This window comes from Cnephaeus nilssonii (assembly GCF_951640355.1).
Source record: "Cnephaeus nilssonii genome assembly, chromosome: 17".
NCBI lineage: Eukaryota > Metazoa > Chordata > Mammalia > Chiroptera > Vespertilionidae > Cnephaeus > Cnephaeus nilssonii.
Window position 1 is genome coordinate 57,986,113 of NC_137088.1, and position 72,089 is coordinate 58,058,201.

The 72,089-nt window shown below is 49.5% G+C and overlaps 1 protein-coding gene across 2 annotated transcripts; it reads right to left on the reverse strand.

The window, feature by feature from the left end:
- Positions 1-8,717: 8,717 nt before the first annotated feature.
- On the reverse strand, positions 8,718-30,284 carry PROK2 (prokineticin 2; the record flags this gene model as incomplete). Of its 2 annotated transcripts, XM_079794643.1 has the most annotated exons (4): positions 8,718-8,819; positions 10,014-10,076; positions 26,808-26,933; positions 30,189-30,284. In XM_079794643.1, 4 exons carry the CDS (start codon positions 30,282-30,284, stop codon positions 8,718-8,720), a joined length of 387 nt encoding a protein of 128 aa, XP_079650769.1. The 2 variants fall into 2 exon arrangements, with proteins under 2 accessions (XP_079650769.1, XP_079650770.1); XM_079794644.1 differs by lacking the exons at positions 10,014-10,076; positions 26,808-26,933.
- Between the last annotated feature and the right edge of the window lie 41,805 nt (positions 30,285-72,089).

Below are 72,089 nucleotides of genomic sequence, written 5' to 3' on the forward strand. Positions count from 1 at the left end.
CAGCCCAGCCTGCCCCCTCTCACAGACTGGGAGCCCTCAGGGGATGTCTTACTGATGGCTTAGGCACACTCCCCATTGAGAGTGGACCTAAGCCATAGTCTAGCCTCCCTTTGCGGGAGTCGACCGGGCTGATCAGGGGAAGGCGCCAGTCCCATCACCCCGCTGCTGCAGCCACTGCCAGTCACCGCAGCCACCAAGATATTTTCATCAACACGGACTCCAGTCCCTTCACCATGAAAAAATGACAACTTTCTTTAAGCATTTTCAAGATGTGTCTTTTATAGGCTATGACATTTCTTTATTTTTCTTTTTATCCTCACCTGAGGATATGTTTCCATTGATTTTTTCCCCTTCCCTCCAATCCCAGACTCAGCCCCTTCCCATGCCTAAAGCCTCCACCCCAGGCTTTAGGCTTGGGAAGGGGGACTCTCTCCCCCCGCCCCCGCTCCTCCGATCGGCCCCTTTCCAAGCCTAAAGCCGCCACCCGATGGCCGGCTGGGAGTGACCTGGGTGCTGAGGAGGTTCCTGGGACCCAGGTATGTATGCAAATCAACCACCATCTTTGTTGGGTTAATTTGCATACTCACTCTGATTGGCTGTGGGCGTAGCGGAGGTATGGGAAATTTACATATTTCTCTATTATTAGGTAAGATATATAATAAAAGCCTAATATGCTAAGTGTGCAGTAATACATTCAACCAATCAAAGTGTAATATGCTAATGATATGCTAAGGCTGCTCAACTGCTCGCTATGACATGCACTGACCACCAGAGGGCAGACACTCCGACTGGTAGGTTAGCTTGTTGCTGGGGTCTGGTCGATTGGGACTGAGCGAGATGGGCCAGACACGCCCTGGAGCCCTCCCGCGGTCCCTCCCTGGCTGGCCAACCTCCTGCATCCCTCCCCGGTCCTGAACATGCACCAGTGGGGTCCCTCGGCCTGGCCTGTGCCCTCTCACAATCTGGGCTGAGGGACTGCCCCCCCCCAAGTGCACGAATTTCATGCACCAAGCCCCTAGTATGTAGATAATTGAAACACAGTAAACTACAAAACTGAAATATGACTCCTACTTCTTTGGTTGGCCATACAAAGTTTACCATCAAATGTTTACCTGGTCACTACTTTGGATGCCAGGTGATAATTGTTTGTTATGTTTTGTTGTTGTTTTCATTTTTAGGATACTGATTTTGTAAAATCCCATTTGGATACTGTTTTAAGTCCTGTCATTTCATATTTTGTTTGATTACTGAAACAAAACTGCATCATTAAATAATGTCAAGCAGACACAAAATATCTTCAGACTAAACAGTGGGTCTCCCAAGGGGATAATGTACCCCACCTGCACCCCAAGGGACATTTGCCAATATCTGGAGACACTTCTGGTTGTCACAGCTCAGGGGAACTACTGGCATCTGCTGGGTAGGGCCAGCAATGCTGTTAAATATCCTCTAATGCTTAATGCACCCCCTCCCCAAAATTATCCAGTGTTGAGACTGAGAACCTGGACGAGTGAGGGACTGCCTGGAGGCAGTTGCCACGGTTGCCACTCCTCGGAGCAGGCCAGCAGCTGCCCAGTGCACCAATGCACAGGGGGGCCCGTAGGGACAGAGGATGCCTACTTGGGATACGCGCCATAGAGGCTGGCCTGGGCATTTCACCTCAGAAACCATGCTCGCACCATGGTATTCCTCTTTCTTGCTTGCAATCTTTTGTGACAAAATAGAACAAAATCCTGAGATGAGGGGAAAGGGGCTGGAGAGGGGGCATCTGCTCGGGTATTTGAAGGTAAGATGCCTGGGAGGAGGCACTTGGAAGAAGTGAGAGATCCTGGAAGCAGGGGCAGCAGGAGAACCGGGGCCAGTGACGCTGAGCACAGGCCCCTCATCTTTGAACAGGCTCCTCACGTGAGCTGTGTCGCTGCCACGAAAATTCTTAAGTTGGACCTTCTGTGAGCTTCCCTGTAGGAGCGGTGGTGGGACTGAGAGGAGGCATTCATTTGTGTTTGAGGGGCTTAGGAACTTGGGAGAGTGGCAAGGAAAGACAGACATGTAGCTACACTCTTGACTTCTAATTTAACCAGAAAAGTGTCTCCTAGAGCAGTGCCGCAGGGAAACAGTAGCCTGTCAGGGGCTCTCAGCCATGGGTGCCCCTGACAACTACATGAGCAGCTTTAAAAAAGCCCCAAACCCAGACCTTACCCCAGACAAGTCAAAGCAGAGTCTCTGAGGGCAGGAGATGGTGGAAAAAATGGGAACAGTACTTCATGATCAGCACATCAACGGCACCTCTAATTTTTGGAAATGTGTGTTCTGAAAGTACCCTGATTTTCTTTTCTGGGGAAGGAGGGAGTGGGGTAGTGGGGGTTATATTGTGAAGGATTGTCATCTCTGGGATACATTAAAAATCCTAGAATATAGTTCTCTTTAATGCTGAAGGGAGGACTGAGGATTAACAAATTAAGGGGGAGATATCAGAACACGAAAGAAATATTTATTTTGAGATTACCTGAAATGCATGACAGCATGTTGCAACAGAAGGTTATAAAAGGTTGCCAGTGATTTTTAGACAGTGACCCTCTTTGTGTACCAAAAATGTCCTGTTTTAAAATAAAAGTGTTCCCCAACTTTAATCCTCTAATAAGTGAAGTTAGAAACAAGTGGGGAGAGATTTCTGATATTAAGACCAATGAAGAAACCAGGGCTATGTGTTTTCTATCACTGACTGGCTGTGTCACACTCCAACAAGACCACACTGAGATGTCGGGAAGTTACATAGGAGAGGCTGTAAGACAATTGTTTTTGGCACAAACTTTCCTGTGGTTAAAAAAAATAAACTTAACCAAGGAGGTCAAAGACCTGTACTCAGAAAACTACAGGATATTGAAGAAAGAGATAGAGGAAGATAACAAGGGGAAGACTACACCATGTTCATGGATTGGTAGAACCAACATCCTTGAAATGTTAATGCAATCCCTATTAAAATACCAATGGCATATTTCACAGATTTAGAACAAACGCTCCAAAAATGTATATGAAACCAAAATATACCCCGAATAGCCACAGTAATCTTGAGAACAAAGTTGGAGGAATCACAATACCAGGTATCAAGTTATATTATAAAGCCACTGTAATCAAAACAGCCTGGTACTGGCACAAGAACAGGCATATAGATCAATGAAACAGAACAGAGAACCCAGAAATTGACCCAAGCCATGACGCTCAATTAATATTTGACAAGGAGGCAAGAGCATACAATGGAGCAGAGACAGTCTCTTCAATAAATGGTGCTGGGAAAATTGGACAGGTACATGCAAAAAAATGAAACTAGACCAACTTACACCATACACAAGAATAAACTCAAAATGGATAAAAGACTTAAATGTAAGTCCAGAAACCATAAAAACCCTAGAAGAAACCATAGGCAGCAAAATCTCAGACATCTCTAGTAGCAATATGTTTTTGTTTACATCTCCTAGGGCAAAGGAAGCTAAGGAGAAAATAAATGAATGGGACTACATCAAAGTTAAAAGCTTCTGCACAGCAAAAGAAACCATCAACAAAACGAAAAGAGAGCTCACTGTATGGGAGAACATATTTGGCAATGATACAAAGGGAGACAGACAATCCAATTAAAAAATGGGCAAAGGACCTAACTAGACACTTCTCTAACATGGACATAAGAAGGCAAGAGACATATAAAAAATGCTGGAAGTCACTAATTATCTAAGAGATGTAAGTTAAAATGACAATGAGGTACCATCTCACACCTGTCAGAATGGCTGTCATCAACAAATCAACAAACAAGTGCTGGTGAGGATGCTGAGAAAAAGGAACCCTCGTGCACTGCTGGTGGGAATGCAGACTGGTGCAGCCACTGTGGAGAACAGTATGGAGTTTCCTCAAAAAATTAACCTTTTGCACTCGGATGTCAAGTGTGACTCGACACGGTTAGCATTAGAATAAAGGAATCGAGAAAAAAGCAAGCAAGTGCAAAGGGTTAAACATGGAACTGCCATTTAACCCAGTGACCCCACTTGTAGGAATATATTCTGAGAACCCTGAAACACCAATCAGAAAGAATGTATGCACCCCTATGTTCATTGCAGTGTTATTTACAATAGCCAAGATCTGGAAACAGCCCAAGTGCCCATCAGCAGATGAGTGGATAAAAAAACATTGTGGTACATTTACACCATGGAATACTAGGCAGCAGTAAAAAAGAAGGATCTCTTACCATCTGAGACAGCATGGAGGGGCCTGGATAGTATTATGCTAAGTGAAATAAGCCAGTCAGAGAAAGACAAGTATCACATGATTTCTTTCATATGCAGAATCTAATGAACACAATAAACTGACAAAATAGATTCAGTGTCATAGAAGCGTGGAACAGACTGACGAATTTCAGAGGGAAGGTGGGGGAGGGTGGGTGGGTGGGAAGAGATTAATCAGGGAATTTATGTGCATACTAGGGTCCCAGTGCACGAATTTGTGCACCTTGAAAGAAACTGTGGGCTGCGAAGCTGCAGTGGGCACTGGGGTGGGTCTCGGCCCAACCTCCCCGACCCCGCCAGGCTCCTCCTGCTGTGGCCCCCATACCCCTGTCTGCCGGCAGCCTTGCTCCCGCCACCACTGTCCCCACGCGCTGACGGTGCCGGCTCCACGCATACCCACTGATGGCGCTGAGTGACTGGGGCCGGCGCCAGCAGTGGGTGCGAGTGGGGCCTTTGCCATTAGTGGGTGCAAGCGGCAGCTGGTGCTCCGATCGCTCCTCAGGAGCAGGGGGAGGTGGAGAAGCCCTCAGGAGTGATCGGAGCTGACAGCCGCTGACAGCGCTGAGCAATCGGGACCAGCGCCGGGTGCTTGTAGCAGGTGCAAGCGGCAACTCCAATACCGGCTGTGGGTGCGAGTGGGGCCGTCGCCGGCAGCGGGTAAGAGAGGTGGCAGCCAGCCCTGATTGCCCCTCAGGAGCAGAGGGAGATGGAGAAGCCCTGAGGTGCGATAGGGGCTGGCAGCTGCCGCTTGCGCCGGCAGAGGTTGCAAGCGCTGGGTGGGACCGTGGGACTGCAGCGCGCAGGATCAAAGAATTTTCAGTGACCACCAGAGGCTCGCTGGATGACAGTGTCCAGAGCCCCACCTTGATCTGGCGCCCCCACTCACCTGCTCCACTATCCCGCCTTGGCCGATGCCCGCCATGTTCCGTGCTCTGCCGCCTGTTGCTGATGCCCACCATGTTCTGCACATGCCCTCTGGCGGTAGCGCATGTCATAGTGACCAGTTGTTTGGTTGTTCCGCTGTTTGGTCTATTTGCATATTGGGGTTTTATAGATTTAGAGATATGTGTAATCCATGGACACAGGCGTTAGTGTCGGGTAGGCCTGGGAGGGCTGGGAGGAGGGTGGTGGGGGTCAATGGGAAAAAAACACACACAAAGGGGACATCCGTAACACGATCACAATAAAGATAAATTAAAAATAAAGTAAAAAGAATAAATTAACTGAAAATTAATGTTTAGATCATATTAATCATTTTCATTAACAGGTTGAATAAAGCTAATTGGTTAATATAGCAAAAAAAGTGCTGCTTTTAAAATAAGGTTGTTGAGGTCAGAAATGACAGTTTTCACGAAAGTCCATGTTGCAATGAAATCCAAAGGTGCACCTGAGTTTGGTCAGTAGCTTCAGGCATAGGATTCATTTCTACCTCATAATGGATTCCATCCATTCATAACACTTGCTACAAAGCACATGACTTTGCCTTATCTTGTAGACATTCTGCCTATGAAGTCCCAATTTTAGTGAGAAACCATGCTGGGTCTGGCAGAAACCACGCCAGTGTCTTTATAAAGCAACTCTTTGTTCTGTGTATAGAATTATTTTCAAGAGTCTCCATGTGGTCTGATTACAAGTATTTTTGAAATATTGGAAAGGTGCTAGCTAACTCTGGTAATAGGTTAAAACAATAACTAACCGAACCACACACTAAACAGGAAGTATTGTCCTGGGCGGTGGTTCAGTGGTTAGAGCGGCGGCCTGTGCACTGAAGGGTCTCGGGTTCAATTCCCAGACAATGACATGCACTTGGGTTTCGGGTTCACTCCCAGCCTCCGGTTGGGCCATGTGTGGGAGACAACCAGTGGCTGTGTCTCTCACATCAATGTTTCTCTCTCTCTGTCTCTCACCCTCCCTCCCTTCCGCTCTCTCTGAAAAGCAATGGAAAAAATACCGTCAAGTGAGATTTAACAAAAAGAGAAAAAGGGAGTGTTATTCCTCCATAAAGATAACCCGGAGCATCGAAGGCACAGCTGGTTTTCCGGGCGGCCGTGAGGCGGAGGTGCAGCTCCAGGCCAGCTCTCTCCCGGCTGCGTCCAGTCGACCATGTTAAAAACAGTTGGCATTTATAAAAGTAAATTTTTAAAAAGTTGATTATGTGATTTTTAACATGGGTGAAAATGGATGATTGGGTCCCAGCTGGTTTGGCTCAGTGGATAGGGCGTCAGCCTGCGGACTGAAGGGTCCTGGTTCAATTCTGGTCGAGGGCACATGCCTGGGTTGCAGGCTCGATCCCCAGTGGTGGACGTGCAGGGGGCAGCCAATCAAGGATTCTCTCTCATCATTGATGTTTCTCTCTCTCTCCCTCTCCCTTCCTCTCTGAAATCAATAAAAATATATATTTTTTAAAAATGGATGATTGATCCAAGTGTTTGCACCACTTATTAAAAAGGATTATGGAACATTATGTGAAAACAACATTTAGCAAAATTGCTGAATTGCCTTTTTTTTTTTTTTTTTTTTACCTATGATTCCACTTGCTGAAGTCTAAATTTTTTTCTCAACAAACTCACTAAGGAATGTTCCTTGAACCCAGACTAAACTGAACCCAAACTAACACTTCCGTGACCAAGGATGGTAATTAGCACAGCACAGCCCACATCTCTGAGCGGCTGCGGGGCGTCGAAGCCCTGGCGGAGCGAGCAGCGACCACAGGAGCCCTCTGTGGGAGCGGTTGGTCGTCGGCATGATGACATTTACTCAGTGAGCATATCTCATAGTGATTTATTGGTCACGTTGAGTCCATTTACACTCGCTGGCCTTCAAGGCCAGGCCACGCTGGCATTGCTGTCTGGCGAGCACCGGCCCCGGCCCCCCGCGCCAGGCCGAACACGCCGTCACTACTTGCTGAGTCGGCAGTGACACCCACAAGTTGTTCTGGTTGCAGTCAGTTCTGTATGTCATGGTTTCCCTTCATTTTCCAAAACCTCGCTGATTTACATGGTTTTTGTACTTCCTTAACATTCATGCAAACAGAATTGTCCTGTATGTAAAATGAAAATGCCCGACAATAGTGCTATTTGACCAATGGAGCGTCTTTGCCAAGTGTGGGATGTGGGCTATATAAAAATCAGCTTGTCATAAAAACTGAAGACAACTGTGACAAAATAAGGATATAATATTAAAATAAAGCACGTGGTGTACAGTACTGATCCAGGATTTTTGATACAGAAATTCTGATACAGAATTTTTACACAGCAATAGTGATACAGGTGCAAATGGCAGGATGTCAGGCAATCCATTACAACAGAACTTTTGGTTACAAATGAAGTTTAAATTACAAGTTAATACCGATTTTAAAAGGACTAGTTTTATGCCAGAATAAAATCAATACTTCCTCTTCAAGTGACATTTTTGGGAACATCTCTAACTACAAGAGTTTTCTAATAAAATTAGCTTCATAAAAAAAGAAATAAATGTAATACTGTGCTGCAGCGATTTGCACATAAACTGATTACTGAAATTCTGCAGCACACCCAAAAGAGTATTTTGCCAGTCTGACAAAATAAATTATAAATTTGATTCATTCACACCAGATGGGTATTGTGTGTTGGCTGCTGTCGTTTTTCAATTTGACAATCTAAGGGAAAGAGTCAGGTGTTGCATGTTTCAAAAATTCTTGCGGCTCGCCAGTGTGCTAGGGCACACCAGCTGAAAATCACTGCTGTATTGGGAATTCTTTAAAAAATCCATCTATAAATCTGGACTAAATTAGTTTGACCCTCCATTCCTTTGTCCCCACAGGGGCACCCAACAGGCCTGAAGCCTGCGCAGACAGGCCCATGGCAGCCATCAGCTCCTCACCCTCACTCCATGTGAGATGCTTGGAGTGTCTAGTTTAGCTCTGCACTCTTCACTGCTTAAGCATCATCAAGAAGCTTGCTTTTCCTCAGTGAGGCCACCAGCAAACCACACATGTACGTTAAAATGCCACACGCAAAGGGAGGCAAATGGCAGAGAACAAAGTGAGGTCCTTAAAATTCTTGAGGAGCCAGAGATCAAAGGGTGAGCGAGGATGTGTGTGGGTCAGGGATGGGAGGAGAAGGGTTTAAGAAAAAAGAGGTGTCTATAACAAAATATCAAATTCTTATTGTCCTCATTTTTGTGAAAATGGGTGAGATTTGGCATTAAAAAAAGCCAAACCAAACCCTAATACAAACTGGGAAATTAGAACCAGTTCCACAATGCCTTGAACGTTACATTTCTACCCCAAACTAAATGTTTTGCAATAAAAAGAGGTCATTTAAAACTCAAAGCTAGCAGCGTCACTCGGAAGGCGGAGGAAGCACGCGTTCTGTCTGGCGCACTATACGTCTGGCACAAGAGCAAGGAATAGATGCTACAGGCATCATGTGGCTGTTCACATTTCAAGTTTCTACGCTACAGCGATTACTTTCGGGAACAAACAAATCGGTTGACTGAAGCTCGTGAGCAGGCTAAGCCAGGCATGCACGGACACGTGTGAAGCAGCCTCCGCCCAAAAAATGGAACCTAAAATAAAAAAGAAAACCGCGTCAGAGCAGGAAACGGGAAAAACAAACACAAACAAAACCCACCGAACTCTTCCTGGGAAACCCCTTTGAATAACAGCTGGCATCTGAGTGCCCACCACGCGCCCAGCTGCCCGGCACGGTGGTCAGCACCTCTGTGTGCCACCCTTGCCACCCTCCCGCCACTCTGAGCGCGGCCACTCCAGTGACACCCATTTCCAGGTGGCGGACTGAGGCGGCGAGCCTAGTGCCTTGCCAAGGTCATCCAGAACTTGAAGCTTGGCTGGCAGCTGGACCAGAGACTGAGCTCTGAACCACCACGCTCTCGTGCCTTACCCTCGTTCTCGTTCTGATTCCTCCTCCTGCTCCGGAAGGGCCTTAAGAAGAGCAGGCCCTGTGGGCATGACCACCTCTACCTAACGAGCAAACCAATTCACAGGCAAGCAGCAACGCCTAGCTTCACACCTTTGCACACAGATGTCAGAGGAAGCAAAACCCCGGCGGTGGGAGGAAGGGGGAGAACCAAGAGGGACATTCGGGGAGGAGCAGGCTTGGTCTGCTGACAAGGAACTGAGCAAACCCGCTGAGGCAGAGCCCGCAGCCGAAGGCCGGCTCATTCGGAGAGCAGTTGAACCCCGCCCCTGCCACCAACGGGGCCGGTGGTTTTCCGGGCAGGGCAGGTGGCAGGCACTCCAAATGCGGGTGCTTTCTGCAGGCAGAGCTAGTCACCCTCCTCCCCAGCCAGGGTGCCCCATGGGAATCTGCCCGTTCTGCAGGACACGCGGGGGGCGTTCACCACTTAGAGGCGGTGACAGTCAGAGAACTGGGAGGGCAAGTTCCTCAGACGCAGGTGAAGTGAGAGGCCGGCTAGCAGACTGCACCTCAGGGCTGTCCCACAGCTTACACATTCCCGTTTCCAACCCGCATGCTTTCCTCAGTGCCATTCCGGCGTGTTCCTCACTCTGCTCCACCAAAAGAGGCCGCCGGTCCCCAGGGTCTGTCCTTGTGAGGAACCTGAGCCGCCTCTTCCAGGGCCTTCTAAATACTTTTATGGAAAAGGAGGACGGTCTGCAGAACCATCCTAACCTTCGTTTGGGTTGAACTCATGGAACAGACCCGGTTCTGGTTGCCCCAGGATCAAGGCTACTTATTCTGGGTGTTAACTTTGAGTGGGACCACACCATGTTCTGCTTACCTCCTTTTTCCTTTTTCTTCTCTTCCTCTTTCTTCTTTCCTGCCTTCCATTTCCAAAATGGTTCTGGAAGGGCCAGGGAGATGGTTGAGAACAATGTACACAAAGGGAGGCCGGAGGAGGGCGGGTCTGCGTGGTGGGCGGGTCTGTGTGGAGGGCGGGCCTGCGTGGAGGGCGGGTCTCTGTGGAGGGCAGGTCTGTGTGGAGGGCGGGCCTGTGTGGTGGGCGGGTCTGTGTGGAGGGCGGGCCTGTGTGGTGGGCGGGCCTGTGTGGTGGGCGGGTCTGTGTGGAGGGCGGGCCTGTGTGGTGGGCGGGCCTGTGTGGTGGGCGGGTCTGTGTGGAGGGCGGGCCTGTGTGGTGGGCGGGTCTGTGTGGAGGGCGGGCCTGTGTGGTGGGCGGGCCTGCGTGGAGGGCGGGTCTCTGTGGAGGGCGGGTCTGTGTGGAGGGCGGGCCTGTGTGGTGGGCGGGTCTGTGTGGAGGGCGGGCCTGTGTGGAGGGCGGGCCTGTGTGGTGGGCGGGCCTGTGTGGTGGGTGGGTCTGTGTGGAGGGCGGGCCTGTGTGGTGGGCGGGCCTGTGTGGTGGGCGGGCCTGTGTGGAGGGCGGGTCTGTGTGGTGGGCGGGTCTGTGTGGTGGGCGGGTCTGTGTGGTGGGCGGGTCTGTGTGGAGGGCGGGTCTGTGTGGAGGGCGGGCCTGTGTGGAGGGCGGGCCTGTGTGGTGGGCGGGTCTGTGTGGAGGGCGGGTCTGTGTGGAGGGTGGGCCTGTGTGGAGGGTGGGCCTGTGTGGTGGGCGGGCCCGTGTGGTGGGCGGGTCTGTGTGGTGGGCGGGTCTGTGTGGTGGGCGGGTCTGTGTGGTGGGCAGGCAGAGCCAGCCTGATCCTTTGTCTTTCTGAAAGGGCATCGCTTTCAAGGCTCTAAGGACACTGTCTCCACGGCGCCCGGCGCCAGCACGGGGCGGACTCACGCTCGGAATGGTTCTGTCACTGTGTGTGTCAAAAGGTGCCTGGATGGTGGGCTCACCTGCTGACAGAGAAGGTGGGTGCTGCTGGACAAGCTGGGTGACTATAGACAGTAGGAGAAGTTACACTCCACGAACTTCCAGTCCCTTCTGGGGCTGTGAGAGCTTCCTTTTTGTCCAGCCTGAAACGACTGCGCGGACCAGTGCTCCTCATTTGGGGGTGATGCTCCCCGCCACTCCCCCAGAGGCCGTCGGGCATTCACAACCAGGAGTGCAGTACCACTGCCATTTAGTGGGTCAGGGCCAAGGATGTTGCTCAACACCCTCCAATGCACAGGACAGCCCTTATAGCAAAGAAACGCCTGGCCCAAAATGTGACTAGTGCTGCGGTTTAGAAAAACGAGCACAGGCAGCAACCTTCAAGGAAAAGGAGCTGAAGGAAGTGAACTGAAACCATAAAAACAAATAGCAAGCATGTCTCTTTCACTCCTCCACCGAGCGGACACTTACTGAGCATCACCAGCGTGTCCGGCTCTGTGTTAGGTGCTGCGGATACAGCAATAAACAAAACGAGGAAGGCCCCGTCCGTCATGGAGCTCACACTTCAATTATGGGAGAGAGATAAGCCAGGGCCACACTCTCAGGCACGAGCGCGGCCTCGCCGTGCTCGCCGTCCTGCCGTCACGCTGTGGTCACTCTGGCTTGTCACATGGGCGGTCAGCGCCAAAAGCAGACAGGAAGGGAAAACGGGCCGAGCCTCGTACAGCATCTTAACCCGCCCCTTTCACATGACAGCTCTGATGACAAGGCCACAGTTTCCGATATGACACGCCCAGAGAGCCTTGCTGATTTCTCCACTGGCCCGTTCACTTCCAGACCTACATACACCGAGCGGCAAACGAACAGCTGTCTGACAGTCGCCAATGCCGAGCAAGTGCTGACGGACAGCGCAAATCAGAGGACCAAGCAGAGCCAGGAGCCAACTGTTCAGTCCAGACTTTAGAATCAACTCTGCATCAACCCCACGTTCCCACGGGCCCCGCACTCCAAGCGCCCGCCCTGGGAGACATGGCGCAGAGCACCCGCGCGCAGTGAAGGCGTGAGCCTCGCCCGCTGGCAGCGGGTTTTAGAAGAGGAAACAGCGTTTCTCTCCAAACAGTCATGATGTTCAAGAAGAAACTATATGGGAGACGGGAAGGAGAGCCTAGTCATGTGTCTTTTTATCTATCTATCTATCATCTATCTATCTATCTATCTATCTATCTATCTATCTATCTACCAACCTACCTACCTACCTACCTACCTACCTAAAAGGCTAATTGACCGACCGTACGTACATCCGAACGTCCCACCAACTGGCACACATGACATGCACTGGCAATTTAAAAATAAACGTTAAAAATAAACGTTGACTCACGCACGTGCGATACATGTAAAGCTCTTGCTGGCGCCAATCACACGCAACACCAGAACATATCTGAAGACCATCTACTGGCACAATGTACCTCTGAAGCCAAAAGAAAGCGACGTTGTCGAAGGAATATTGTTTATTTATTAATCAACTAGAGGCCCGGTGCACGAAATTCGTGCACTGGGGGGAGGTATGTCCCTCAGCCCAACCTGCACCCTCTCCAATCTGGCACCCCTTGGGAGATGTCTGACTGCCATGGGAAACAGGCAGTCGGACATCCCTTTCATAATTCGGGACTGCTGGCTCCCAACTGCTTGCCTGACTGCCTGATTGCCCCTAACCACTCCCCTGCCAGCCTGACTGACACCTAACTGTTCCCCTGCCGGCCTGATCATCCCCAACTGCCCTCCTCTGACAACCCGGTCACCTCCAAATGCCCTCCCCTGCATAATTCCCTCTTTATTAGATAGGGTTTTTTCTTTAACATATTGGACAATGTATCTGCTGTGGTCTTGACAAACCAGTAAAAATGTAAACCCAAACTAAAGGTGTCATAAAATAAACTCCTTAAACAGGAATTTCATGAGACCTTGGAAAGGTGATACCATGTGGTTGTTGGGCATATATTGGAATAAGTAGAAGGTTTATAGGTGATTTCACACTTTTTCATATTTTCTAAAAGTTCCCTTTTCTTTCATAAACAATAGACATGTAATAAACTGTCCATCTTTCCCTCCAAAAATTATTTTGAAAGGGCAAAGTCAATTGGAGCCAAGTCTGTTAAGTAATGTAGGTGTCAAGATGGAAGGCTTTTTCACATAGAGGTCTACTAACACTGTACTTATCCATTTTCCCACAAACTTTTGGCCCATTTTTCCCTTCTGCTAGAAATACTCCTTCCAAGATGCCTTTCTCCTCTTAATAATCTCAATCCTCTCTACCTATGAAAGTTCTACTGGGCCCTTTGAGGGTTGGCCAAGTCTCTGTGGCCCTCTCCCCATCCTTGCAGCCAGATCTGCTTGCTCCTTCCTCAGTGTTCCCACAGTGCCGTGGACACAGCTCCAGCACAGTCCACACATGCAACATGTTGTCACCGTTTCCTGGGAACGTCCTGTCCTATTCTCTTTCCCTTTATAGGGGAATCAAGCTGGAGTTTTGCAGGTTGGGAAGAAGCTGGCGGTGGCTGAAAGCGGAATGTGCCTAGAGGGGCGCAGACGCCTCCCAGCAAACAGGCCTACGGCCCGGGTCATGGCTGGGAGTGGATCGCACGGGAGAGGTGCGCCCACAACCCTGGCCACAGCTGGAAGCGGAACACGCTGAGAGGAATGCAGGCATCTCCCAGCCGACAGGCCTATGGCCAGGGCCACAGCTGGGAACGGATCGCATCGCGGGAGCGGATCGCGCTGTGAGGGGTGCAGGCACCTCCCAGGCGACTGGCCTCGGCCCTGGTGGCGGCTGAATGTGGAGAATGCAGAGAGGGGCTCGGCTGCCTCCCAGGACCACAGTCCTCGCCAAGGCTGGAAGCAAAATGCGCCGAGAGGGGCACGGGCGCCTCCCAGCTGACAGGCCTACAGCCGTGGCCACAGCTGGGAGTGGATTGCACCCAGGAGGCATAGCTGCCTCCCAGGACCACAGCCATGGCCGTGGCTGAAAGCGGAACATGCGGAGAGAGGCGCAGGCACCTCCCAGCCAACAGGCCTAAGGCCCGGGCCATGGCTGGGAGCGGATCCCACCGGAGAGGCGTGGCTGCCTCCCAGGTCCACAGCCCTGGCCTCAACTGGAAGCAAAACTCACTGAGAGGGGCATGGGCGCCTCCCAGCTGACAGGCCTACAGCCCTGGCCATGGCTGGGAGCGGAATGTGCTGAGAGGGGTGCAGGCGCCTCCCAGCCGACAGGCCAATGACCTGGGTCACTGCTGGGAGCGGATCGCGCTGGATCGCGCCTCGCAGACCCACGGCCTGGGCGGGGCTTGAAGTGGATCGTGGGAGGGGGGTTCGGGGGGCGCGGGAGCCTCCCAGGTGGACGGCCAGGGCTGCGGCTGGGAGCAGATTGCACCAGGGATGCACGGGCCGAGGCTAGCAGCAGATCGTGCTGGGGGTGCGGCCACCTCCCAGGCCAACAGCCTGGGCGGTGCTGCCAGCTCTCATCGGCAGCCCTCCCTGGGACTGGGGGTCTCAGGCGGGCCTGAGAGGACTGGGCGCCGCCATCTTGTGTCTATGGGCGCTGCCATTTTGTCGCAGAGTGATGGTTAATTTGCACATTACTCTATTATTAGATAGGATTTATATGTTATTTTCATATACATTTTACTAATTTTCTTTCATCTCTGACACTTCTATTATAGAGAAAGGGCGAATAGTGACAGTAAGATATTTTGTATTTTAATTTATAATACTATATTATATATTTACTAGAGGCCCGCTGCACAATATTCATGCAAGCATCGGCCTTCCTTACCCTGGCTTCGCTCCCGGCCGCCCAGGAGCCTGCAACTCCTCACTCCCGGCCGGAGCACCACTCCTGTAGCTCCCTCCACCGTCCCCCCACCCCTCATAGCAGGTGCCCCGCCCCTCCTGCATATGCAAATTAACCCACCAGCTCTGTCAGGTTAATTTGCATACTCAATCCTGATTGGCTGTGGGCATAGCGGAGGTATGGTCAATTCACATGTCTGTCTATTATTAGGTAAGATTTTGACATGTAATTTTTTGCAGTAATGTAATTACCACACATCTTCCTTCTAATTAATTTCCTTTCAATGTGCACAAATCCATGTACCAGGCCACTAGTTTGTAATAAAACCATTTTGCAACAACTTTTTTGGTACATAGTTCTTAGAAAAAAAAATGAAATTGTAGAATAATGCATAAAAGAAAACAGAGTTCAAAACTCCCACAGTTTCTGGTTTTATTAATTATGAAGATCGCTATGTATCTTAATTTGGTAACATTTTAAATTGTTTCTTCAAGTTTTTTTTTAAAATACATATACATTCATATAACCCTAAATAATGCAATCATCAACCTGGCTTCCTCTTGTGAGGAGAGGGTTGACCTGGGCTGGGATGCTGGGACGCCCCACTGACCTTGACCTTCGGCTGCACTGTGCCCTCGAGAAGACTGGCTGAACACGGGGAGCAGCAGGTTGGCCTCACTGGCTGTGTGAACTTCGGTTAGGGGAGCTGTTGGCATGCAGGCCTCGGCCTCTGGGGCTAGGGATTCACAACAGATTTGCAGAAAACAAGGGTGGTAGCTTCTGTGGATCAAGGGAAGCCCCATACCTTGGCCCTCAAATTTGGTAGCACCCCATCGAGTTGAGAGGCCAAAAGAAGCTGTGTGCTTGGGTAGCTGCTGAAGCTCCCAATGAGAAGAAGATGCTGATCTCCATACTGTGTCCTGTGGGCTAGATTAATGTAGCATGAGGCCAGCGGCGCTCAACCAGGGCGATTCCGGAACACAGCCCCTCCAAAAGTCCCCAAGCCTGCCATGGACATGTGTCATAGTGTGGAGACGTTTTTGTTGTCACAACTAGATAGCAGATCAAGGCCAGAGATACTGTTAAACTTCCCACAATGCACAGGACAACCCCTACAACACAATCTCCGGACCTAGAGGTTGGCGGTGGCCAGGATGAGAAACTCTGCTTAGACTAAACTATATTTATTTCTTCAGCATCTCTCCGCCAACGGCCAGTGACCCTGTAATCACAGCTATGGTACTGCCCCCAAGAGAGCAAAAGTAGACAGGGGTTCTTGACATCGTGTTATGAAAGATGAGGCAATTAGCCCATTATGTTTTCTTCCACCCGTTTTCACTACATTCTGTAGTGATAGAAGTTATATTTTAGTTGGTATTTTCAAAAATTTTATACTCCATCCTGAAATTACAGCTGTTTACAATGTTCTGTCACAGGTTCAGTCTGTAACAGAAAGTTAATCATTTAAAATCCTCCATTTTCTTTTTACGTAAACAAAAGACCCATGTTCTAATTTCAATTGTTTATCTTCAAAAAAGAATAATTTGTCATTTTAGCAGCAAAAATGCAGCTAAAAAAACTAAAACTGGTGCTTAAAATGTTGACATAAAAAGTGGAACAAAATAAATATTCAGATTAATTTTTTTGAGAAAATAGTTAAATTAAAAAATTCATAAAATAATAAGCAATAAAAAGTAAAAGTATTAAACATGTAATTATAAACTTCCAAACCATCAGGTAAGCAGAATGGGATGCAATTGGCTGGTCTTTGTAAATTCTGGAAAGTATAGGTATTAGTAAACTTTAAAATGGGCATCTTTTAAAAACAGCAAAGTATTCCCTGTAGACATATGATTCAGTAACTTATTCATAATTGTTTAAAAATTTATTGTTAAAATGCTAATATGCAAATTGACCAAACACTGGAAAGACTGGTCGCTATGATGCGCACTGAACAGCAGGGGGCAGACGCTCAATGCAGGAGCTGCCCCCTGGTGGTCAGTGCACTCCCACAGGGGGAGCACAGCTCAGCCAGAAGCCAGGATAATGGCTGGCGAGCGCAGCAGCAGTGGCGGGAGCCTCTCCCGCCTCCATGGCAGCGCAGGACCCCTTGGGGAATGTCCAACTAACGGCTTAGGCCTGCTCCCCGAGGAGAGCAAGCCTAAGTCGTTAGTTGGACATCCCCTGAGAGGTCCTGGCCTGCGAGAGGGTGCAGGCCGAGCTGAGGGCCGCCCCCCGCCCTACCCCCCGCCCTACCCCCCCCCCCCCGCCAAAAAAAAAGTGCATGAATGTTGTGCACCGGTCTCTAGTCAAATATAAAGTTAAAAACCAATAAGTATAGCCCTGGCCAGTGTGCTCAATGGTTAGAGCATTGGCCTGCCCACCAGAGGGTCTCGGGTTCAATTCCAGGTCAAGTTCTGGTACTTGGATTGCTGGTTTGATGCACCCCGACCAAGGTCACATCGATTTTTTTTTTTTCTCTCTCTCTCTCCTTCATCCTTTCCACTCTCTCTAAAAATTAATGGAAAAAAAATATCCTTACTTCTTAGGTGAGGGTTAAAAAACAAACAAACAAAAATCCCTATAATTATAACAGTACAGCCTAGTCAGATCTGAAAGTTCAGATCTGCACACTCCACAAGTGAACTGAATCGTATGAAATACCACAGTAAACTGAGCTCAGGGGTACCAATTCCTATGCATCGTTATCAAGTTCATTCATTAAATATAAGTTCACTTCATCAAAATTAATAGACATTTGTGGCTAATGACTAAGTCAAACCGGGATGGAAAGTTTAAAATTTAAATAGGTTTAGTCTTCACCTATTCATAGCCTTATGTTTTTAGAACACCAATTCCTGTGACCACGACCAGTAATCCATTTTTTTTTCTTTAAAAAAGCAGGGGTCACCATCAACAAATCCACAAACAACAAGTGCTGGCGAGGATGTGGAGAAAAGGGAACCCTAGTGCACTGCTGGTGGGAATGCAGACTGGTGCATCCACTGTGGAGAACAGTATGGAGTTTCCTCAAAAAATTAAAAATGGAACTGCTGTTTGACCCAGTGACCCCACTTCGAGGAATATATCCTAAGAATCCAGAAACACCAATCAGAAATAATGCATGCACCCCTGTGTTCATAGCAGCACAATTTACCATAGCTAAGATCTGGAAACAGCCCAAGTGTCCATCAGTAGACGAGTGGCTAAAAAAGCGGTGGTACATTTATACGATGGAATACTATGCAGCAGTAAAAAAGAAGGATCTCTAACTCTTTGAGACAGCATGGAGGGACCTAGAGAGTATTATGCTAAGTGAAATGAGCCAGTCAGAGAAAGACAAGTATCACATGGTCTCACTCATATTTGGAACCTAATGAACAAAATAGATCCGGAGACACAGAAGCATAGAATAGACTGTGGAATCTCAGAGGGAAGGCACAGGTCGGTGGGAAGAGATGAACCAAAGAACTTATATGCATACTAGAGGCCCAGTGCACGAAAATCATGCACTCAGGGTGGGGAGGGGTCCCTCAGTCCAGCCTGCGCCCTCTCGCAGTCTGGGACCTCTCAGGGGTTGTCTGCCTGTCAGCTTAGGCCTGATCCCCCCGGGCACCCACAGAGCATCTGGTTGTGAAAACATCTGGGGTTTCTGTCCACCAGGGAGAGACAGCTTGCAATACAGGCACCCTCTTAAAGGGCCACACACAAAATTTTGTTCGCAGCCACTCACCCTGGGTTTCAGCAGAGGGAGGGCAGAGCAGACTAGAGCCACATAAGAAATCAAAAACTACCTTGAAACAAATGAAAATGAGAACAAAACAACCCCAATTCTGTAAGATACAGGGAAAGCAGCCATAAGGAAAATGTATACCATTACAGGCCTATCTCAAGAAACAAGAAAAAGCTCAAATAAACAATATAACTTTACACTTAAAGGAATTTGAAAAAGAACAACACAAAGAGCCCAGGGTGAGAAGAAGGAAGAAAATAATAAAGATCAGAGCAGAAATAAATGAAATAGAGTCTAAAAAACAATACAAAGTATAAAGGAAACCAAGAGCTGGTTCTCTGAAAAGATAAACAAGATTGACAAACTTTTAACTAGACTCATCAAGAAAAAATAGAGAGGACCCAAATAAACAAAATCAGAAATGAAAGAGAAGAAGTAACAACTGATGCCAAAATATTATAAAGGATTGTAAGAAATGTTATGAATAACTATATGCCAATAAATTGGACAACCTGAAAGAAATAGATAAATTCCTACAAACACGCAATCTTCCAAAACTAAATCAGGAAGAATCAGAGAATCTGATTAGACAGGTTAATTAAAGCAGTAATAATAATAATAATAATAATAATAATAATAATAAAGCTCCCAACAAAAATCCCTGGACTGGATGCCTTTACAGGTGAATTTTACCAAACATTCAAAGAAGAACTAACACCCATCCTTCTCAAACTATTCCAAAATATTGAAAACCAGATAATGACAAAGAAAGAAAAGTATAGGTCAATATCCCTGAGGAGCATAAATGCTAAAATCCTCAACAAAATGTTGGCAAACCTAGTTCAGCAATACATTAAAAAGATCATATACCAGGGTCAAGTGGAATTTATTTTGGAAGTGCAAAGTTGGTATAATATCTGCAAATCAATATAAACAAAATTAAGGATAAAAACCACATGATCATATAAATAGATGTATAAAAAATCATTTGATAAAACCCAGCACTCATTATTGATCAAAACTCTCAGCAAAGTGAGAATATACCTTAATGTAATGAAGGCCATATATGACAAACCCAGAGCCAATGTCATATTCAATGGGCAAAACCTACAAGCATTCCCCTTAAGAACAGGAACAAGACAAAGATATCCACATTCACCACTCTTCTTCAACGTAACACTGGAAGTCCTAGCCACAGCTACCAGGGAAGAAGAAGAAATAAAAGGCATCCAAATTGGAAAGGAAGTAGTAAACCTGACCTTATTTGCAGATGGCATTATATTACATAGAGAGAATCCTAAAGATTCCACCAAAAATCTACAAGAACTGATAAATGAATTCAGTAAAGTAGCAAGATAAAATAAATATCCAGAAATAAGTTGCATTTTTAAACACCAATAATGAACTATAAGAAAGGGAAACTAAAAAAAAGAATTCCATTCACAATTGCTTTAAAAGAATTTAACCAAGGATGTAGAAGACCTGTATTTGAAAAAAAAAAACTAAAGAAGATACAAGCAAGTGGAAGCATATACTGTGTTCATGGAAGAAGTAACATTAATATGTCCATACTACCCAAAGCAATATACAGATTGAAGGCAATTCCTATCAAGATACCAAATGGCGTATTCACAGAACTGGAACAAATATTCCAAAAGTTTATATGAAAACACAAAAGACCCCAAATAGCAACAGCAATCTTGAGAAAGAAGAACAAAATGGGAGGAATAACACTACCTGATATCGAACTATTTACTCATTACTACGAGGCGTAGTATTTCTTCTTCCTCTGGTAGCTGTGGCGAGGACTGGCATAAACACAGACACACAGATCAATGGAACACAACAGAGGGCGCAGAAATAAACCCTCACCTTTAGAGCCACTTAATATTTGACAGAGGGGGCGAAAACATACAACGGGCTACAGACAGTCTATTCAATACATGGTGTTGGGAAAGTTGAACTGATACGTGCAAAGGAAAAATGAAACTAAACCACCTCCTTACTCCACACATAAGAATAATCAAAAATTGGCTTACAAACTTAAATGTTAGCCTTGAAGTCATAAAAATCTAGAAGAAAACATAGGCAGTAAAATCTTGGACATTTCTTGTAGCAGTATTTTTTCTGATCTATCTCCTTGGGCAAAGGAAACAAAGAAAAAGCAAACAAATGCGACTAAATCAAACTCAATTCTGTGCACAGCCAAGGAAACCATCAAAGAAATGAAAAGTCATCCCACGTAGTGGGAGGACATATTCCCCAACGGTACATCTAATAAGGGTTATCATCTAAAATTTGTCAAGAACTTATAAAACTCACCCTAACCTTAACCCTAACCCTCCCAAACCCCACAAACAATCCAATTAAAAAATGGCAAAGGACCTGAATAGACACTCTCCAAAGAGAATGTATTGATGGCCAATACACATATGAAAAGATGCTCAATGTCACTAGTCATGAGAGAAATGTAAATTAAAATGACAATGAGGTATCACCTCACACCTGTCAGAGGGGCTACCGTCAATTAATTAACAGACAACAAGTGCGGGCGAGGCTGTGGAGAAGAGGGAGCCCGCGTGCACTGCTGGTGGGAGTGCAGACGGGTGCTGCCACTGTGGAAAGCAGTACGGAGTTTCCTCAAAACATTAAAACTGGAACTGCCTATGAACCACCCATTTCACTCCTGGGGTTTTATCTGCAGAACCCAGAAGCAGCACACAGAAAGAACACAGGCACCTCGGTGTTCCTTGCAGCATTAGTTACAGTAGCCAGGTTTGGGAGCAGCCCAAGTGCCCATCAGTAAATGAGTAGCTAAAAAGCTGCAGCACATTTACACAGTGGAATACTACTTGGCCATAAAAAGGAAGAAAAGTTTATCCTTTGCGACAGCATGGAAGGACCAGAAGAACATTATACTAAGGGAAATAAGGTAGTCAGAAAAAGACAAAGCGCCATAGAATTTCACTCAGATGTAGAATCTAATGAATAAACTGAACAACAAGCAAAAAGGAGACAGACTCAGAGAGAGCAGGCTGACAGCCCCCGAGGGGGCGTGCTGGGCAGAGTGGAGGGACTGAGCCAGGAAAGAGGAAGAACTCACGGTGCGGACAGCGCTGGTGATTGTGGGGGCGGACGGGGGGGAAGAGGGTATGGAGGAATAATGGGTGATGGGGAAAACAGAACATAAATAAAAATATCTCCCACTTGGAAAACTCATTGGAACTATAAGATGAGACAAATTCCCTCTTTGGACTGTTAATCCTCATCCACACCAGCCAGTCCCAGCCCACGGGACTCAATGCTGGGCTGTAAACACAACAGCTTCTGTGGAGAAGGGGATGGAGGTTAAGACCACAGACAAGAAGTGAAGCCTGGTGGCTGCCCTCTGACCTGGCACCTGGGCAGCAGTTGCTGAAGCCCGCAGTCTGAACACCGGTGTGTGGAGCCCGAGACAAAAGCATCCCTCCTTCCCAGCGCTGTGAGCACCGCGAATCTGTCACGACGTGGAGCACAGCTCCTGCCCTGAAGGCCAGACCGCCCGCAGCCTGTCCCGCACCGGCAGCCAGGCTCAGCCAGGAGCAGCTCATCCTAAAGGCAGGCTGAGCGAGGGCAGCTCCAGCAGCACGGCGCACACTAGCACCACCGACGTTCAGGAAGGAACGTGACCATGGGGACCCGTGCCCAGGGGAGACCCGTGACCATGGGGACCCGTGCCCAGGGGAGACCTGTGACCATGGGGACCCGTGCCCAGGGGAGACCTGTGACCATGGGGACCCGTGCCCAGGGGAGACCGGTGCCCGGGGAAGACCGATGCCCGGGGAGACCGGTGCCCAGGGGAGACCGGAGCCCAGGGGAGACCAGTGCCCAGGGGAGACCGGTGCTCAGGGGAGACCGGAGCCCAGGGGAGACCGGTGCCCAGAGAGACCAGTGCCCGGAGAGACCGGTGCCCAGGGAGACCGGTGCCCAGGGGAGACCAGTGCCCGGGGAGACTGGTGCCCAGGGAGATTGGTGCCCAGGGAGACCGGTGCCCGGGGAGACCGGTGCCCGGGGAGACCGGTGCCCAGGGGAGGTGCCCAGGGGAGACCGGTGCCCAGAGGAGACCAGTGCCCGGAGAGACCGGTGCCCAGGGAGACCGGTGCCCAGGGGAGACCAGTGCCCGGGGAGACCGGTGCCCAGGGAGATTGGTGCCCAGGGAGACCGGTGCCCGGGGAGACCGGTGCCCAGGGAGACTGGTGCCCAGGGAGACCGGTGCCCGGGGAGACCGGTGCCCAGGGAGACTGGTGCCCAGGGAGACCGGTGCCCGGGGAGATTGGTGCCCAGGGAGACTGGTGCCCAGGGAGACCGGTGCCCAGGGGAGACCAGTGCCCAGAGAGACCGGTGCCCAGGGAGACCGGAGCCCAGGGGAGACCAGTGCCCGGAGAGACCGGTGCCCAGGGAGACCGGTGCCCAGGGGAGACCGGTGCCCGGGGAGACCGGTGCCCAGGGAGACCGGTGCTCACGGAGACCGGTGCCCAGGGGAGACCGGTGCCCGGGGAGACCGGTGCCCAGGGAGACCGGTGCCCGGGGAGACTGGTGCCCGGGGAGACTGGTGCCCGGGGAGACCGGTGCCCAGGGACACCGGTGCCTGGGGAGACCGGTGCCCAGGGAGACCGGTGCCCAGGGAGACCGGTGCCCAGGGAGACTGGTGCCCGGGGAGACCGGTGCCCAGGGAGACCGGTGCCCGGGGGAGACCGGTGCCCGGGGAGACTGGTGCCCGGGGAGACTGGTGCCCAGGGAAGGTGCCCAGGGGAGACCAGTGCCCGGGGAGACCAGTGCCCAGGGGAGGCTACTGCCCAGGGGAGACCGGTGCCCGGGGGAGACCGGTGCCCGGGGGAGACCGGTGCCCGGGGGAGACCGGTGCCCGGGGAGACTGGTGCCCGGGGGAGACCGGTGCCCGGGGAGACTGGTGCCCGGGGGAGACCGGTGCCCGGGGAGACTGGTGCCCGGGGAGACTGGTGCCCAGGGAAGGTGCCCAGGGGAGACCAGTGCCCGGGGAGACCAGTGCCCAGAGGAGGCTACTGCCCAGGGGAGACCGGTGCCCAGGGGAGGCTGCTGCCCAGGGGAGACCGGTGCCCAGGGGAGGCTGGTGCCCAGGCGGCTGGGCCAATGGCACCTTCCCGAGGTTTGGAACCAAGACAGATGACAGAGGCTTAAGACCTTCCCAGTTGTAAATAGTCAGGACGAAAGGTGCACGTCACGTTTAAAAATGACAGTACAGTCGCGAGCGATAAAACCCCGAGGAAGAATGGTCTAAACGTGACAGGAAGTGTTTCTCAAGGAAACCACAGAGAGCTACACTCAGCTTAGATACGTCCAAACAACCAGAGTCCCCGCTGCAGACAAGTCACAGAGCGCACCCTCAGCCGACGATTTCACTGCGTGTATTCCGAGAAGGGGAACGGGAGCCTCACCTGCGCCTGTGCAACACCGGAAGACGCTTGACTCAGCCGCAGCTTTGACCTCTAGCACACGCGGTAAAGCGGAGTGGGATCCAGTTTGCTTCTAACGCGTAGAGGGGAACTGCAGAGACCAGCTCCGCCTGCAACAAGCCACCTTGCCCAGTGCGTCCCTGCCCTGGACTTCACTGTATTGCTGGGAAATGCGGACATGGGACCAGAGAGCAAGGCACTGTGTCCCTGGAGATTTTGCATTTCAAAATTTTGAATCTTAAGGGCAAGGACTGTCCAGGCTCCCCACACTTCTCTGCTCCCCCCTCCCCCCGCCTTCTAGAGGCCTGTAACCAGCTGGGGCCCACAGGCAGGAGTCTGCAGCACAACCAGAGCCCCACTCCACCCTGCCCTCCCAGCTCAGACCAATTATTGCCCATAATGCTTCAAAGGGGTGGCTTAGGCCACTCTGATATTAACGAGTTAGGTAAGATACAGCGGAAAAGTAACTATCATTAACCCCTAGGACTGTGAGCAATCTATCCTATAAATAGTCAAGTACTTTTATATCCTAAATTAAGATACAAGACTAGTTGTATTATCCATGATTTTCTGAAAAAACAAAACAGCAGATGGCAGCTGCCTCCACTTTGCTCATAGGTGTACAAATTCTTACGTTCTGAATGCAGACACTAACAGCACAGCACACACCTCTACCACAAGACACAACTTATTTACTTCTGCCTTAGCAGTAGGTCTGATTACACACACACACACACACACACACACACACACACACACACACACACACGTGGTCCGGTGCACAAAATTCGTGCACATTAAAAGGGGATTAATTAGAGGAAATAATTTAATATTGCTATTTACCCTTTCTCTATAATAGAAGTGTCAGAAATGAAAGAAAAGTAGTAAAATGTATATGAAAACCTTCCTCCTGTCAGAGTCTGGGGCACACCATGGGAACCAGAGTCAAGTCCCCGCCTACCCACATGCACCTCAAAATTGCGTGAGACCCAGACCCGGCTAGATCCAGACCTGGTCAGTCCCACCCTTGTCAAGCCCCACTGGGCAGGGGGTGCGGCCTGAGTTCCCCTGACCCAGCACTGGGGGTGCACCTTGAGGTCCCCTATCAAGCTCTGCTGAGTGGGGGGCATGGCCTGAGGTCCCCTGTCAAGCCCTGCTGGGTGGGGGGCACGGCCTGAGGTCCCCTGTCAAGCCCTGCTGGGTGGGGGCCACGGCCTGAGGTCCCCTGTCAAGCCCTGCTGGGTGGGGGGCACGGCCTGAGGTCCCCTGTCAAGCCCTGCTGGGTGGGGGCCACGGCCTGAGGTCCCCTGTCAAGCCCAGCCAGGCAGGGGGGCGCAGCCTCAGGTCCCCTGGCCCGGTGCTGGGGCGAGGGGAGCAGCCTGAGGTCCCCTAGCCCAGTACCAGGACAGGGAGCGCACCTTGAGGTCCCCTGTCAAGCCCAGCCAGGTGGGGGACACAGCCTGAGGTCCCCTGTCAAGCCCTGCCAGGTGGGAGACACAGCCTGAGGTCCCCTGTCAAGCCCAGCCAGGTGGGGGACACAGCCTGAGGTCCCCTGTCAAGCCCAGCCAGGTGGGGGACACAGCCTGAGGTCCCCTGTCAAGCCCCACGGGGTGGGGGAGGGTGTAGCCTCAGGTCCCTGCAGATTACTCATTAAGGCTCCTTATGGGAACTTGGCCTCAGCTGTGGGTGCAGCCATCTTTGTGACAAAGTGATGGTCAATTAGCATATTCCCTCTTTATTAGATAGGATATACACACACACACACACACATATCTATCTATATCTATCTATATCTATCTATATCTATCTATCTATCTATCTATCTATCTATCTATCTATCTATGAGGCCCGATGCAAGAGTAGGCCTTTGCAGCCCCAGCTTCATCTGGAAGGTCATCCGGAAGGTTGTCTGGACAGTGGTTTCACTGTTCGGCCGTTCGGTTTATTATAGATATACTAGAGTATATCATAGATATACTATGGGGGAGGGTCCCTCCGCCCAGCCTTCCCCCTCTCACAGTCTGGGAGCCATCAGGGGCAGGAGATGACCCAGCGATCAGGGGAAGGCGATGTCCCATCACACCTCTGCTGCTGCCACTGCCGGCAGCACAAGCTTCAGCCAGCCTGGTTACCTGAGCCTCGGGCAGCCCTGGTTACCTGAGCCTCAAGTGGCCCTGGGTGGTTGGGGGGCTAAGCGGACTGGGGGACTCCGGAGGCAGGCATGCAGAGCGGCCAGGCCTGCCTGGTGGTGGGCCCGGCCTTGCCGCACCCCTGCCACCCCAGCGGGGATGAGGGGACTGGGTGCTGCCATCTTTGAGAGCATGGCAGTCAATTAGCATATTCCCTCCTTATTGGCTGTGGATGCCATCATCTCTGAGGGTGGGGCGGGACAGTCAATTAGCATATTCCCTCCTTATGGCTGTGGGTGCCGCCATCTTTGTGATGGTGTGAGGGTCAATTAGCATATTTCCTCTTTATTAGATAGGATTTCTAAATGATTTTAAACAAATTCATGTGTTTGAAATTATTTTTATGAAGTGTCTCTAATGTCATGAGAACTAGGACAGGAAACTGATCGCTAGAATAAGTTAGAGGACACAATTCTTTCTTTCCAACCGACGGGGAGCGGGCACAGCAGGTGCTTCCACTGTCATCTTCTCCAGCTTCCATACCCTGGGCTGCAGGTCACACAGCCTTGCTCAAGGCGAGGGCACTGCAACAGGAGACAACCACCGTGACACAAATCTACTCACTTTCCGAGACCGTGGGTGGCAGCTGTCCCCTGCTCGGCCCATGGGTGTGCAGAGCCTGAGGCCCCGGATCCAGAGACTCACGGCACAGCACGTGTCTCCATCACACTGGAAGTCGTCGACGCAAGCCTGGGACGAGAGAAGCAAACATCAATACGGACAGCGGGACAGACTCGGGCGGAGGCGATCTAAAAACAGCCGCAAGAAAGCGCTTTAAATATCCAACTGCTCTGCGATAATAACCACATATATAAAAAACTGCAGTCTTCATTTACTTGTCCATGTTTGCCATAAAATATAATCAGGAGGATTTTCCTAGTTTTTAAATAAATGGCCTAAAAATGGCTCACACATTATGAAAATCTTAAACACAGTATTTAAAAAAAGTTATATTATTCTAGTGCTTTCTTGAATTTGCTTTGAACTTGAAAAAAATGAGTCTATATTAATCTTATACCGTACACAGCCACTAAGCACTACATAAGTCAAATCACGAGACTGTATGATTATTAACTGAATACACTGGGCCCAGTTTTCCCAAAGGGATTTAAATGGTCTCTAAGTCTGGCATGAACTGCTACAGACCCATCAAGGCACTGATGTAAATTTTAGAAGGACTCATTTTCCTTTTTAAATATTTGCATTTTGGTTCATGAGACTTGATGTTTCTCTGACCACTGACTTGATTTTCACCATTTCCTCTTTAAAGAAAGAAATCTCACAGGGTGAGAATGGACAGACCAAGGCGTTCCCTCTGTTACTCTTTTATCTCCAGTGAGTAACCTGCAAAAAGAAAGTTGTTGGCTTAGGATATACACATGTGCACATCACAACACCAACGCAGCTTCTGTCGCAGCCATCGGATGAGGAAATGCAACTGTCAACAGTGATGACTCAAGGCACCTGCTCCCAATACAAACACTGTAAATACACACAATTAAAGAATCAACTATGGAGGAATTCCACACTGTGGTAAATAGAAATGAACAATGAAGTCTAAATTCATATGCTTGAAAATTGATCTGAAGGTCTATTGTTCTTCCCTAGACTCAACCAAAAATAGGGTGCTTGGTTTGAATGGTGTGTAGTAATCTACTTTTCCAACATTAAGGTAAAAACATCCTGTCCTATAAAATATGTAAGAAATATAAAAATTTGTAATTTAGGCACAAGTTTAAATGTACATTTATTGGAAACAACTAAAGCATTCCTTCAGAATTCTAGTTTTGGGACAGCCATAACTTCTTGAAATATAAACACACGGGCACACGCTCATTCATTACTTTTCACTGGCTTATTTCCCCCGCTGACATTTTTTCTCAACCTACTTAAAACAAGTGTCTGGACTAAAACTACAATTTCCATGTTGGGATAGTTGGATATTTGTAGGAAAATATTTAAACATTTCCATCTTCCAGCTCTTATCTGTATGCCAGGTATCATGCCTATGTGGTCATCCCACCCAGCAATGGGATGCTCAGTGCATGATGGTTTCCAATGTGGCTTTAACAAATCAATGACTTTTAAGTGACTACACATATTCCCCCAAACAGTAAGTATTTAAGGTGGAGGTTTCAGGCTTTATTTTATTTCAACAGATGCTCAAGACCCCGAATTCTGAAGCCCCACCGACTCTTTTTATTAGACAATCATCACCCAGCCAAAAATCTTTTAAAATTCAATCACTTGGATGTTTAATATCCTATAGACATTATCTCCAGATAAGTTATTTAGTTTTTCATTTGACTCCAGATGGTTCCTGTCATGGAGACATAACTGCATTTCTTTATTGCCGTGCAGCTTTAGAGACTGTTAAAAGAATTCTCTTTTTGTAACACAGTTAAAATTACAACAACAAACAGCACACACACTATAGAACAAGCTTGTCTAAATCTCTCTATAGATAAACATCCAAAGTGATAAAGAGTTCATTTTGTAACAAGAAGCTTCAGTTCCTGGAAATATTCACAAAGAATTGCATAGGTTTATATATTTTTAATTAGACAGCTGCTTCCTAATGCCCTTCAGCCTTAAGCCATTGCAGATCTATTCAAACTGTGTTGTCCCGTGAATGGAACAAAAAGATACTTATATTGCAAAAGAAGTTTGGGCTCAGAGGATTAGCAGAAAGTTTAAATGAGCCAGTGGGAGAAGAGGGGGGAAATCATGTTTCAATTCTCCTGTATTAGAAAGACCTATAAAAACATTTTCAACCACACCAGCTGGCTACTGACAAAGCTTTTCAAATACATTTTGTAAAAAATCTCTCAATGACTCTAATAAATATCCCAACTCCTACACTTGCGTATCTCCTGGGCAGAACCAAACCCTGCTGGGTCCCAGGCTCACAATGCGAATTAGCATGGAGACAACAGAGCTTTATTTTCTCAAGACGGTGACATTTCCCTTAAACTTAAAGGTTATTTCACTACATTTCAAATACAGAAGTGTCACCTAAGGCCTAGAACGTGCACTTGGACCTGTGGAGAAGTTAATGGAGCTGCCAAATACGGTCGGCCGGAGGGAAGGAGTGAGCAGCGGGCAGCAGCAAGGGGCAGCGGGCGGCGCTGTTGCTGTGACCGGACCGGCCCGTGGGTTCCGGGCCCGAGACCCCCCCCCCCCCCAGACCCCACGGCGCTCCGGGGGAGGGGGGGGAGGGAGGGCGTTAGTTCCTGCTGCCCAGCGCGGGCGTCCTCTCAGGGGAAGCCTTCAGGTGCCCGTCCCCGTAATTATGCAGGAGCTTCATCAGGAACTGGGAACGGAAAACTTTCACAGGGAGACTCTCAGACGCCGGGGAACTCCCCTCCCCCCCCCAAAAAAAAAACAAAAACAAAAAAACACCACAAACAACAACAACAACAACAGGAATCCCTGGGGTCCAGACAGAAGCACCCACATTGCTTTTCAAAGCGCACGTGGCCTTGGACCAAGGTCTTTCCAGGCGATTCTGTGGGGGCCCGTGGGGAGCAAAGTGCCGGCTGCAGAGGACTGGGCCGGAGGGGGTGCGCCAGGCCCCCCGCATTTCAGGAGGGGCCCCAGAGTTCAGGGTCAGGCGGGCACGTCCTGGCGGGCACGTCCGGGGACAGTGCTTGGGGAGACCGGAGAGCATCTTCCCGCGGAACAGAGAGACCGAACCCCAGGAGGGGGCGAGGGGAGAAGGGGCGCCGGCGGGAAAGGGGGTGCAGGCGCCGAGAGCGGCACTTGGGTCACTTTCCTGCCGGGGCGCCCCGTGCAGCCGGCACTCTCCCAAGTGCGCCACGGGCGGCCCAGGCCGGGTCCCGCCCGGGGACACCCTCCCCGCGCCCCTCGCCGCCCTCGCGTCGCCCGCCCCCAGCCCCACGGGCGCTTCGCGGCGCCGGCCGCCGGCAGGTGCGGGCCGCTTACCCCGGTGATGACGGCGGCGTCCCCGGCGCGGGGCGCGAGCAGCAGCGGCCACAGCAGCAGCAGGAGCAGCAGCGGCGCGCGGCGCGGGGGCCTCATGGCGCCCTCGGGGCCGGCGGCCGTGGGGCGGTCGGGGCGCGGGGCGGCCGCTCGCTGGGCGCGGAGCTGGGGCTGGTGGCGCCGCGAGCCTCCGGGCGGATAGAAAGGGAGCGCGCCGTGACTCAGCCGCGGGCGCTGCGGGCACACCCCGCCCCCGCCCCCCGCCAGCCCCCCGCCGGGCCCGCGCCCCGCGCCCCGCCTCGGGCGCCACGCAGGCGGCCCCGGGAGCCCCGCGCCCCGCGCCCCGACCGCCCCCACGGCCGTTCGCGCGGGCCGGTGGCTGCGGCGGCTGCGCCCCCCTCGCGGCGGTCCTCGTTCCCAGGCGACACGTGCCCAGCGCGACTGCGGGGCGCATTCGCTCTCCAGATGTGCGGGCGCCCACTACGCGCCGCGCGGCGGACACGTGTGTGTGTGTGTGTGTGTGTGTGTGTGTGTGTGTGTGTGTGTGTAAGGGGGGGGGGGCTGCACGTGCCGCCCGTCCGCAGGTCCGCCAGGTACCGTCCTGGGTCCAATCACCGAGGGGCGGCCCGCACCGACGCGGGGACCTGGAAGGGGCTGGGCTGGGCTGGGCTGGGCTGGGTGGGGGGGGGGGGGGGGGGGGTGGGGAGAACAAAGGGAGAGCAGCCACCCGCCGCAGCCGTGGCGGGCGTCCGGCGTGTTTCTGTCACGGCAGACGCCCTCCCGTGCGCCCGCGGCTGTCCCACCCGCTCCCGCCGGGTCCCCAGGAGCGGGCCGCCCTCCGAGGCCGCGCCAGCTCGGGAGATGGGGCGCCGGCGTCCGGACCCCAGCCGCTCGCAGCGCCCCGTCCTTCCCAGCCCGGCACACCGCCTCGGGCTCGGGGGAGGCCACGCCGCGTCCCCGCGGGCGAGTCGCTCTCGGGCCTTGGGCTCCGGGCCGCGAGTGGCGGACCTGCCCTCCGTCTCGGACCCGCCCAGCGCCGAGGATCGCAGCCCGGCCTCCCTCCGCGAGCAGGGCGGCAGGAGGACTAGGGGACCGCGCCAAACCGGAGCGCCGCGATTCGGGACGGACTCTCCCTAAAGCGCCAGGACCGCGGGTTTCCCGGCCCCGCGAGGGCCGCGGCGTTGGGAGCAGCAGATGCGCCTTCAGCATCTTTAATAAAAACCGCGGGGAGAGCCGGCAGTCACTGCCAGGCGCGGGGCTCCCCAGGCCAAAGCGTTTAGACCAAATGTGGAAAGAAGGAAACAAGCAGCAATTATCCGAATGTTAAACAGCTGAATATTTGGAAAACCAAATCTTTGACTGATTTAAAAAACCTTCTCACCCGTTTTCATGTTTCAGAATGAAACAATGAATACAAACATCAAAAGTATCAAACTTTAAAAAAAATGGTTAAGATGGGGCTCAGTAAAATAAGTGGAAACAGTAGCAAGTGACAGAAGGGTGGAAAGTTTCCTTTTCCAGTCTCCATGCCAACGCTAGCCTGGGAATGCCGCTGGGTAAATGGGAAAACCAGTCAACATGGATTTTAACATTCCTACAACTTTTTTAAAAAAACGATCTCTCTCATATTTGCTACTATTGAATGCCAGCTTGGGTAGTGCCTGCTTCTCCAAGCACAGAAAACAGGAAACATCTACACAGCTGTGCTTCCTACGTGGCTGTTTGGAAAACAATCCTCATAGGCTGTTTTGAAACAAGGTTAGAAACACTGAAAAATAGGGTTGGTTTGGGTCATATTTCTTTTGATTGTGTTGTTTCTGTTTATTGGTCTAATGCTCTAGAGCAGAAACGAAGGCCCGGCATGACAAATCTTCGCATGTACGGCCACGTTAAAAACCAGCCTGAAAGTTAGCTCCATTTTATATACGGAAGAATGGAAGGTTGAATTTGGATTAATTCATAAAATAAGTGAGGTCGGAAGGCCAGCCTACCCACACTGGAACAGAAATGGAAGAGTAGCTTGCCTCTCCTGCTGTGTCTCGGTGAGGCCGTGGTCTGGCCACAGGAGCATCCTGCCCAGGGTGCCTGCGTGAGGAGCACCCCGGTCTGAGAGTGTAGACTGCGTTGGGGAGCAGACCACCAGGGCCTGGTGAATCCACGGCAGCGCAGGGCGTCCACGGGATCCCACGTTCGTGAATCTGACGGAGCTGGATGGAATCCTGAGTGGCCATTGGACAAGTTCCTTACTAGTAACCTTTTAAACCTCTATTTCCTCGCCTATGAAATGGATAGAAAATACCAACCTCACGGGTTACAGCCTCCTTGGGTTTAAAGAGCGTAATGCCTGTGACGTGGTCAGCACAGTGCCCAGGCAGACGAGGAGCCTCGTTAGAGCGACCCCTTACCGAGTCTCGTTGCTTGGTGTCCTCTACATTTCATTCAACACTGATAGCGTCCTTTTTGCCTTTCCACCAGACAAGGTTACACCCCCTTGGGATCCTGTGTCTGATTTCCCACACACCCTGCGGGCACAGAGCAAAGGCTAGGCATGTACAGGCCTCTCCCTAAGTGACTAATGATCAGCAGGCATATATCCTTCAGAGGACAGTGCAGAGGAGGTCACAAGCAAGTGATGTACAGTGTAGATGCATTTAATTGATATGAACTGGTTAAATGCAGTCACCAAAAAGCTAGAGGTATAGATTCTTCCCTTCTGCAGGTGATTCAGACACCATTCTACTCAATGGACAAGTGACTGAAATGAGGTACACGGGGAGACACACGTGTCTTGTTGCCATGGCAATGAGACCGTCTGGGCCCCAGGCTGGTGAAGGATCCATCTCAACATGTGCTTCATGATGCCAGTGGAGGGCTGTGCAGTGGGTCACATTCCATCCGCCCAAAAGCTATTTTCCAGTCCCCATCCCAAGTACCCTATCTGTGAATATGACCCTATTTGGTGGGAGGGTCTTTAAAGATATAATCCAAGCATGTCAAACTCGAGGCCTGCGGGCCACATGCCTCATTTACTTAAAACCCGCTGTCCACAAGTTGGACATGCTTGATGTAATCAGTTTAAGATGAGGTCATACCAGATTAGGGTGGGCCCTCAACCTGATGACTGGCATTGTGACAAGAGAAAGTGAGGGAGATGGACTCAGATAAAAGGAGACACACATGCAGAAGCGCACTTGTGCGGATGGAGGCGGAGACTGGAGAGAGTGTCTACAAGCCACGGGACGCCCAGATGGCCAGCAGCTCCAGCGCTGGAAGAGGACAGGAAGGGACCTCCCTTCCGAGAGCCTTCAGGATGAGCACACCCTTGATCGCAGACTTTTAGGCTCTGGAACCATGGGAGAGCATGTGTCTGTTTTAAGCTACCTATTGCAGTAATTTCTTATGGCAGCCACAGCACGCTAACACAGGCCACAGCACGCTAACACAGGCCATAGCACGTTAACACAGGCCACAGCACGCTAATATAGGCCACAGCACACTAACACAGGCCACAATACACTAACACAGGCCACAGCACGCTAACACAGGCCACAGCACACTAACACAGGCCACAGCACGCTAATACAGGCCACAGCACGCGAACACAGGCCACAGCACACTAACACAGGCCACAGAACGCTAATACAGGCCACAGCACGCTAACACAGGCCACAGCACACTAACACAGGCCACAGCACACTAACACAGGCCACAGCACGCTAATACAGGCCACAGCATGCTAACACAGGCCACAGCACACTAACACAGGCCACAGCACGCTAACACAGGCCACAGCACGCTAACACAGGCCACAGCATGCTAACACAGGCCACAGCACACTAACACAGGCCACAGCACACTAACACAGCCCACAGCACGCTAATACAGGCCACAGCACACTAACACAGGCCACAGCACGCTAATACAGGCCACAGCACGCGAACACAGGCCACAGCACACTAACACAGGTCACAGCACGCTAATACAGGCCACAGCACGCTAACACAGGCCACAGCACACTAACACAGGCCACAACACGCTAATACAGGCCACAGCACGCTAACACAGACCATAGCACGCTAATACAGGCCACAGCACGCTAACACAGGCCACAGCACGCTAACACAGGCTACAGCACGCTAACACAGGCCACAGCACGCTAATACAGGCCACAGCACGCTAACACAGGCCACAGCACGCTAACACAGGCCACAGCACGCTAATACAGGCCACAGCACGCTAACACAGACCACAGCACGCTAATACAGGCCACAGCACGCTAACACAGGCCACAGCATGCTAACACAGGCTACAGCACACTAACACAGGCCACAGCACGCTAATACAGGCCACAGCACGCGAACACAGGCCACAGCACACTAACACAGGCCACAGCACGCTAATACAGGCCACAGCACGCTAATACAGGCCACAGCACGCTAACACAGACCACAGCACGCTAATACAGGCCACAGCACGCTAACACAGGCCACAGCAGGCGAACACAGGCCACAGCACACTAATATAGGCCACAGCACACGAACACAGGCCACAGCACGCTAACACAGGCCACAGCACGCTAACATAGGCCACAGCATGCTAACACAGGCCACAGCACGCTAACACAGGCTACAGCAGGCTAACACAGGCTACAGCAGGCTAACACAGGCCACAGCACGCTAACACAGGCCACAGCAGGCTAACACAGGCAGGTGGAGCTGGAGGGTGGCTCAGCAGCTTTCAAATGCCTCTGCCTGGAATTGAAGCAATCACTTCTGCTCAGGTTTTAGTAGCTAAACAAGTCACATGACTAGTTTATCTTCAAGGGGATGGACAGTGCAAGTCTACAAGGCACTCTGATTTCTGAGAACCAGAAGTGTAATGACTAGCACCACATTTTATAGGGAAGGGATCAATCATGGCTTAGACTTCTTAATGAGGGTAATAAACTTTTTGTGATATGAATAAGTACTGTAAATGCTAACGAAGTGTTTTCTTTGTGTTGTTGTTTTTTAGTTTAGTATTCTTCATACTAGAATTATACAAAGACTCTGAAAGACTACATGTTTAAGCTGATATTTTCTTTTAGGTGGGTAGTAAACCATCGTTTGTTCATTCATTTAACTAAGTACTTACTAGGACCAGATGTTGTGTGTGGTACTGGCGGTACAATGATGAGCAAATGGACATGAAGCCAGCCCTCTGAAAGTGGGCATGAGTCAAATAATCCTTTTTAATATAGAGGGAATATGCTAATTGGCCCTCATGCCATTGCAAAGATGGCAGTGCCCAAAGCCAATAAAGAGGGCATACGCTAATTGACTTCCCCGCCCTCAAGGATGGCAGTGCCCACAGCCAATAAGGAGGGAATATGCTAATTGACTGCCACATCCTCAAAGATGGCAGTGCCCACAGCTACAAGATGGCGGCGCCCAGTACCCTCAGGCCTGCCAGGGCAGCAGGCATGTGGCAAGGCCAGGCCTGCCCCGCACACCTGCCTCCCGAGTCCCCAAGTCCCCTCAGCCCCCCAGCTGCCCAGGTCCGGCCTGAGGCACAGGAAGCCTCGGATGTCGGCTGCCCAGCCGTCCAGGGCCGCCTGAGGCTCAGGTAAGCAGGGCCGGCCAAGGCTTGCGCTGCCAGCAGTGGCAGCAGCAGAGGTGTGATGGGGCATCACCTTTCCCTGATCACTGGGTCGCCTCCCACCCTTGAGGGCTCGTGGACTGTGAGAGGGGGCAGGCTGGGCTGAGGGACCCCCTCCTCCAGTGCATGAATATTCATGCACCGGGCCTCTAGTTATCTATAATAATAAAAGTTTAATATGCTAATTAGACTTGACGTCCTTCCGGACAACCTTCCAGACGAAGCCAGGGCTGCGAGGGAAGCCCGGGTCCCAGGTGCCAGAGGGAAGCCCATGCTGGCAGTCAGGGAAAGGAAGGCCTATTCTTGCACGAATTTTGTGCATCGGGCCTCTAGTTGATTATATAATTCAGGACTCCTGCTTGCTTTAGATGACAAAGAAGCGGAGTCTGGAGTTTCTCTACTCCTCCTCGGGTCAAATGTGTTTCCACCACGTATATGACGGGCTGTACTCTCATTTATCAGTCATTTGCCTGCTTCCTGATGAGCCCCTAGCATGTTCACTTTGTTGTATGTACTTTCATGTCAATTGTCTGTTACATGGTAGTGGTTCAACAAATATATCGCCTGCCAGTGGGATTTGAGGAAGAAGGGCAAGGCATGGATGTTTGGTCTGTCATCTTGAACTGGAAGCCTGAAGTATTTTCTCAACCATATAAATGAAGAGAGCTTTTATTGTTCTTGTATGTGAAGCTCTTGTTTTAAAAGTGATTCCAGCGTGCTTGAGGACTGACTTTTTTTGTGTGTCTTCATATGATTTGTGATAATTATTGCATAATAGGTGGGCCTGGTAATTTTTTACCTGATCCCATTTGTCTTTGTGTAAATAATTTTCATTTAGATGGATTCAAAAAATTAAAATAGATATGCTTTTATTTCTTTACCTTAGTTTTTTATCACTATACAATTACATGGTGGCTTTTCTTATTAACAAATCCATAATATTAGTCTGAAATATATTTTTAAAATAATAATCATGCTTTAAATGTGACATATGAAAAATGGAATTGCTTTTTTTATTCTAAATAAGGCATCTATTTTAATGCTGATGATTTCTCTTTATTTTTTAATATATTTTTATTGATTTTCAGAGAGGGAGAATGAGAGAGAGAGAGAGAGAGAGAGAGAGAAACATCAGTGATGAAAAATAATCATTGATCGGCTGCTGTCTGCATGCCCCCACTAGGGGTTGAGCCCACAACTGGGGCATGTGCCCTTGATCAGAATCAAACCTGGGACCCTTCAGTCTGCAGGCTGATGCTCTATACACTGAGCCAAATCAGCTAGGGCTTTTCTTAATTTTTAAAAGTAAATCATCATGCTTCAGTTTGAAAGCCAATTACTTATAAAGACACCCAAAAAATTATTTGGTCTATTCAAGTGATGATATACAATAAAGCTTACCTAGTTCTAATAGTTGAAATATTCAGGAGAGTTTCCTTAAAATAATAAGTATAAAATATATTTGAAATAATATGAGGGGTTAGGATGAACATTGGGTTCTAAAACATTTAGGTTTTATTCATTATAATGCTGAATGTATTTAATATTTATTTTTGGCATTGCAGATGAGCCTCATGGCTAAGGCTTATATATCATGTACTTCACTAAAAGGAAGAGGCTGTGACACAAATCTGTAGCATACTTAGTAAATCTCCAGAGAGAATCTCATGTAGTAAAGAATTTTCTTAACATAAAAACTAGGGGTAGGGATTTTTATTCTTTTAGATCAACATTTACTATGTATCCCATACAAATAAATTTCATTTAGCAATTTGTTTCTTTTCCAGAAATTTGGATCATATTTGTTTTTCTACAGAGGATAAGGACTTGAAATAATAAGGCATCTGGGTATAGGTATTTATAGACACAAACCAGTTAACAGAACCTCAATTTATAAATGTAAAGCCTGGCTCTGTTTATGCTTTGCACATGGTAGGTGCTCAATAAATCTCAATAATCCTAATATATAAAAACCCAGGGTCTGTAATATCCACAACGACTGGAGGCTCGACCGACCCAGCACTGACTGCCTCAGCTGCGGGACCCCAGACCCAGCACTGACTGCCGAGGGGGCTGTGGATCAGGCCTGGAGAGAGGCCTGGGGAGAGAGAAGCAGGGTTTGATCTGTAGCCTCTGTGGCAACTGTTGATCCCCACTTGCCTCTTTCTTTCACTCGGGGCCTAGCCAACAGTGGCACCTCTTTTTCTCTCTGGCCTCTGCTGGGGCTGCTGATCAGCCCAGCCTCTCTGATCAAGCCTGATGATAGGCCCGGAGATGTTGACTGGCATAAAAAGTGACCAATCAGAACCAAATCTGAGTGAAGTGTGAGGAGCCAATAGCTGCCTAGGAGGCGGAGCTTTTGATGCTCACTGGCATAGAAACTGACCAATCAGAACCAAGTCTGGGTGAAGTGCGAAGGCAGAACCTAAGGTGGGGGCTGAGGAGGGGTTTTAAGGGCAACAGCTGTTAGGTGTAAGGTGTAAGAAAGCGGTTCAATTTTTTAATGACTGGTTTGGCAGCATAGTACATATGGCTGGCTATCAGTCCAGATATAGGGATTATGTATTTTTGTTTTCCAAGAGCATCTCCTACTGCTGAAAAAGTCCCCCCCCCCCATTTAAGCAATCCTATCCTATATAATCTATCTATACTAATAAAAGGGTAATATGCTAATTAGACCTGTGAGATCGGACCTAAACTGGCAGGTGGACATCCCCCAAGGGGTCCCGGATTGGAGAGGGTGCAGGCTGGGCTGAGGAAGCCCCCCGCCCCCATGCATGAATTTCATGCACCAGGCCACTAGTTATTGTATAATATCCCCAGTTACCCTATGGGGTAGCTACTGTCATAATCCCCATTTTACAGATGAGGAAAGTGAGATCTGGAGCGATTAATTATACAATGTAAGTGGTGCAACTGTGAATCACAATAGCTTCTGTGTAGTAGAGTTGGCTTCAACCTGGTTCAGTCTGATGCCTAATACTTAATGTGTAAGCTTCTCCTCCCATCTATATGCTTTACTTAAATACTGCCATAAAAATTTAGATAACCATGCCGAAACCGGTTTGGCTCAGTGGATAGAGCGTCGGCCTGCGGACTGGAAGGTCCCAGGTTCGATTCCGGTCAAGGGCATGTACCTTGGTTGCGGGCACATCCCCAGTGGGGGGTGTGCAGGAGGCAGCTGGTCGATGTTTCTCTCTCATCGACGTTTCTAGCTCTCTATCCCTCTCCCTTCCTCCCTGTAAAAATAAAAAAAAAAAATTTAGATAACCAATAACCAGAAGCAAGAAATAATGACTGGTGTGGATTTCCTTCAAATTCATCTTAAAACCTCTCTCCATCCCTCCTTCCCTTTCTCTCTTCCTTTCTATCTCTTTCTTGTAAGAAATATGCTTCCGATTCAACTTCATGAAAAAGAAACAGCATGTGACCAGGCCATTACTGAATTTTCCCCAGAGCAAACAGAATGTGGGGGGCGAGAGCTGTGCAGGTGGTCGATAGCACATTTTCAGGAAGATTCCCCTAAGCAAAGGGAGGTGGAGATAGCTAGAAAGGTCTCAGCTCAATATTTTAATGGCCCAATGGGAGACAGCAAGACCTAGGCAACATCTGAGGAAACAGGGGACCTCATAGGACTCAGGCAATGAGGAATCGGAGGCGGGACTAGACAAATAGGCCGTGTTCCCTGCCCCAAGTATGATGGGCGCCCGCTCCCGAGAGTGTTATTAAAAGTCTCATTTTCACTATGCTTCTGGTTCCCATTATTTGAAATTCGGACAGGTGAGCCATTTCTCTCTCTCTCTCTCTCTCTCTCTCTCTCTCTCTCTCTCTCTCTCTGTCTATCTCTATATCTCTATCTATATGTCTATCTCAGCAACTCAGAGATCAAGACTTAAAAACAAAATAGCAGAGAACAAGTACAATTCTACACATGTGCCTTTTTGTTTGGGGGGACGTTTTTCCCCAGAGAGAGCCTCTGAAGAACAGGCTCCAAAGAGCGACTGTATTTTTTCTAAGGGAAACAGGCAATCAGCATTTCTGTTCTGCGGGTGCATTTGTCAGAGTTCTAAGAGAAGACTGGTACCTCCGTCTTAAAAAGATAAGCGGCCTATCAAGGGCATCCTGCTCGCCTTGTAGGCAGAAGAGTCAGCAGGAGGCTAAGGGTTCTAGCACAGCATCTGCCAATGAATGTTTCTCCTTAGAAGAATATTGAGTTTTATGATCAAATAATTTTGAAGACCTTTTAAGGAGACATAATTTGTATCAGCACGTTAGAGGCCCTGAGAGGTCCTGTAGGAAGAAACCTGCCCGATGTGGTGCATCCAGATTTTCTAAAATATTTGGCCACACATCGCTTTTTGCATGTGTCAGGGATAAAATTTTAGGGAAATTGAAATCTCTTATCTTGACCACATGCAAGCCTTAACAAAATTCCTACTAAATTTAGATGGTGTTTTTGAATATGTAGCCAGTCTTGGATGAGCTCATCAATCAAATACAAGGAATGTTGTGATATTCTAATTCATCAAACTTGCTTTACAGACAAGAAAACTAGGAATCAAATATTTCATCTCATAGGAACAAGGAGACATAGCTGGGATTGAGTCGTGTGGTTCTCCTGTCTTCTAGTTCAAGTTTGTTTTGTGTGTTTTTGTTTGTTTTGTTTTATTTTACTATATGTGCACTTCTTTGAGGTATGGGGACCATCTACAAAACAGTTATAAACACATTTTCCAAAAACAGGAGACTAGTTTATGGAGACTCCTGCCCTCTAGGTTGAGTCACTGCAATTGCTGGTTCCACTGTCCCTACAGTGAGAGATGCCACCAAATTGTGTGGGCGATGGTAGAGCACCCTGGCTCTCTACCCACTGGTGTCATTTACCCTTCATGTAGTTTGGCAGTTTGGGTTTGCTGAATGTGTACAGGAGCATTATATCAACCTTTGGCCCATGAAGTAGCAATAAGAATAGCATAGGCTTGAGGGGGAGAGGTTGGAGGGATAAACCCTCACTTTGAGACTAAGTGGTAAATTGCTAACTCCTCTTTGGTTTACTTCTAAAATGTTTTCAAGCTGACAACTGCAATTCACTGTAATGAAAAGATTTCCAAGACCTGGCCAACGATCCACAGTAACGGCCTTCCCGATCTTACGGCAGCTTTGCCATCGTTTTCTCTCATTTGTTTAATAAGAGATCCCCATCATAGTAACCAGAGACTGAGCAGGAGGAAGAGGCAGGGGGTCAGGACATGAGCTTCCTCAAATGCCTTCGTCCAAGTGTTTTCCTTGCACAGTGGGTGGGGCCCCAAAGCCCTGCCTGCCTTGACTGAGGTGGCGAACAGTCCTCCGTAAAGTTGATGAAAACCCCAAAATCCTACCCATGGGATTCCAGTCACTCAGTCATTCTAGAATTAAATAACTGCCAGTCTCAGGGAAGCATTCTTTTTTGAAGTTGCTTGAGCTGTTCAAGCTGGGATATGACACACGCCAGTTTGTTCCAGCCAGATTTGTGTGGCAAAAGCTCCATGTAGAATTATTACAGGTACTGCCACTGCTCTGATTCGTGACTAGCCTGTGTAATATTTCAATCACTATTCTTCCTTTTAAATTTTCCCCAAATTTGTCTTGTCTCAAAAAAGAGTATTAATCACTCTTGTTTTGTCCCCTCTACATATCTATAATAATAAAAGCATAATATGCTAATTAGACTGGACATCCTTCCAGAAGAAGCTGGGGCTGTGAGGGAAGCCCAGGTCCCGGGTGGCAGAGAGAAGCCGGTGCAGGCAGCTGGGGGAAGGAAGGCCTACTCTTGCACGAATTTCATGCATCAGGTCTCTAGTATTTAATAAAACCCATATTTTTTGCTCTAAAAAAAGAAAAAAAATTGCCCATCTGATTTATAAGTATACTGTTTGTGTAAACCAGTAGTTTTCAGGCAGTTTTTTCCTAGTGGAACGCCTGAGTTTTGATAATCCTGTCGGATAAAGTTCCTCCTGACTTTTTCTGGTTCTTTAATACGCAGGCAGGACGGAGGGCTGTGCAGAGCCGGGGTCCAATCCCGGCTCCGGGCTGGCTGCGCGCCTGTGGGCTCGGGAAAGTGCTGTCCACACCGCAGGCTGCAACCAGATGGTTCTTTCCAGAGCAACAGTTTCTTTTCTTTCCTTTTTTCCCCAGTTACCAGAAATTTATTAAAACTATAAACACACAAGTTTGGCCAAGAACAATACAATACAGGCTCATAGGGTCCCACAGTCTTGGCCTTTCTTCTTTCTTTTTTTTTTAATCCTCACCCAAGCATATTTTTCCATTGATTTTTAGAGAGAGTAAAAGGGAGAGAGAGTGGGGGGAGAGAAACATTAATGTCTGAGAGACACATCGATTGGTTGTCTACCACATGAGCCCTGACCTGGGCTGGGGTCGAAACTGCAAGGACATACCCTTGACTGGGAATCAAACCCGAGACCCTTGGTCCTTGGGCCGAGCCACACCTGCCAGCCTTTCTTAGTGTTTTCTCTTCAGTGACTTTAGCAGCTTTCTAAAAATATTTATCATTCTTCATATGATGCTTATAATTTTATGCAGGTTATAAAAATTACACATGCTCTCTGTGATAGTTTGGAAAATACAGAAAAGAAGAATAAAAACTACTGTCATTCCATTATCCAGGAATACTCTACATATGTCTAATACGCCACTGAATTTTATTTTTTCATACAAGTCTATGTACATGTCTACATAATATATTTGGCTTTGTTTATATAAAGTTTGAGTTATACTATACATATAGTTTTGATAATCTGCTTTTTTCCCCTTAAGAATATCATGCAATTTATCTCTATGTCAACAAATTCAGATCTGCACAATTTGCAGCCATCCGTGGACTATTATGATGTAAGAAAACCAAGCCCTATTTGTTGGACATTAAAATTATCTCCCAATTTTCTGTCCTTAAAGATAACACTGAGTGTTTATGATGTATTGCTCCAAATTGATTAAAATAGGCATTTGTAAAACTTTTTACGATAATGTGTACTGTTCAGATGTATTTTTAGATAGAAATACTGAGATATAATTTTTAAAAACAATTGCTTTCTGAACTCTCTGATGATAACACTTTATGAGAAGGTAAGTATAACAAAAACATTGTGTGCCCTGACATCCAAACTGAATATACAAACCTGAGAAAAGTGGAGCGTGAGGAGCAGCAATAGCCTCCAGTGTGAGGTAGAAAATGTCCCAAACGCTGCGTCTCTCTAATCAGAGACGAGGAAGCGGAGAACGAGCTACTTCACTATCTTTCCTGGAGTCCGAGCGCATTTGGAGGCCTTCTCGAGAGGCACTCCGGGTTGGAACCAGGTTCCTTCTCCTACGAGCTGTTGCTGCGCGTCCCAGAGCCTCCGATTCCTCCTCTGCAAAGTGGAGATCATGATGGTTCCGGGCTTGAAGGGCTGTGTGAGAGCGAAGTGAAATCCTACGCGTGAAAATTAAGTGAAACGATGCATAAGTGAAATCCATGAGCTGTGTCTTTATAAGAGCTCAACACATGCACACTTTATTAACACTATTTGCTTTTCTTAAACATTACAATAAATTTACTAAAAGTTGGAGCACATTTTGGGTTTCGCAATGTGTTGTCAGAACCGGGGTGGGGCAGTCATCCCCTCTGCCCCTGCTCCCTGAGGCAGGGGAGCACCCAGCAGACATGGACTCCCACAGGCGGAGCGCTGCTCTGGGCTCTGCCCGGCCTCGGGAGAGAGAGTCCGTCTCGGAGCTGCAGGCTCCGGTCCAGCGCATGGAGCTAACACTGCTGCCTGAGCACAGGGCTGCCGGCAGCACGCGGCGGCGGCGGCGGGCGGGACGCAGCGTGAGGCCCAGGGAAGCACCTGCGGTTGTCAAAGGAGGGGGCACTGTGCCCGCCAGGCCCCGGTGTGACAGTCACTCTGGGTGCCTAAGATGCTGTCCTTGGGGCAAGTCAGTGAAGGGTACTTGGAAACTGTTTTATTTTTGAACTGTCTTGTGAGTCTAAAATTATTTCAAAAACTTAACATTTAAGAGGAACAAAAAGAAAGAAAGGAAAGGGGAGTCCTGACGTACAAATCGGCAATGCCTGAGGGCCCAGCCCGGACGTGCCTGTCTGGCACCAGGGACAGCCCCTTGAACTTGAGGAAGAGCACACTCAGACCCCACGACCCCGCCTTGCTCCGGCTCACTGCAGCCTCCCCTTACACAGGCTCCAATGGGCTGCCTGCAGGCGAGGCCCGGGGAGCCCGAGGGCCGTGGGCATGAAGGTTTTCGTCATAAATCAACAGGCTGGCATCCTGAATTCATGGCCCAAACCTGGTTACCACAAGTGCCCTGCTCCGCTTCTGGAGGGGCAGGCAGGTAAGGCTGGGGGTTTGCAAGGCTCAGGGAAAGCCGGCCGATCATCACTGGATCGAGGTACGGTCACCTTGTGACCCTTTAGGGACACCGCCCGGAAGCCCTCCCCAGACAGCAATCCCTTCCCAGCGGCACAAACGGAGGTCCTTCGCTTTTCCAGTTCTGGTGTGAACCGCTCCCAGGGCATCGCAGGGCCTTCCAGCAGAACTCCCCACGGCAGGGCGCTGCGCCCGCCCCACGCCCAGGAGCACTTTACCGTGGCGGGTGCCACGGAGGAACAAAATTTGTCATTACATTTAAATTCACATAGTCACGCATGGCTACTCGCTACTGTATCTCATAGTACAGGTGCAAATGGAAAGTAGCTACACTGCTGTGAAGATTCTTGAAACAGAAGGCTGGAAAGGTACACAAAAGATGTCTCCATATCTCCCCATATCCCTTTTCAACAACATGCCTCTCGCTCTGAGAGCCAGAATGTAGAGAGAGACGGTCTGGCTGTGGAAGACAGTGCTGGCCAGGAAGGCCCAGTCGCTGGTTCTGACAACAATAACGAAGCAAACATGAACATAAGCACTTGCTAGATGCCAGATGTTGTGCTAAACGTTGAATGTGCATTCTTTGCTGTAATGCTCCCAACATCCCAGGATGTCGTCAGTTAGAACAGCATCTAACACCAACTGCTCACTCGCCACGCGTCTGACATGATGCTGAACCCTGACATGCGTCACCTATTGAACCCTCACGCCCTGCCAGAGGGGTTCTTGTTACCGCATGATAAGCCCTGCGATTTGGGGCACGTTTCCTGACCTCTGAAAAACTGAAATGTACGTATAAGCTATAGCTAAAGTAGAACATACATGTGCAAGGTAAAACATACGCAAACAAGTGCCCGTGTGTGCGAGAGCAGCTCTGACAGCCGTGCTCCGCAGCCCTCCGGGTTGGGTGAGCGCTTCCTGCGTGTTTTGGAGTTTTGCCGGTGGCGTAGAGTCCCCTGCGATCAGGGATTCTTCTACTCCATTCCGCAACCGAGGCCTGAGCCCAGTGCTCAGGAACCCTTCACTTGCCAAGTGCTGAAATCCATTCAAACTGGTTGTGGCAGAGAAAGAATTTCTGTCCTGGGGAACCCAGAGGCCTGCGGTGAGCGAGGCTCCCGCCGCCGTGTCCTGGCTGACCTGCCTCCTGTCGGGCCTCCGGAGCGAGGTGGCCCCAGCAGCTCCAGGCTCACGTCCTCCGTTTCTCATTTGCTGAAGGGGGAGTGCTCCAGGCCCCCCAACAATTCCGGCAGGAATCCCAAGACTGAGTCTGAGTGGACCATTGTGGGGCACGTGCTCACCTCTGAACCAATTGCTGTGGCCTGGGCTGGGGCGTGTGGCTGGACAGGCCCGTGGCCTGGGATGGGGCGTGTGGTTGGACAGGCCCGTGGCCTGGGCTGGGGCGTGTGGTTGGACAGGCCCGTGGCCTGGGCTGGGGCGTGTGGTTGGACAGGCCCGTGGCCTGGGCTGGGCGTGTGGTTGGACAGGCCCGTGGCCTGGGATGGGGCGTGTGGTTGGACAGGCCCGTGGCCTGGGATGGGCGTATGGTTGGACAGGCCCGTGGCCTGGGATGGGCGTGTGGTTGGACAGGCCCGTGGCCTGGGCTGGGGCGTGTGGTTGGACAGGCCCGTGGCCTGGGATGGGGCGTGTGGTTGGACAGGCCCGTGGCCTGGGCTGGGGCGTGTGGTTGGACAGGCCCGTGGCCTGGGATGGGGCGTGTGGTTGGACAGGCCCGTGGCCTGGGCTGGGGCGTGTGGTTGGACAGGCCCGTGGCCTGGGCTGGGGCGTGTGGTTGGACAGGCCCGTGGCCTGGGCTGGGCGTGTGGTTGGACAGGCCCGTGGCCTGGGATGGGCGTATGGTTGGACAGGCCCGTGGCCTGGGATGGGCGTGTGGTTGGACAGGCCCGTGGCCTGGGCTGGGGCGTGTGGTTGGACAGGCCCGTGGCCTGGGCTGGGGCGTGTGGTTGGACAGGCCCGTGGCCTGGGCTGGGGCGTGTGGTTGGACAGGCCCGTGGCCTGGGCTGGGGCGTGTGGTTGGACAGGCCCGTGGCCTGGGCTGGGGCGTGTGGTTGGACAGGCCCGTGGCCTGGGCTGGGATGTGTGGTTGGACAGGCCCGTGGCCTGGGCTGGGGCGTGTGGTTGGACAGGCCCGTGGCCTGGGCTGGGGCGTGTGGTTGGACAGGCCCGTGGCCTGGGCTGGGGTGCTGAGATGCACACGAGGCCATCCTACTCAGGCCCCTGGCGCTGAGCCTGAAAGGGGTGTTCTCCTAAGGGAGGGGAGACCCCACGTTAAGCGCCCAGCCTGGTTTGTCTTCCGGACGGAAAGCATAGTGTCAGTCACCGGTGACTGACATGGCACTTAACGTGTGAACTAAGGAGGTCCGCGCAGCCTCTCCCAGGGAGACCGACCTGCTGCTCAAGGACCTTCTCAATCGCGTAGAAAACCAGCGATACCTCACCAGCCACCGGAGACACTGGAGGACTGCACTGTGGGCTTATCGTTGTTCACCACACCCTTTGACTCTAAAAGTGTACTTTATGTTTAAATTGGGTGGTGATGGCTCTAACCTCCTACTTGATCACTACATATATTTTCTTTATACCAGAACGAGGTAAATGAAAAGAAATTAGTGGGTGCTCTTTCAGAGATGAGTAGCACAGAGATCAGCAGAAAAAGAAACAAACAAAAAAAGCAACCCATGATTACTCATAATAAGATAACCCCAACAATGAGCCTTATGGGCTGAAATGAAGTATTTATAGACCAGTTCGTTTTGTTCGTCACTGAAAACTAGTTCCGTTCTTCACATTTCTCCCTTTGCTTCTATCAGAAGCCATGGAAACCCACGCCCCCCATGCAAATGGATTCGCCTCAGCATTTACTGACCTTTCCTGGCATGTCTCTTTGCCTGTGGCCATGTCAGTTGTAAAAGAATGCGAAGAACCTGGTAATAATGCTTTCAGAAGACAGCAATGCAAAACCTGGCCTTTAACCAGTGATGCAATTACTTTGTAGAGTGTGTGTGTGTGTGTATACATACATATATATGGCAATTTTACTACCTTAAAATAATTATATTTCTCAAAAAGACTTTTGAAAGGAAAAACAGTATACCTCATTCTATAGACCTATTTTCTCTAAATTTACATGTGAATTGCATTTTTGTAAACTGAATCATTTAAAGTCCAAGGTAACTAAACACACTTTCAGTGAATCATGACATAATTTTAATTCTAAAGGAGAAAAATATGTTGGAACTCCCTTATGTAAGTTTCTCCATTTATAGATGTGAGAACTGAGATATATAGCGAGAAATTACTTTAGGCACACTTACACTGGGTTTCTTTTATGATTTGTATTAATATTTTTTAATTGCAGATTTTGTTTTTAATGTTTACATCAAAGAAGGACCAAAAGAGCTGTCTTGTAGTTTGGATGTAATTTATCTTTAATTGTAAAGTTTGTAGATAATTACTATAAAACTTATAAGTTTTAAATGGCATTTTGAAATAAAAAGTTCACACGTTAAACCAGTGGTTTGCTACTGGGAGAGATTTTGCCCCCCAGGGGACATGTGGCAAAGTCTGAAGATATTTTTGTTGATCACAGTTAGGGGCAGGGGACCTAATGGGGGAAACATCCCACAGTGCCCAGCAAAGAATGCCTGCCTCTGGTGACCATTCCAACTGGATATTTGCCCGTCAGTCTCTGAAACTGCGCTCTGTCATAGCTCATAACGACACATTTACCCGTGTTCTCGCTCCTGGTCCTGGGCAGGATGGGACTCATTAGGGAAGGCTCCCAGCCAGTGCAGTGAGGACGTGGCAGCGGGCATCTGGGTCAGAGGCCCCGGTCTTCTCCCCCCCCACCCCCCCACCATCACAGGGAACAGGTGCGGCAGGAAGCCCGCAGTGGTCCAGAGGTCAACAGGAAGGGCGAAACCAGGTCAATCCAAGATGGAGAGAAATTTTCCAGAGGAAGACCCCAAAACTCATTACACCATCTTTACAATGAAAACTCCACCACACGCAGAAGGGGGCGGGAGGTGACGGCCATGACTCCTGAAGGGGCCTATTAGGGACAAGGCGCCGCCAAGTTCAAAACCTGGGAGCCTGTAGAATCCCAGGACGCGACTGACCAGACAGCTGCTGGTCTTGGAACCCACTCCGCCCTCTCCACCCACTATGCCCACTGCGTCCACTCCGCCCTCTCCACCCACTGTGTCCACTGCATCCACTCCACCCACTGTGTCCACTGCGTCCACTCCGCCCGCTTTGCCCACTGCGTCCACTCCGCCCGCTATGCCCACTGCACCCACTCCGCCCTCTCCACCCACTGTGTCCACTGCGTCCACTCCGCCCGCTATGCCCACTGCGTCCACTGCGCCCGTTATGCCCACTGCGTCCACTCCGCCCGCTATGCCCACTGCGTCCACTCCGCCCGCTATGCCTACTGCGTCCACTCCGCCCTCTCCACCCGCTATGCCCACTGCGTCCACTCCGCCCTCTCCACCCGCTATGCCCACTGCGTCCACTCCGCCCTCTCCACCCGCTATGCCCACTGCGTCCACTGCGCCCGCTATGCCGACTGCGTCCACTCCGCCCTCTCCACCCACTATGCCCACTGCGTCCACTGCGCCCGCTATGCCCACTGCGTCCACTCCGCCCTCTCCACCCGCTATGCCCACTGCGTCCACTGCGCCCGCTATGCCCACTGCGTCCACTGCGCCCGCTATGCCCACTGCGTCCACTCCGTCCTCTCCACCCGCTATGCCCACTGCGTCCACTGCGCCCGCTATGCCCACTGCGTCCACTGCGCCCGCTATGCCCACTGCGTCCACTCCGCCCGCTATGCCCACTGCGTCCACTGTGTCCACTCTGCCCGCTATGCCCACTGCGTCCACTCCGCCCGCTATGCCCACTGCGTCCACTCCGCCCGCTATGCCCACTGCGTCCACTCCGCCCGCTATGCCCACTGCGTCCACTCCGCCCTCTCCACCCGCTATGCCCACTGCGTCCACTCCGCCCTCTCCACCCGCTATGCCCACTGCGTCCACTCCGCCCTCTCCACCTGCTATGCCCACTGCATCCACTGCGCCCGCTATGCCCACTGCGTCCACTCCGCCCTCTCCACCCACTATGCCCACTGCGTCCACTGCGCCCGCTATGCCCACTGCGTCCACTCCGCCCTCTCCACCCGCTATGCCCACTGCGTCCACTGCGCCCGCTATGCCCACTGCGTCCACTGCGCCCGCTATGCCCACTGCGTCCACTCCGCCCTCTCCACCTGCTATGCCCACTGCGTCCACTGCGCCCGCTATGCCCACTGCGTCCACTCCGCCCGCTATGCCCACTGCGTCCACTGTGTCCACTCTGCCCGCTATGCCCACTGCGTCCACTCCGCCCGCTATGCCCACTGCGTCCACTCCGCCCGCTATGCCCACTGCGTCCACTGTGTCCACTCCACCCGCTATGCCCACTGCGTCCACTCCGCCCGCTATGCCCACTGCGTCCACTCCGCCCTCTCCACCCGCTATGCCCACTGCGTCCACTGCGCCCGCTATGCCCACTGCGTCCACTCCGCCCTCTCCACCCGCTATGCCCACTGCGTCCACTGCGCCCGCTATGCCCACTGCGTCCACTCCGCCCACTTTGCCCGCTATGCCCACTGCGTCCACTCCGCCCGCTATGCCCACTGCGTCCACTGCGCCCGCTATGCCCACTGCGTCCACTCCGCCCGCTATGCCCACTGCGTCCACTCCGCCCGCTATGCCCACTGCGTTTATTCCGCCCACTCCGCCCACTGCGTCCTCTCCGCCCACTCCGCCCTCTCCGCCCTCTCCGCCCTCTCCACCCGCTATGCCCACTGCGTCAACTGCGCCCTCTCCACCCACTGTGTCCACTGCGTCCACTCCGCCCGCTATGCCCACTGTGTCCACTCCACCCACTATGCCCACTGCGTCCCTCTGCCCACTCTGCCCGCTATGCCCACTGCGTCCACTCCGCCCACTCTGCCCGCTATGCCCACTGCGTCCACTCCGCCCACTCTGCCCGCTATGTCCACTCCGCCTTCTATGCCCACTATGCCCACTGCATGAGCCCTCACTTCTTTCACAGCCGGTGGGTGAGACTTGCAACCAGGCCTCAGGCACCCCGCTCAGGCCTGTCTCCCGGAGCCCACCCCTGTCTTTCTCCACCTGAACACAACCTGCCTTTGTTCTCACTCCCGCTGGTTCTTGAACTCTTTCTTGAGTGAGTTAAGTTGTTGTTCATAATTTTTTATCTTTACCTTTTTCTTCTTCCTCTTCTTAGAGAATACCCTTCAACATCCTACATAATAAAATGGTAATATGCAAATTGACCGTACTTCCGCTATGCCCGCGATTGGGCCGGGAGGCACGGGGGGGGGCGGGACTTGGGGTGGCCAGGGTAGCCGATTGGGCCAGTGGGAGGAGAGGGGGGTGGGGACTCGTGATTGGCCTCTGCGCTTCTGAGCAGGGACCAAATGGGGCCGGCAGGATGCTGAGCTCGCGTCACCAGCGGCAGCGCGAGCTCAGCATCTGCGCCATGGCTGTGCTGCGGCCCAGCGGGCCGTGCGGCGGGAGTAAACAGGCCTCCGGGGCCACGCACATGTGTTCCCGCTCCGGCCAGCCATGCAGCAGGAGTGAACAGGCCTGTGGGGCCCGGAGCTCAGCATCCGTGTGGCAGGGGAGGAACCAGAAAAATGGATCTTTTCAGTTCCTGATGCTGACAGCCCTATGGGTGCCGGGGTCCTCCACCTGCAGCCCCCAGTCGCAGCCCATCAGCCCCAGTCGCAGACTGGAAGCCCCCTGCCAGCAGTCCAGACTGTGGTGCTGTGGTGGTGGGTGTCAGCGGGCATGCTACAGACATCAAATCACTGCCACCGAGGCCACCCCCCTCCACACACTTGCAAGTAGTATGGTCCAAGGGGGTGATTCCTAAGGCAAGGCTCCCATGGCAGCTGATGCTCACCATGCCAGGTGAGGAAGCCAGACCTGAAAGCCCAAGCCCCCGAGTACCCGAACTGCAGGGTGTCGTGGGCCAGGGCCCTGAGGAGGCCCCAGGACAAGGATCTTTCCCAGAGGCTGTGCAGAAGGAGGGGAGGAACCTCTGGCTAGAGGCCGGGGTGAGGGATGCTGGCATCTTTGCAGGCCAAGACAGGGCTGAGGGACACCCCACCCCCGCACCCCCGTGCATGAATTTTGTGCACCAGGCCTCTAGTTTCATATAATACTGGTTTGGTGGTGATGAACTCCTTTAGCTTTTTCTTGTCTGTAAAGCTCTTTATCTGACCTTCAATTCTAAATGAGAGCTTTGCTGGGTAGAGTAATCTTGGTTGTAGGTTCTTGATATTCATCACTTCGTATATTTCTTGCCACTCCCTTCTGGCCTGTATAGTTTCTGCTGAGAAATCAGCTGACAGTCGTATGGGTACTCCCTTGTAGGTAACTTTTTCTCTTGAAGCTTTTAAGATTCTCTCTTTGTCTTTTGCCCTTGGCATTTTAATTATGATGTGTCTTGGTATGGTCCTCTTTGGATTCCTCTTGTTTGGGGTTCTCTGCACTTCCTGGACTTGTAAGTCTATTTCTTTCACCAGGTAGGGGAAGTATTCTGTCATTATTTCTTCAAATAGGTTTTCAATATCTTGCTCTCTCTCTTCTTCTGGCACCCCCATAATTTGGATGTTGATACACTTGAAGTTGTCCCAGAGGCTCCTTACACTATCTTCATATTTTTGGATTCTTTTTTCTTTTCCAGTTGGGTGTTTTTTGCTTCTTTGTATTTCAAATCTTTGACTTTATTCTTTGGATCCTCTAGTCTGGTGTTGAATCTCTGTATATTATTCTTTATTTCAGTCAGTGTATGCTTAATTTCTGATTGGCCTTTTTTCATATCCTTGAGTGTCTCACTAAATTTCTCAGAGCTTTCTAGAAGATTCTTGAGTAACCTTATAACTGTGGTTTTGAACTCTATATCCAGTATTTTGCTTTCCTCTATTTCTTTCATTTGTGACTTGTTTCTTTGTCTCTGCATTTTGGCTGCTTCCCTGTGTTTGTTTCTATGTACTAGGTAGCTGCTAAGTGTCCTTGAGTTAATAGAGTAGCCTTGTGTGGTAGGTGTCCTGTAGGGCCCAGTGGCTCAGCCGCCCCAGTTACCTGAGGTGGACGCTCTTGATGAACCCATTTGTGGGCTGTGTGCACAGTCTTGCTGTAGTTAACCCTTGATTGCTGTTGGTATTACTGGGAGGAATTGACCTCCAGGCCAATTGGCTGCGATGACCAGCTGTGTCTACACTGGAAGATCTGTTGCACAGGAGACACCCTTATGGGGCAAGACTTGCTTCAGTGGGGCTTTGGTGCTCACTGAGTCTGTCCCTTGAGTGTGTCACTATGGATGTGAAGAGTTGTAATCTAGTATGGTCTCACTCTGACCACTGGGTACACTGGCTCTTGGATCCCCAAGGAGGTGCAAGGTCAGCCACTGTCTGGGGCTGCCCAGCAGGAGCTACAGAGATCTGCAGATCCCTCCTCTTTGTATGGGGTTTGGAAGTGTCCAGACGAGGCCCAGCTGTGAAGCAAGGCAGGCTGCTGCTGCCAGGCCTTGGGCCTTCTTTTGGAAGCTCTGGGGCTCTCTGACCCAGCTGCAGTTTGACAGATTTTAGGCAGAGAAAGGACAGGCCATTCATATGCAAAAGCCGATGTGCACAGCTTGGGTGGGGTTGTAAATTGGGTGGGAAGGGGTCTCTGGGAATCACCAGGGCAGAGCAAACAGCAATGGCTGCCAGTCAGCCCTGCACCAGAGAGGTCCCCGGGTCTCCTTGTCCTGTGCCTCCATGCAGGAACAATTATCGCTGCGAGCACCTCTGAGAGAAAACTGCCCTCATGTTCCTGTCCCGTTGTCAGACAGTCCAGTTTCTCCCCGTATGTGTCTGGGTCCCCCAGAGTCTCACCCGGAACTGGAGTTCAGAGCAAGCGGGAGCTTGTATCTCCCTCCCAATTAAAAGAGCAGCACATCCAGGTGCCAGCACTTTCCGCACCTCCGCACCTCTTACCAGTCTCAATGCACTTTCTTCACCTCTCTAGTTGTGGAACTTCCACTCAGCCAGCTTTCCGGCGGTTCTGGATGGTAGTTGTTCTGCCTTTTAGTTGTAATTTTGATGTGGCTGTGAGAGACAGCAAGTATTGGTGTTCACCTATGCCGCCATTTTGGTTCTCTCTCTGTATAGGTTTGATTCTATCTAGTGAAACTCAACTTCAAAATAACCTGGCCAAAGTTGGACATTAAAATTTTACTTAAATTTGGGGTCATGGCTCTATACAGGGTTGGGAAAATATAGGTTTACAGTTGTTCATATGGAAAATAATACAGTAATTAATATTAAGTACAAGAATAAACTGTGTTTTGCATGCTCACAATGTGTAAACCTACTTCTCCCACACCCCGCATGGGAGGGACTCAGTTTATAAAATGTGTATCTTTCAATTAGCTTAGTTTCTCACTCAGAAGTCTGGAAGTCTCCCTACTGGACACCATGAAACCCTTTTTGGTGAGCAGGTGGCTACACTTGTAGCTCAGAAGCAAAGAAACAGGCTTCCTGAAATTATGCAAATGAGAGCTAGAGGCCTCGGAGGAGGGTGGGTCTCAGTGGGAGCCTCTGCCTCCTGTGCGTGCTGTCCCAGGCTCCTCAGGGGCTCCGGCAGCACCCCTGGTCCAGGTGGACACCCCGGCCTGCTCTCTGCCTGTCATCACCCAGAGAGCTCTCCAGGGGAGGCGGTGCTGACCCCTGCTCAACGCCTCCCTGAAGCTGCGGGAGCCTACCTGAAGGGCGGAGGCAGGGGCGAAGGAGCCTGGAGCCAGCTGAGGACTGTGACTGGATGCCAGTTAATTCTGACCTCACACTGGCGTTGTCTCCCTTGGAGCCACATAAATGTTTTCCTGTCACAACCCACGCTTGGCTCTGGAGTTGGACTCCCCAAATTTAAATTCCAACACTGCCACATTCAGGCTCTGTGATCTCGGCCACTCACCCACTCACTCCATCCTCGTGGCCTGTTTCCTATTTATGGAATTTAGGGCCCATGAGAGTGCAGGGCCTTGGTCTCTCTCTCTCTCTCTGTCTTTTTAAAAACATGTTTTTTATTGATTTTTAGAGAGAAAGGGAGAGGGAGAGAGAGTTAGGAACATTAATGGTGAGAGAGAAACATCATCACTGGCCACCTCCTACATGCCACTCACCAGGGATCAAGCTCACAACTCGAGCATGCGCCCTGACGGAGAATCGAACCAGTGACCCCTTGGTTCCTGGGTGGATGCTCAACCACTGGGCTCTTAGTCTCTTTTTGGCCTTTATTGTTCCCAGTGAGTACACAGTGTCTGGAATGCCATAGGTGCTCAATAAGTATTTGCTGATCAAATAAATGGAAGTGTTTGTGAATGTAAAGGACTACTTAACATAGCGTCTGGCACAAAGCAACCCCTCAGTGAATATTAGCTATAAATATGTAAAGTAATAATATACGTATATGCTTTAACTTTATGTTTTAAATCTGGTAATGTAGATTCTGAACATAATGAAACGTTAGATTCCTCCTCTTGATGAATAGGCATCTCCGTGTTTCTGACAATACACAGGTGGGAACTGCCACCTCTTGCCCAGCAGGCTCCCTTCAGCCTGCTTCTCCCTCATCTAACACAACCCAAAGGCGTGGACCTGCGCGGTCTGAGCCAATCACATGCTGCTCCTCCTCGCTACCCCGCCCCACTGTTTCCAGGGCTCACGTGAGGTTGGTCCAATCAGAATGAAGGAGAGATTTACATTCCTTGCTTGAGAGTGTGCTTTCCCCTCTCACCTGGTGACTGAGAACACAGCAGCTTTCACCTGGCGGCCCCCTGGGAGTCACGAGGTGCTCCAGCACGAGCCTGAAAACATCCTGAGGAAGGGGCTGCGGAGAGATGGGGAGAGCCGGGGTTTTGATGGCATCTTTGAGCTACTGATGGACCCTCTTCCTCCAGGGATGTCAGATATTGCATCTCCTGCTACGTTATGTAGGCTGGGCTTTTCAGTACTCTGCAGACAGAAACATCCAACCCAATAGGCTTCCAAATTATTTAGGAGGTGATTCTAAAGGTGCCTTCTTCAATAATAGTAGTAAAGGTAGCTAACACTCATCACTAGGTTTCAAACCTTGTACCAAGCCCTTTAGCTATTTTTATTATTTACTATTCTAACAGTCTGATAAGGTAGAGACTATTATTAGCCTCATTTTTCAGATAAGGAAACCTATGTCCAGGTATATGCCAAGGTTACATGCACCCACCCCCCCTAAAACATGTCAGTGGGAGTGCTGGGATTTAAACATTGGAGGTTAGCCTTGAGCCCCACCTGTACCTAGCCATAAAACCTAACCATTCAACTACATGGTATTAACTGCCATTGATACATGGGATTTGGAGTGCAGATTCTTCTGTGGGTCCTTGTCCAATGAAGTTGAAGAATAAATTCACAGACTAAATGCTTCTTTAATAAAAATGTAGAAGTTTATTGTAAGCATATACAAACACTCCCTACGAGGGGTCCCCAAATAGGAAAACCTGCGCGCTCTCTCTCTAATGGAAAAAAATAAAAAGTATTTGTCTTGTGTCCCTTTATATATGCTACAGTTCTTTGTCTGAACATGACCTTTTTTAATTGGACCCTTTCTCAATTTAGGATCCTGTGCTTTCCTCATTGGTCACTCTGCTACCTAGTGTCAGGTTCAAAGTCCAAAGCCCATGTGGTGTCCCCTCTTCCTCTCCCTCTTATCTTGCAACATTTCTCTATCCTCTGTGGAAATATGTTACCCTCTTCCCTCCCGTATCTTGTGATTTTCCCCTATTCTCTGTGAGAGTATGATAAGCATTTTGGTGGCTAGGAGCTATTGCATTCTGCCCTTCACATATGTATTCCTCTCCCGTGGACTCCCTTATTCCCTAAAACTCCCTGTCCTGTCTCTAAAATTCCTTTCACTATGAAGGTTCACAATGAGGAAAGAACAACAACAAGAAAAAATTTTAAGCATACCAAATCTTCCTTAGGAAATAATGGACACTGAGATAATCACAGGTGAAGTAATATGGTAAATGAAATTTGCTTCAAACTATATAAAAGAAGTAAATAAGGGTATAGGTGAAACAAAATCAGCCCTGATTGATCATTGTTAAAGCTGGGCGTAAAGTACCTGGTGGTTCATTCTACTATTCTCTCTACTGTTTTACCAACACTAGCACGATTCTTTGCTGGTGTACTCTTTTCCATGGACTTGGTCTCCTTTTGAAAACATGTGTTCATGTATTCAATCACTCATCAAATACTTGTTGGTCCCTTTGTCAGGCATTGTCCCAGGTGCTAAAGGTAAAATAGTGAGTAACTTCCCGACCGGTGTGGAAGCCAGACCAGCAAATGGCAACCCCAAGCTGAGTGAGAAGCCACACAGGGCAGCACAGTGAAGCCTGCAATGTGAGACGTAAGCAGTTTGGTGCAAAGTCATGCCAAGAACCAGTGGTTTTGTGAACCAATGTCACCCCAATAAATTCAATTAAAGAGAGAAATGCTTCCCAGAGGGACCGAAACCTCAGGCGGCGATGAGAGGACAGACACAGGGCTGCAGGAGAGAGAGGTGTGTTCCTGGAACTGCAAAGTGTGGGGCCAGAACCTGACCAGACAGATGAAGCAAGCTGAGTTCCCGAGCCAGGCGGGGGTGGGGGAGGCGGGGAGCACTGTCTGAGGCAAGCACTGAAGTGCTGACACTTAGTTTGGGAGATGCAATCCCAGGGCAGTGAGGGTAAGTTCAAAAGGGAAGTGAGGCAAATGAAGAAACAAAGTGGTGTGAGGAAACTGTGGCACCTCGCCTTGGTGGCCACCACGTTAGCATGAGCTAGAAAGAGGCAGGGCAGGTAACTCAGCCGGCAAAACTTCATGGGACAAGGGACTTCTCCAGAAAGGATGTAGGAAGAAACTCCTTGTAGTCCACAAAGACAGAAAGAGGAGAAACAGATCTGCCCAGCTCCCTTCACCTCCTGTTTCCCATTATTCAAGCCCCATCCATTGGGAGTTTCTTCTCCACACTTCGATTGCATTCAGGAAGCCAGACTCATGGCCTCCGTGCAATTCTGAGAGTTGAGGACGGCTCACAACAGAGGTTAGAGGTGATACTTGAAGGACATGCAGGCCCAACACTTCAACGTGGGCCCCAGCCAGCAGAACAGATAATCATGAAGAACGTTATTTCCTTTAATCTAGCCTTTCATTTTGATTTTTCCCCCTTGGACTCAAACTGGCCTCAGCTGGGGTGCTGCCTCCCTGTCCCCTGCTTAATCATTAAGAATCAGGACAAGGAGGTTCTGGTCAGCATCCGGTAGTGTTAGGAGCAAGGTCCTGGGTCTATTGACTATTGAGACAGATTTTCAATCAAACTGAAGAAAGCATCTTGGCCTCAGTTGTGTTTTAGCTCCAGACCCAGGAACGACCCCACAGAACAGATCCTGCTGAAGTTGGACAGAACAACTCCATGCTGACGTCAGGACCAGATGCAATGATCAGTTATCTCGACCCTATCAACAATCAGTAGAGACCATGACCCTAACTCTACTAGTCACCCTGATTAGTGATTTCCCCCGTATAATCCATCCCTGCAAGCCATTGGGGAGCCAGGTCTTTGAGCCTGAGCTACATGGTGCCATCTCCTTAATAAATCCTTACATTCTTGGCTGCAAACTCCTGTTCATGTCCTACTGGGCTTTGATGTGCACAGGCCAACGAACCTCTTCAGCCCAGCAACAAACTGAGCTCCTTCCGGAGAAGGGAGTTGAGAGGCTCTGTGAAGCTGCAGAGGTTTGTGTCCAATACAGCCTTTCTCCTGAGAGAAGCTACGAAGAGACTCAAGCCTCGGACAGTCACAGTCAGGCTACGGTTTAGAAAGTCCATCTGGGTGCAGAGTTCAGGGTGGACTAGAAAGGGTGAGTCTGAGAGTGTGCAGTCCACACTGCAGCCAAGTGGGGTGGGAGTGAGCATGAAGCCAGGGGCATAGATGTGAGCAATACTAAGCAGTCAGTTGGGTGGTACTTTGCAATCAAGTAGATGTGAAGGGTCAGGATGAGAGAGAAGATGGCACCCAGCTTTCTGGCTTGGGCAGCTAAGGATTAGATGGTGATGCCATTTCCTGAGATGGGAAATGCATAGGTAGGAGCAGTTTGGAGGTGGGGTTGGTGGGGAGGATGCAGGGATGGTGAATTTAGTTTTGAAAATACCAAATTTGAGAAGCCTGAGTCATAAGGCAGTGGTGAGCATTAGGCTGGAGTTTGGGAGCCGTATCTCAGCTGGGACACAGAGTTTTGAGTCATTGGAGTATATGTGGATAATGAAACAGGTGTGGGGTGCATGAGACAGATGAAGGAGAACATGGAAGAGGAGAAGAAAAGAGAGTTGAGGACCCAGCCCGTGCAGGCCCACAGGGTGCATGTCTAATGACTGGACAGGTGACTGGACAGCCAGGGAAGAGGAGACCCCGGGGAAGCTGGGAAGGCATGACTGGGGCTGTCCCCGGGCAGGAGAGTTTGTCAAGGAAGCGGGAGGAGCAGTGTCAGATGCCACAGAGGAGACAATTCAGAAAAAGAGTGGGAAGTGTTCAATGGATTCGAAAACAATGTTTTTGGTTTCCTCATTGAAAGCAGCATCAGTGGAGTGGGTTGGATTTGGGTTTCGTAAAAAATAATAAGAACACCCTCCCGAGGAACTGCCTTGCACGCCGCAGACCTGTGGGACATTGAGCCAGGGACTGAGCCTAACGCAATGCTGAATCCCCAAGAACTGTTTGCCAGGAGCACAGGAAACAGATATCATGACTACTCGATTGGCAACTACTGAGTGAAAATTGAAACCACTGTTTAGAAGTAGGGTCACTGTCTTATGTTTTCTGTACCAATAGCAGTGCTTTCCTTCTGCTGATGTAATTGTCCCCTTCCCTTGCTCATAGACACCCCTTGCCTCTGTCTCCCAGTTCAGGTTTCTGCCGGAATCAGTGCTGCCCAAATAGCCACATAAATATTCCCACGTCCCCCGCTGTGAGGATGAGAGGAAGACAAAGCACTCTACCCAGCACAGGCAGGCCCAGCCTCGGACCCACAATGGACAACGGCAACATTGACTTGGGCGGGCACTGGCTCCTGCCCCTGTCCACACCAGCGGATGACCCCGGCAAGGCACTTGCCTCTTTTAGGCTCGGTTTGTAAACAGGAGTAATAGGGCTCTCATGGAGAACAAGTGAGGTCAAGTCTGAAGTGTGGAATAGTAGGTGGGAAGGGCTTCGTAAACGCTACCTACCATTGTCCACAGCGTGTTAGTCAGGGATTGCCGGAGAAACAGCCAGCGGAGTGTGTGTGACACGGGCAGGCAGAGGCAGAGATAAAGATAGACAGGTGATAGATAGATAGATGATGGAGAGATGATGGAGTTACTTTAAGGAATTGCTTATATGATTGTGGAAGGTGGCAAACCCAAAATCTGCTGAGAGGCCAGCAGGCGGGAGATCCTGGAAGAGTTAAGTCCAAAGACAGCTGCTGCAGACTCCCTCCTCCTGGTGGGAGCTCAGTCTCTCTCTGCTCGGCCTCTTCCTGGATGAGACCATCACATACAGATAATCGGCTTTACCCGCTCTACTGATTTAAACGTTAACCCCCCTCCAAGCCCCTTCACCAAGACATCCAGAAGAATGTTGGAACCAATATCTGGGCACACTGGCTCAGCCACACAGACACATGACAGATTTAATCCTCACGCACAGTAAGGAGAATGTAGTGCTTTGTGAGTGCCTGTGTTAAGCACTCCACATATATTAGTTTATCTGCTCCTTCACCACCACCCATTGAGGTAGGTACTGTTATGTCCACACAATGAGAAAACGTCAGCACAGGCTAAATAACCTGCCCAAGGTCATGCATCAGGGACTTGTGCTCGTAACCACTGGGCTAGACTGCCGGCAGCATGAGGCTAGAGTCGCGGGGGTGAGGTGCCTGTGCGTCTGCACAGGCTGTGGGAAGACTTGGTCAGTGGGTCCCCAGGCGGCTCAGCCATCTAACCTCTTGTGTTCTAGGCAATGGGATAGCTGAAGTGATTAGCTGTTTTGTTTTGTTGTCATGGATGAAACCTCAAAATAACATACTCTTTTCATATCTGAGATACTCCCCAGCAATCAGTGACAATGTACTGAGTGGATGAGTTGAAATGTGCATAGTAAATAAAGTCACATGTACACACAGGCTTTAAGGGAACCATTTATATTTCTGAGCAGACCTGTGGATGCCGAGGGAATGGCCCAGGGAGGAAAGAAATATGGGGTTACTGTAAAATATGTATCTATCAATATAACATTTTTGCTCCAACACTCTCAATATATATGCATTTAATTATACATTACATCACACACTATTGTGTTGATGTGTAAGTACATTATAACCACACAAAACATGAACTTTAAAAAGGATGAGACGAGAAATAAATGTTAGTTGAAATTCTCCCTTTCCTTTTCTTCCTCCTCCTCAGTGGCTCTTGCTGTGTCCGCTCCACTCGGGCTCTCAGTGCTCAGAGTCCATTTACCCCTCTCCACAGCTTAGTGAGAAATGAACCTCAGGTGTTCAGTGTGGGCAGGAGGGTCAGCGGAAGGTCACTGGGAGGTGTAATGAGACATGTGAAAATTTTTTAACACAAGAGACACAGTATGGCGTAGTTGCTAAGAGTACAGACTACAGAGGCGGACGTTGGGGTGTAGGTCCCAGCTTCACCATGTACTAGCTGGGACTGATTGGATGGGGTTGTTATGAATTAAAAAAATAACAAACAAGAAACATCCTTCCAACATCCTGGCATGTAATAAGCACTATTTAAATGTTACTGAGCATCATTATAAGGGCCCAATAAGTGTTAATTGCTATTATCAGTAATTATAAAAACCAATGTAATGACATTTGCTGAGGGCATTATACCTCTATCCCTATACTTGGTTCACTCAAAGTACTACACAGTGAAATGTTAGGGTGATGGCTTTGCAGCACTGCCTGGGATTGCATTCATTAGGTACCAGCACAATGTTTGCCACATCCAGTGTCACTGCGACTGCTATTCACTTAATATTTGTCTTTAAATTGAATTGGGTTTACTTCACTATTTTTGAGAAATATTAGTAACATTTGATGTGCTAGTAACATTTATTTTCCAAAAAATACCTGATAATAAGCACATAACCATTAAGCCATTTTCCTCACTATAAGAAATACTGTTCCACAATTCTTAAATTATGAAAACTTCAGTTATACTCACCCCGCTAAATGAGATCAAAGAGGATATTAACATATCATAGAAATTTACCAACTTTCCTTCGGAGCACCCTTGTTCTCAAGAAGTTGAACAAATTGGGATAATTTTATACACTGTGACACTTGATTATTATTTTCTTTTGGATGAGAAAAATTTCAGTTTCTTTCATTTTCCTTCATTGGGCCATTTTATAATGATTAGATTTTCCTTTGAACAAATAAGGCCTATAAGAGTACCAAGATAATTAAATTAAAGGAGCCAGAGTCCTCACACAGGCATATGAGAGACAGATGAAACAAGAGCCTCGTCTAGAACTCTAAAGGAGAAGCTCACCAGTACCAACATTAAACCATCTCTATCAAGAGTAGAACCTCTATTCATGGATTGGTAGAATCAACATCATCAAAATGTCCATACTACCCAAAGCAATCTACAGATTCAATGCAATCCCCATTAAAATACCAATGGCATATTTCACAGACCTGGAAAGAACTTTCCAAAAATTCATCTGGAATATAAAAAGACCCCGAATAGCTGCAGCAATCCTGAGAAAGAAGAACAAAGTAGGAGGGATCTCAATATCAGACATCAAGCTGTATTACAAAGCCACTGTTCTTAAAACAGCCTGGTACTGGCATAAGAACAGACATATAGATCAATGGAATAGAATAGAGAACCCAGAAATCAACCCAAACCACTTTGCCCAATTAATATTTGACAAAGGAGGCATGAACATAAAATGGAGTCAAGATAGTCTCTTCAACAAATGGTGTTAGGAAAATTGGACAGATACATGCAAAAAAATGAAACTAGATCACCAACTAACACCATATACAAACATAAACTCAAAATGGATACAGGACTTAAACATAAGACGGGAAACCATAAAAATACTAGAGGAATCCACAGACAGTAAAATCTCAGACATATGCCGAAAGAACTTCTTCACTGAAACTGCTCCTAGGGCAATGGAAGCTAAAGAGAAAATAAACAAATGGGACGACATCAAAATAAAAAGCTTCTGCACATCAAAGGAAGCCATCAATAAAACAACAAGGAAGCCCATTACATGGGAGAATATATTTGCCAATGACATCACCAATAAGCATTTAATCTCCAACATTTACAGGGAACTCATACAACTTAACAAAAGGAAGATAAACAATCCAATCAAGAAATGGTCAATGAACCTAAATAGACACTTTTCGAAGAAGGACAGAAGGAAGGCTAAGAGACATATGAAAACATGCTCAAAGTCACTAATTATCCAAGAGATGCAAATCAAAACAACAATGCGGTACCATCTCACACCTGTCAGAATGGCTATCATCAACAAATCAACAAACAACAAATGTTGGCGAGGATGCGGAGAAAAAGGAACTCTTGCATTGCTGGTGGGAATGCAGACTGGGGCAGCCACTGTGGAGAACAGTATGGAGTTTCCGCAAAAAACTAAAAATGGAACTCCCATTTGACCCAGTGATCCCACTGCTAGGAATATATCCCAAGAAACTAGAAACACGAATCAGAAAGGATATTTGCACCCCTATGTTTATAGCAGCACAATTCACCATAGCTAAGATTTGGAAACAGCCTAAGTGCCCATCAGCAGATGAGTGGATTAAAAAACTGTGGTACATCTACACAATGGAATACTATGCTGCAGTAAAAAAGGAGTTCTTACCATTTGCAACTGGAGAGCATTATGCTAAGTGAAATAAGCCAGTCAGAGAAAGACACATACCACATGATCTCACTCATTTGTGGAATATAATGAACAACATAAACTGATGTACAGGGACAGATCCAGAGGCAGAGAAGCATCGATCAGACTGCCAGACCTCAGAGGGAAGCTAGTGGAAGGTGGGCGAAAGGAGGAGAGATCAACCAAAGGACTTGTGTGCATGAATATAAGCCTAACCAATGGAGAAGAACACCAGGGGGATGAGGGCATGAGTGGTGGGGAGGTGGGTTGGGAGGTCAATGGAGGGATGAGGACACATATGTAATACCTTAATCAATAAAGAAATTTTTAAAAAAAAGAGTGGAACCTCTACCTTGAAGCTGACCATACATAACATTTTAGGCAAATACAGGTCACAGGGAAGCACACCTCTCGATCTCCCCATTGTTTGCTATCATTCTTGACTCTGGAAATAGACTCTTCTTGTCTAAATCAGAATCCCAAGCAGATTTCTGTAAACACTTTGAACAAAAATGCAAACATCTTGAATACTATTAGGTAATTAGATGTTTTTGGTTTAAAATGGGCAAGATATCTCCTTGAAAATAATATTAATACTTGGACAAATTAAAGTTCTTTGTCTAATTCATACTTAAGGGTTCCATTTTAGCACTCTATCATCTTTATTACAGATGCCAAAGTAATTATTACTTTAACTATTCAGGGGGGAAAAATCATTTGGGCCAGATTCATGCTTATAGTTGGTTTTGTCCTAAATCTATGTGACAGGATATAAAGTGATGTCATATTTTTAAAACCCTTGAATTCAATAGAGCATTCTTTACGTGAGACACATTCACACAGGTCAGGGGTCCCCAGTGTTGGTGCTATTGACATTTTGGGCTGGGTAACCCTTTGTCATGGGGCTGTCCTGAGCTTTGTGGGAGGTTGAGCAGCATTCATGGTCTCTATCTACCAGATAGCAGTAGAGCCTCCCCCAGTTGTGACAACTCAACGTGTCTCCAGATACCGCTAAATGTAGCCTTCAACGCAACTCCCTTACTGAAACCACTGACAAATGGCTTGCCATTGCTTTTCTGAATGTCATTGCAGTGTTTGGGGAAGAAAATTGATTTCTTTACATGAGATTTTTTGTGTGGTCCTATTACAAAATCTAAACTATAAATAACAGAAGTCAGTGAGAAAAGATTGGACATTTATTACCCCAAATCATATAAATTCAATAATAAATAATGGCTGTCTCTAAAAATATGAGAAGTCTTTTCCAAAGTCATTAGTTCTAATTATAAATGAATTTAGGAATATTTCTTTAAATTTTCACCTTTGTAGTGAACTCTGATAAATTCATGGAACTGATGTTAAATAAAGAGGAAGAAAAGTCTAATTTGCTGGTTCATTAAGCTGGCTTATTTCAAGAATTTATGCATATTGCTTTGAATTTCATATTCCTGAGCAGTGGAGACAATAGTATCCATCTTTAACGTAGTGTGGCAGACAATTAGGAGCTCAAATGGATTAAATCTCATTTCATCAGAGATACACACGGTGATGATTATTTTATTGCCAAACACTGCCAGCATTACATTTCTTCAGCTGCTATGGTGACACCTGACTTGCAGGCTTACATTTGCATTAAAAACTGTTAGTAACAACAATTTAGGCTGGGTTTTCACACATGCGCTATTCTGTTCTTTACTATTGTGTTCTCCCAATGCTATTTTAAGGGCATGAAGTTTCGCACACATTGATGCAGGAGAGGCAGCTGCAGCGCGGAAGAGAGGGCAGCGCTGGGTGAAAACGCGCCGTCTGTCCCAGCAGCCCCTTTTGGCTCAGGTGGGCTTGGGAAGGTCACTTTACTTAAAAGAGAGCTGAAAAAATTAATGATCTCTTATTATTTTAAATATGATTTGTTAGATTTTTAATGAGAGAAATCTTGTGTTTTGAAAGAAATGAAATTATACAGGGTGGGGCAAAGTAGGTTTATAGTTGTGAGTATGCAAAACAGTTTATTCTTGTATTATTTGTTAATTATTGTATTATTTTCCATACAAACAACTGTAAACCTACCTTTGCCCCACCCTGTACAATGAAATAGCCCATTATTGACCCCGTCATCTCCGTTGACAACCTTTACAGCCCATATCACTTCATCAATGAATAGTAATCATTTAGTATATATCTGTCTATATTTTTGACCTACCTCCTGTGAACACCTACAAGTAATTTCTCCCAAATACAATGTGTTCCTTTCTTTTTAAGTAAAAATGGGATTATACTATACATACTTTTCTCCAACTTGCTTTTCTGAGGAGCTTTAAACCTAGGCCATTGTTCGGATTTAAAGTAGCTGCATAGTATTTCATGGCACACATATTAGCATCTGCTCAGACAAGTCCCGGACTGGCTCCGTGCGGCCCGCAGCCCCGGGAGGCAGCCGCTGAGCACAGCCCTGGGCTGGGCTGGTTCCTGCCCCTGAGAAGGGGACGGTGACCACCTGCCTGGAAAGTCGTTTCCACAAGTGCATGTTGGGAGTTACTGCATCTGTCCCCCTCCCTCCACCATCGCTGAAAGGCGGTCCTGGCCAGCGGAGGGCGATCCCACCAGGACTCTAGAGCCAGGAGGTCCTCTGTGAAATCCCACTCAAGCCGAGCTGCAGCTCCAAGACCGCCGCTCGGCTGTGCGCAGTGTGCCATGTAACCCTGTCCACTTGCCATGTGCTCCCAGCTCTTGAACATTTTTTCAAGGGCTTAGCCACTCTTTCAGTAAGTAACTCCCTTTTCCAGTGACTGGTATTTAGTTTACACAGTGTTAGAGTGAGTCCTACTGCAATGTGGTGGCTGAGTCCTGAGACTTAGGGTAGATAAAATGTGTGCGTGTGTGTGTGTTGGCGTGTGTGTGTGTGGCGGGGGGAGTGAGGGAGGGTAAGGGAAAGGCAGAGAGAGAGGGAGGGCAGGGGGAGGGAAAGGAAGAGAAGCTCAGTAAATTCACTAAGTAGGAAATAAAAGCCATCCGGTGACACATTCACAAGAGTGCAGGCTTTGGAAATTGCTCATATGGTGAAGAAATATTCCATTTATTTCATATTTTACCTGGTACCGTAATTATTTTTATTCTACTACAATATCTCAAAATGTACAGTGCAACGTCTTTTTCCTGGAAATAAAAAGTCTAAAGAATACAGCCTTATTTACATAATTTTCTTTACTTACCCCACACTTCCTATATAATAAAAGGGTAATATGCAAATTGACTGAAAGGAGGAACTACCAGTCGGGGGGGGAGGGGCTGGCGATCAGGCAGTGCCAGGCCAGCCAAGGCGGGTGCCAGCAGGCAGGCAGAGGGGATGGCGATCGGAGGGGGGAGGGGAGGGAGAAGCAGTGCCATCCCCCGATTGGCCCGCTGGGGTCACGTCCTGCAGAGGGAGGCCAGACTGCAGCCTAGGTCCGCTCCCCTCAGGGAGCAGGCCTTCGCTGTCAGTCAGACATCCCCTGAAAGCCCCCAGACTGCAAGAGGGTGCAGGCCTGGCTGAGGGACCCACCCAAGTGCACGAATTTTTGTGCACTGGGCCTCTAGTGTATCCATGGAGCAGGAAGTGTTGATATACAGTGACTGTCTCACATTTATCTGGTAGGGTGCAAAGTGTGCATGATATTCTAGTTCAAGGGCTTAGGTCTAGACCAGAGGTTTTTAAACTGTGGTCTGTGATCCATTGGGTTATAACATAAAGTTACAAATCAAGACTGACATCTATAATAATAAAAGCATAATATGCTAATTAGACCGGATGTCCTTCTGGACAACCTACTGGACAAAGCCAGGGCTGTGAGGGAAGCCCAGGTCCCGGGTGCCTGCCAGTGGCTGGAGGGAAGCCCGGGTGCTGGGTGCCAGAGGGAAGCGGGTGCCGGCAGCTGGGGGAAGGAAGGCCTACTCTTGCATGAATTTCATGCATCGGACCTCTAGTTTAAAAATAAAATCGCATGGGAAAATATATCAGAGCGTAGCACTCCATCAGTATACAGTTGTGTGTGTGTGTGGGGGCGGTATCTCAATGTTACATGTTTTTCTGGCTGCGGTAGCTGGCATATGTATTTGAAAGTCCCTTTCTGGTGACACTTTGCTCCTGAGATTCATAGACAGTTGCCACCGCGCCTTTGCTGCCTGGGGTGGCTGCCTCTGTGGGCTATAAAGACGTGCCCAGATGGAGCTTTCTCCCCGCTTCCCCTCTCGTTCCTTCCTAATCCCTCTGGGAACGTGGCCTTTGCTAGGACGAAGACAAGACAACAGCACAGCCACATGCTGCTGTTGAACCTCAGAAGCAGTCGATGTTAGTGAGACAGACGTGCCTGCTGGGAGGAGGCTTTGCTCTGAAGAGTCGGGCAGGGCCTGAGAGACCTCAGCAGGCCCCTGGGGATGAAGAGGAGCTCCGGGGGCAGGGGGTAGAGAAGGACAGGTGGGGAGGGAGCCCAGAGACAGGCCGGGCTTCCGGAAGAGCGGTAGGAGGTGAGGTCATGGGTAAGATGATATTTCGCTCCATCCTCTGGGTTCACTGGAAATCTTTCTTTCTGGTACTTCAAGGATCTGATAAATACTTATTGAGCATTTTTTACGTGCCAGGTTCTTCTCCCTGAGAATATAGTAATGACCAAGACAGGCCAAATTCTCTGCCCTGCCCAACAATCTCCGCGAGGCGAGGAGACAGATATTCGGCAAATGGTTAGCATGCAGCATGTCAAGAGGTGGCATAGGCCTTGGAGAAAGCAGCGCAGAGAAGGGAGAGGTGTGGGTGGGCTGGGCTGAGCAGCGCAAGTGGAGAGGTCAGAGAGAAGTCAGGAGGAGCGGCCCTCAGCCTGGAAGAAAATGCGGAGGAAGGGCCAGCTGCCCCGGAACAAGGAGGCCTAGTGGGGAGGGGCAGGAGGCAGAGGGTGCGGACCTGGGGTGGGGGTGGGGGTTCTGCCGCAGGGTCTGGTGAGGAGCCTGGGGTGGGGGTGGGGGTTCTGTCGCAGGGTCTGGAGGCCGGTGCCTGGATTTAGGGTTTTGCTCTGAAGAGATGAGCTGAGGTGCCACAGGGGGTGCGGATCCGAGGGGGACGTGATGAAGTTAGTTTTTAAAAGATTCCCTGGCCGGGCCTGGAGGACCCAGTGCTCCCAGCACCCCCCCCCCCCGCCCCCCCAGTCCCTTAGGGCCATGGGAGCAGAGCCATGGCCAGGCAGGGGAGCAGGCAGAGCCGGGGAGGCCGCGGGCGCCCCTTCCTCTGGTACCCAACACCGACCAGAGGCAGGAAGTGGGGTTCCCGGTGGCAGCTGGAAGGACCTGACCTACAGGCGGCCAGTCACTCAGCGAGGATGCGGATCGCGCCCCTCCCGCCCCCCCCCCCCCCCGCATGCCCCCCGGCCCCCCCCCGCATGCCCCCGCCCCCCCCCCGCATGCCCCCCGGCCCCCCCCGCATGCCCCCGCCCCCCCCGCATGCCCCCGCCCCCCCCCGCATGCCCCCCGGCCCCCCGGCCCCCCCCCCCCGCCTGGATGGCGTCCCCACCGGCAGGTGCTCGCTCTCTCGCTCCTTCCCCGAAGCGGGGCCCTGTCCTCTCCGTCTGCTCTGGTCCTGGTCACCCCAGGGGCCCTCACCACGGCCAGGCCAGTCAAGGCGCCTGCTCCTTCTGGGGGGCCCAGAGCCCCCCCCCCCACGTCGGCAGAGCGGGAAGAAACCGCCCCTGCGCCCCCAGGTCCCCCGGGGCTGAGCAGGGCCTCAGAAAGTCAAACCTGAGCAGAGCTTTGGGGTTTATTTGAGCCAAACTGGACACTGCGGGGTAGCGGAACCCCAGGGCAGAGACACGTGTGGCGCCTCCTCCTGTCCGGCCCCTGCGGGCAGGCAGCGGCCTGGGAGCAAAGGGGCAGTAACTAACTAACTGAACATGGATTACCGATTTAGATGTTTCTGTTGTAATGTTTTTCTAATTGTTATTGTATTGACTTTTTCCTACCACACAAGCGTCTACCTACCTCCTAGATCAATAACTCTTAATATTTTGCTATATTTCCTTCAGATGAATTTTCCCCCAAAGAAATAAAACTGTAGCCCTGGACTGTGTTGCTCAGTGGTTGGGGCACCGGCCTGTGCACTGAAGGGAGTCCCAGGTTCAAGTCCTGGTCAAGGGCATGTGCCTGGGGGGCAGGTTTGATCCCCAGCCTGGTCAGGGAGGCAACCCACCCATGTGTCTCTCACATTGATGTTTCTCTCTCTCTTTCACTCCCCCGTCCCTTCCGCTCTCTCTAAAAATAACAATAAATAAATAAAACACAGATTCAGTGGAAGCTCCTTTCGTAGTCTTCTATCTGCCCCCTCACTGGTGCATTGAAGCCATATTCTTCTCATCTCTGTTTTTATCTTCACTGCATTCCGTGTAACAATAAACAATATAAAGCATCCTTTAAATTTTTATTATGGTTCTTTCTCAGTCAGGGAGCTGAGAGAGAGAGAGAGAGAGAGAGAGAGAGAGAGAGAGAGAGGTTTAGCTGTTTTATCCCAGTTTAGAAAAGTCATGGAAAGGATACCGACTGAACAATAAAAGGTTCTATGAGCGGCTCAGCCTGGTGATAGCATAACCCTGCTTGAGGGAGAGCAGGAGATGTGCTTGTGGGCGGGCGCACTGTGGTGGCAACCCCCCCCCCCCCAGCACTGCATGGCATGGGGAGGGTTTCCCATCAGAAGACTGAACAGACAAAACCAGATGTGCAGGCTGGAGGGACGTGGCGGAAGCCCCCACCGGAGGTGCGCGTTGGCTCCATCTGAACCTGCTGAGATGGGAGGCAAGAACGCTGGACTGCGTTCTTGGTGTCAATACCAGCGCTGACACTTACATGCGTGTGCTTACTGGTCACTAACCACGCTGAGCTCCTTTCTTCATCCAGAACGAGGTGGTTCTGTCAGCAATGTAGGGCCGTGGGGATGATAAATGCTATAACCATTCACATATTTTGCTGACCTCAGTTTTTGTTGTATTCAAGCTGCTCTAAATAAATAGGACATTGGCAGGTGACTTCCCTTCATTGTACACAGATCTGTGTTGACTGGAGGTGTAAGGCTCTATTCTTTTGCATTAAATATTTACTTGCTTGTGCTAAGAATGATAGTGAATAAAATATTCTCAAAATATAATGTACACTTAATTTATTTTTGATACATTTCGGTCAATGCCTTTTATAGCAGAAGTCAATCTTTTAAATAAATACTCATTTTCATTTGAGAGCAACAGTGGAGTCATTGGTGTTCAATGCTACACTTTTTAAAAGGGGCCTGTTTTTAAGCACCAGTGATTTTTTAAAAGTCTCTTTTGAGCTCTTGGAACATTGTTATTTTCAACTGGAATTAGAGAACATTTCTGATGTATTTCAAACAATTTCCTCGAGCAAGATACCAACAAATGTATTGCATTAAGGAAAACTACAAATGAGAAGGGACCTTTTTGAACAACAGTAATGATATTTCAAGGATAATAGGAAATTATTCATTTCTGATATTCTCATTTTCATTCCTAGCAACAGGCATATATGTCTCTCAATTCTTGTGTAGTTCTGTTAATCTCACTTCTCAATTTTCTTACAATGATTCAGCTGATTTATTATTTCCCTCTTGCATTTTCACTGCTAAAGATGCAATGTAACCCCATAAATTTGTTTCAGTCTCTTAGCTTCGATACCCAAGGTCATTAATACCTCCAAAATATTCTTTGCTTACATCACTCCTTTAAGTGTTCCTTTTCTTGCCCAATGAGTTGTTACATAATTACATGGTGTCAGTAACAATATCCTTTTGTTTTTATAGTTTTATGATTAAGGATATAAAAATGAACTAAATTAAGGAAAATGTTAAAAGATATTTACAAAATATAAGAGATTTCTACCATAATTTATCACATATAATATATAATATCACATATAATACATGATAATAAAACTAATAAAACTAACTCAATTAGGTACACAGAAGAAGTCTATGTCAGCATCCTTCTTAACAAACCGCAGCCCAGGTTTCATCCAGGTCATGAAGGACAAGGTTTTGAACGTCCGTGTCACACAGTTGAGCTCAGGTTAGCAGTGAATCTGCTCAGACCACAAGCACAGGCTGAGCCTTTCCCGCCGGCTGTCATCAGAGTCCGCATTGGGCCCCGCGAGGGTCACGGCCCGTTCTATCAATTATGCAATTTCCTTAGGTGTTCTGGTTGCAAAAGTCAGTTGTTAACAGCTACCCTGAGTATTTCTCAGACCCCAAGTGTCTTCTTCCTGGAATATGGCACCGAACCCTACGCTCCCACCTAATTCCTCTTCCAGAACCATGCGCAGCTTGCTTCTGAGTGGCTGCCCACGAAAGTGTGTGTGTGTGAGAGTGTGTGTGTGTGTGAGTCAGCCCTTGGGCTTGCCGAGCCTCTGTGGGCACCCCAGGCCTTTGCAGGAACTAGGAAAAGACATCCCTCCCAACAGACCAATCAGCAACGCCCCTCCTCCAGCAGAAGCGGCAGAGCGGAAGCCAGGCTGCACCCTGAGCCCCGGCCTCGGCCTTCAGGGCACAGCCTGCAGCTGTGAGTTCCGAGTCTTCACTACATGAGCTCTGCCTCTTGCTGTCTGGTCACGGAATGAACCTTTGACGAGGCAATAACAATGCGCACACACGCTGCAGAGTTCCTCCCGGAAGTGCTGGTGATGCAGGTCCATGTGGGCATCTGGCGTCTGAGACAGGTGCTGAAGGGTCCAGCGTCAGTCTCTATTCTTTATCACACTGTGGGCGG